General features: G+C 35.7%; 1 protein-coding gene and 1 long non-coding RNA gene across 2 annotated transcripts; one reads left to right on the forward strand and one right to left on the reverse strand.

Annotated features, from left to right (window-relative positions):
- Nucleotides 1-13,051: 13,051 nt before the first annotated feature.
- Nucleotides 13,052-36,900, forward strand: LOC140015641 (uncharacterized). Its single transcript, XR_011822279.1, has 3 exons — nt 13,052-19,817; nt 35,916-35,971; nt 36,676-36,900. It is a non-coding gene; the product is annotated as an uncharacterized lncRNA (long non-coding RNA).
- An 8,428-nt stretch (nt 36,901-45,328) lies between these two features.
- LOC140015761 (protein FAR1-RELATED SEQUENCE 5-like) lies at nt 45,329-46,303 on the reverse strand. Its single transcript, XM_072068576.1, has one exon. The coding sequence runs from the start codon at nt 46,301-46,303 to the stop codon at nt 45,329-45,331; it is 975 nt and encodes a 324-aa protein (XP_071924677.1).
- Between the last annotated feature and the right edge of the window lie 25,786 nt (nt 46,304-72,089).

Here is a 72,089-nt window from a genome sequence, read left to right on the forward strand (position 1 = left end):
TAAGAGACATTTCTTAGATTTAGGATTGCATTTCTCATTCATTAGTCTTTGTCCAAATTGCAAATACATACTTTGGGTAGAAAAAAATTAGGAAAATAAGGGTTAAATCACGCAACTAGCCTTGGCTAGGTCGAAGGGGTGCCTTGGATTTTTATCCTTGCCTTCCCCTTCGTCAAATGTGACTCCCGAACCTTTTTCTTTGTTTGCGTGGACTAGGAGTCGTTCAAAAGGGTTTCTTACTTTTTTCCTTAAAAAAATTCACTTTTTGGGTGACTTGGTACACCCTAACTCTATACCAAGTGGCGACTCCATTTTCCATATAAAAAACCCTTTTTGAACTATTTTTCTTGGGTCAAATCGTCGCATTTTCAAAAGTCCCATTTAGACCCATTTTTATTTTTATCAAAAAAAAAAAATTCACTTTTCCCAAACCAATAAAATCACAAAAACAATCATTTTATTTTTCCAAAAAAATGGGGCGCGACAGAGAGGATCGCCGAGCTCGAAGAGGTGATAGAGGACGAGGTAGCTACATCTATTGTGGTTAGTGAGGAGCTCCGGAGCACTAGGGCTCAGCTTACTAGGTTGAGGGAGGAGGTTCGTGATAGGGCTTTCGGGATCCTAACTGATGCCACTAGGCTAGTGGATGAGGCGATGGGTGTTGCTCAGAGCCCTGAGGATGAGGAGGTTCCTCCTGATAGTCCTACTGCAGACTAGGTCTAGGCAGATTGACCTCTCTTTTGACCTTTTTGACTAGTATAGCTAGAATTAGGTGGGGTGACGCTAAGTGTTGAGGCCATTGTATTTTGCATGACTGTGTGGCTTATTTTTTAAGCACTTGCTTTTATTTTAGTCTTTTGTGACTAAAAGTACTCTTGTGGCACCTGTGTGCTATATTTTTGTGACTACCCCATGACTTGCTAATTGTATGAACTTGATATGCTAATGAATATAAATTATTGTTATTTTCAATGTTTTCTTGATTGGTTCCTGCTCTCTACTTTGCATCGCATAATTTATTTATTTATTTCTTGCACTAGGCACGCCTAGGTTATGGAAAGACTAAGAGGTGGTCGAGGCCGTGGTTGAGGTCGTGGTCGAAACTGTGGTCGAGGTCATGGGCGAGGGACTAGACAGGCCCAGCCTCAAAGGGATGGCCAGGAATCGGCAACTGGACCGACCCAGGGTCAGGAAAATATTGAGGGTAATCAAGTGATTACTGCCATTAATAGGATGACTGATATCCTAGAGCGCTTAGTTGATAGACAAGGTTCTGGATCGCTTAACCAAACTGGGAAACAGGATAGGGGTGAGGATAGAGCCTTAGAGATGTTCTTGAAATTTAACCCGCATAAGTTCCTTGGCGAATCTGATCCTGAGGTAGCAGAGAATTGGTTAAAAAGGATGACCAATATATTCGCTACTTTAGACTACACTGAGGATAGGCGAGTGAACTTCGCTACTTTCTAATTTGAGGGAGCAGCCCGTGCTTGGTGGGATCTGATAAAAGAAAAATGGGAGAGAACTCAAACCCCTTGGACTTGGGAGAATTTCACAAGGGAATTTAATGAAAAATTTCTTCCGCCCTTAATCCAAGAGAAGAGGGAGGATGAATTTATCAAGTTGAAATAGGGAACTCTTAGTGTAGTTGAGTATGAAGGAAAATTTACTAAACTTTCAAAATACACTCCCGAATTGGTGACCAATGAGCGAAAAAGGATTAGACGGCTTGTTCAGGGACTTAATGTGGAGATACAAGAGGGCTTGGCTGCAACCCAGATCTCTACGTTCACTGTGGCACTAGAGAAATCTCAAAGGGTAGAAAATGCAATGGTGCAAGTGAGGGACTTCCACAATAGAAAAAGAAACTTTTCTAGCCATACCTCTGGACAAGCTAGTAAAAGTGCACAGCCTTCCAAAATGGGAAGAGGAGCGGGAGGACCGAGGACTGCCGGAGCTTCGAGAGGAGCTTTATCTAGAGGAGATCGTAGTGGACTGACACAGGCAAGGAGAGCGCTTTCTAGTGGTTCAGCGGTGACCCCTCAAGTTACGTGTGGGCACTGTGGAAAACCCAACCATTCTGAAAATGACTGTTGGAGGAAGTCTGGGAAGTGCTTGGCCTGCGGTAGTACCGAGCAGCAGCTCGCGAACTGTCCAAACAAAATGAAGACGGGAGGTGATACCCAGAGACCGGAAAAGTCATCTTCTAAGCAAACCAGTGCCGGAGGGAGCCGACCAAAAGTACCAGCCAGGGTTTATGCACTGGATTATCAACAAGTTCCTAAGGCGACTGAGGTGATAGAAGGTACAATCCCAATCTTTTACCGTTTCGTTAGGGTTTTAATTGATCAATGTGCTACACATTCTTTTGTAAACCCTAACTTCATGAGTGGGATAGACTTGAAACCAATTAAATTACCATATGATCTAGAGGTTAAAACGTCTACTGGGAATCAAAATCTAATTGCTAACTTGGTGTATAGAGATTGTGAAGTCTGGATTGGGAACGAAAATTATTGGCTGATTTGATAGGTTTGACGATTAAGGGATATGGTGTAATCTTGGGGATGGATTGGTTAGCCGTTATAATGCTCAGTTAAACTGTAAGACGAAAATTGTAGAGTTGCGTATTCCAGAAGAAGCAACCCTGAAACTGGATGTAATGGGTAAATTAGCTTCGTCTGCACTTATCTCAGGGATCCGGGTTAGAAAATTATTGAGTAAAGGAGCTCAAAGGTATTTGGTTTTTCTTATCAACACCCCTAGTGATAAGGTGAATTTGGAGGACATGTCTGTAGTGAAAGACTTTCCAGATGTTTTTTCCGAAGACTTAGAGTCTCTACCTCCAGAACGGAAATTAACTTTTAAAATTGATATAACTCCGGGAGTGACACATATCTCTAAGACGCCATATCGGATGGCTCCAACGGAATTGAAGGAGTTGAAACTGCAACTGCAAGACTTGCTGGAAAGGGATTTTATAAAAGAGAGTGATTCTCCGTGGGGAGCCCCAGTTTTGTTTGTTAAGAAAAAAGACGGGAGTTTGAGACTATGTATAGACTATAGAGGCTTGAATGATGTCACTATTAAGAATAAGTACCAATTACCCCACATTGATGAATTATTTGACCAATTGTAAGGGGTTGTAGTATTCTCGAATTTAGATTTGAGACATGGTTATTATCAGTTGAGGATTTTGGAGAAGGACATACCCAAAACTACTTTTAACTCGAGATATGGGCACTTTGAATTTGCAGTAATGCCATTTGGGTTAACTAATGTTCCTGCAGCTTTCATGAATTTAATGCATAGGGTCTTTAAACCTTATCTAGATCAATTTGTAGTGGACTTTATTGATGACATATTGGTGTATTTTAAGAATGTGAAGGATCATGAGAAATATTTGACAATTATTTTACAAACTTTGGGGGAACATCAATTATATGCTAAATTTAGCAAGTGTGAATTCTAGTTAAAAGAAGTGACTTTCTTAGGGCATATCATCTCTAAGGATCGGATTAAAGTGGATCCAGCTAAGGTTGAAGCTGTTTCAAAGTGAAAAAGACCGAAAAACCCAACGAAAGTTCGAAGTTTTATAGGATTGGCAGGGTATTACTAGAGGTTCATCCAAAATTTTTCGATAATTGTTGGACCCATGACTAAATTGACCAAGAAAAATGAAAAGTTTCTATGGAGTCCTAAGTGTGAAGGAAGTTTTCAAGAGTTGAAAAGACGGTTGACAAGAGCACCTGTGTTAACTCTATCAAGTGGACAGGATAGTTTTGTAGTTTACACGGATGTTTCTAAGAAAGGATTGGAGTGTGTTCTAATGCAAAATGATAGAGTGATAGCATATGCCTCTAGGAAATTGAAACCGCATGAAGGAAATTACCCGACTCATAATTTGGAGTTAGCAGCTGTGGTCTTTGTTTTGAAGAAATGGAGGTATTATCTGTACGGAGTGACATTTGAGGTTTTTACAGACCACAAAAGCCTTAAGTATTTGTTTTCTCAAAAGGAGCTGAATTTGAGGCAACGTAGATGGATGAAATTTCTAGAGGAATATGATTGTACGATTAAATATCATCCCGGGAAAGCCAATGTAGTGGCCGATGCTTTGAGCCGTCAAGTGCAAGTAGCTGGATTGATGGTTAAGGAATTTCAGTTGTTGGAAGAAGTTAGTTATTGAAATTCTTGACTGGAACCGAGGAAGGTCATTTTGGGGAATATCGTAGTGAATTCCACTTTGTTGGAACGCATTAAGAAATCTCAAGAAAAGGACACTGAAATGCAAAAATGGATGAAAAAGGTTAAAATGGGAGACAAGACGGATTTTAATTTGGGGTCAAATGGAATATTGAGATTTCGGAATCGGATAGTTGTGCCAAAAGAATGAAGGGCTTAAAAAGGAAATTTTAGAAGAGGCACACCGATCAAAGTTTACGGTATATCCAGGAGGGAATAAAATGTACCAAAACTTAAAGAGTCTGTATTGGTGGGAGAACATGAAGAAGGAGATTGCCCAATTTGTCCAAACATGCTTAGTTTACCAACAGGTTAAGGTCGAACATCAGAAACCGTCGGGACTTTTGCAACCCTTGAAGATACCTGAATGGAAATGGAAAAATATTACCATGGATTTTTTATCGGGATTGCCAAGGACACAAAGAAACCATGATGGTATTTGAGTGATAGTGGATAGATTAACCAAATCGGCCCATTTTCTACCGATTAATATGAAATACCCGTTAGAGAATCTGGCCAAGTTGTATTTGGATGAGATCATTAGGTTGCATGGAATACCTGTAAGTATCGTGTCCGACAGGGATCAGAGATTTGTTTCGAGATTCTGGCAAAAGATGCAAGAGGTATTGGGGACTAAGTTGAACTTTAGTACCACTTATCATCCCCAGACCGATGGACAGTCTGAAAGGACAGTTCAGACCTTTGAAGATATGTTGAGAGCTTGTGTTCTGGATTTTGGGGAGAGTTGGAGTAACTTTTTGACTTTAGTGGAATTTGCCTACAACAATAGTTTCCACTCTTCTATTCAGATGACCCCATATGAGGCACTTTATGGTTGAAAATGTAGGTCTCTAATTTGTTGGGACGAAATAGGTGAACGAAAAATCTTAGACCCTACCACAGTATCTTGGATTGAAGAAACTAATGAGAAAGTAAAATTGGTACGCCAGAGAATCCAGACTGCCCAGAGCTGTCAAAAGATCTATACCGATAATCAGAGAAAGGACTTAGAATTCGCGGTTGGAGATTTAGTGTTTCTCAAGATCACACCGTTGAAAGCAAGTTTGCTGTCTGGAAAGGGAAAAAAGTTACAACCAAGGTTTGTAGGACCATATAAGGTTATTCAGCGTGTGAGAAATGTAGCATACAAATTGGAATTGCCGTCGAATTTATCTCGAATTCATAATGTGTTTCATGTATCTATGCTTAAGAAATACTATCCGAACCCTTCTCACGTCGTACGACCGGAAAATGTTGAGATTGATGAGACTTTGACCTATGAGGAGAAACCGGTAAAACTTCTGGATCGAAAGGTGAAGGAATTGAGGAACAAACAGATACCACTAGTAAAAATTCTTTGGAGGAACCACGGAGTTGAGGAAGTAACATAGAAAGTTGAAGAAACGATCAGAGAGAAGTATCCAAACTTGGTTGCCAATCAAGGTAAAATTTCGAGAACGAAATTTTCTTAAGGGGAAGAGGATGTGAGGACTCGAAAAATTATTATTCTTTTTAAATCCCTATTTTTGGCTAAATTAATTATTTATTTGGATTTTTGCCATGAATAATATTTTCTAACCTTATTAGACCTAAGTACTTGGTATTATAGTTTCGTTATATTTTTAAAGTGTCTCGTTTCAAAAATTATTTTCTTAAAAGCTTGTTTAGTGAAAAAATGAAAACGCGTTTGGAAAATTTTAACCGATTGAGAGTACAATAAGTTTGAAAAATTAGAAACTTGTACAATGGTCCTAAAATAGGTAATTTTAGGTTTAAGTACTCAAGTGATAGTTAGTGGTACGATCGTTATAAGAATTTCTCGAAAGTTTCACTTTATCGCGCCTAATTTGGAAATACGCGTTTTCACGCGCGCGATTAATTGATGGACTTTAGACCCTTATTTTGGGACAATTAAGAGTGAATAATATTTGTGTGAATATAAGTGTACTAGAGGTTTAGTGCACTAGTAAAACAAATGCGAGAGAAATTGAGCACCAAAGTGCCCTATGCGCACTATTCTCAGTTGACTTTGGAGTGATTTTGCACCACACATTGTATCTTCCTTAGGAAGCCAAATTTGGATCAAACACACTCTCTCCTAGTCTCTCTCTTGGCCGAACCATCAGCTGTAAAATACAACACAAAAGTTGCCATTTTTCATCTTCAATTCTTGCACCAAACCTTCATAGATTCACACCAAAATTGAAGACCACCTAGCTTGTCACTTGGAGAGTTCATTCAGCTTCAAAAGGAGGAGCTTTCCATGATTTTCTTGGAGCTTCTAAGGATCGAAATTTCTGTCTAGTTCATCAACCAAAGTAAATAATGATCCAACACTCTAATCTTGATTTATGGAGGTTGTTTGACACTTATGTGCTTAGTTATTCATGTGGGTGGTTTGTTATTGTTGGAAAATTTTGAATGTGGGCTCTATGAACTCCCACTCTTGGATGATGGCTGATGTGATGGTTGATGATGGATTTAATGTTGGTTTAGTGCTCAAAATGGTAGATTAATGGTGCATAACTAATATAAATTTCAAGGAGTGTATAAGGGAAAAAGTTCCAATTCTGCCCCTGTTTTGAACGTACCTATTTCTGTGAAATTTTTGGGATTTAATGGCTGGTATATGATGTTTATATATTTTATAGATGGTGTATAAAATTGCATTGAAAAATATTGAGGTTTGGTTGGTCAAATGGATTAATTTCGTGAAGCTAGTAAATCTGAAAAACTGTTCCTGTAATGCTCAGACAGCTCACTTGTTTCGTCCATAACTCTATACTCCGACGTTGAAATTGAGTGCCGTTAGTGGCATTTGAAACTAGACATTCCCAGATTTCCAACGGTATAAAATGCACGTTTTGGTTCCAAGTATGTGAGCCAAACCAACCATTTAAAGTCGGCTGTTCTGTTTCTCTGTTTTCCTGGAACGAAATGCTGAGGCTGCAACTTGTGGCTCGAATTCGAGCTAGTTTTGTGCCGAATTTCAAAATGATTTCTCTTGTGAAATTATAGCTCTATGAATTTATTTTCCAACGCCATAAACCATGCTCAATTTCGAGTTAAGTTGAGTGATTTGTGATCAAAATACGGAACCTGCCCTACTCTTGAAAACCCTAACTTTTGGACAGATTTGATGCAAGGCTTGGTGTAGACTTGCCAATTGAATTTTTTGGGTGTTAAACACTTACCAAATGTACTATGAATGTTCCTTAGGCTTTGTTTACACTAATGAACCATGTTTGGAGGTTTTTCCTTGGCCAAATGTTTGGAATGGAAAACAAAAAGCTCAAGGCAGTTCTACCTTGGAATTTTTCGAAACTTTGGTTGTTTGGTTGACTACCTTTATGAATTTCAAAGGCTAGTTTCAATTAAGTGAATTTTGCCGAATTTTCAAAGTTGGCCAAAAACCAACTTAAATCTGCCTTATGAACCAAATTAGCATCTTTGAGCTCATTTTGAATGTTTTTCATTTGGAATCTTAGAAAAGTGTATTCTAAGAACTTTTAGTACTTTCAAAGAGGTTTCCAACGGCACTAAGTTTTTTAATTTTTGACATGTAGAATGTAATATATGATTTTTTAAAATATCGTATCAAACCTGAAGTTTTTCCCAATTCCAAGGGAAGGGAGTTTTCAAGTACTCCTTATTCCTTCAATATTTCTTGAACGTTTTATACTTGATTTCCCAAAATGAAAACTCGATTACCCGTGTAGTTTAAGAAACTCCATTTAAATCTCAATTTACAAGTAATTGAGGTTCGTTTTCATGAAATTTCCTTAGATTGTACTAGTGTACAATCTTCCTTGATAATTGGCATATATGAGTGATACTTCACTATTATTCGCTCAGGCGCATACGAGGACCCTCAAGAGGATCTCACAGTGAACGCTTAAATTTCGGTTGAAACTACTTACTACTTGGTGAGTGTCAAGTGCATGTTTACTTGAACTCCTATGAACCTGATACATATTTGTCTTGCTTAATCTACCTGGTTTTGATAAAATGGAGCCCAGTGTGTACTTTATCGCACTCGTACTTAATTAAAATAATTAATTCATGCTTTGCCTGGCTTGCTAGACTTACATATCCTGAATTACATGTTTGAACCTGTCAAATACTTGTATACATGACTTGGTATGCTATGAGTGCATACGTCGTTGGAGTGAATCTTCTCGACATTTACATGTACATGGGGGACGCCCAAACTCATAGGCCGACCTTGGAACTCGAGCCGGCATGAGCTTGGTCGGGGATCTCGGTGAGACATGAGATTCACATGATAAGCTTGATCTATTGAGAGATCTTGCTTGGCATACTCGTGGAGTATTGCCTTATAAATGTCGTGCGGGTCTGGAGCGGTGTACGGTGGACGGATGGAAAGTTAGTGGAGTTCTACGTATTGAAAATACCGACCCGATTGACGGAGTATCATCGCGGGGAGGTATACGAATGTCATTGACGCAGCAAGTGGAACTTAGTTCCTGAGAGCTACTATATCCTTGAATTGTTTCTGTTTACTTTCACTGGCTTTATTAATTACTTGTAATTATCTCTTGAACTGTTATTTGGGACTGTTATCCGGACTACGTGCTTGCATGTGTGTTCTTGGCCTCACGAGCGTTTTGCTCACCCTGTAGATTTGTTTTTCTTAACAGGATTGAACTCGGAGATATGTTGGAAAAACCCTCCTGATGTACTTTTATTTAGGATTTCTATTACATTTTGGCTATGCTCTTGGTTTTGGGTTGTACTTTTTGGAATTGAAATGTAACTTTTGGGGCGTGATGTATATTTGGGATTCATGATGTACTTTGAACACCCGACGTGCGGGTTGGATAATGGATGACTATTGTTAAGTTTGAACGCTTCCGCATTTACTATATTTAAGTTATTTACTTGTACTGTGTAGACTGGTAATAAGTTTGAATAGAATTGCTTGAGTCCTGGCGAGAGTTGGGCAGGCGTCCCGCGGATATCCTTTGGTTCGCCTTAGAGAGAAGTGGGGGCGTCACACAGCATGCAACGTACTTTCTCCACTAGTGTCTTGTTCATATGCTCTGACACCCCATTCTGCTGCGGTCTTTTTCTAACTGTGAAGTGCCGAACTATGCCACATTCTTGGCATATCTTCTGGTAGGAATCACTCTTGTATTCTCCACCGTTGTCTGTTCGGAGGATCTTAAACTTTCTTCCCGTCTGGTTTTCAACCTGAGCTTTCCATTTAAGGAAAATCCTTAGCACTTCATCCTTGCTCTTCATAGTAAATACCCCAACTATTTTGGAAAAATTATCAATAAAAGTGATAAAATAGTACCTGCCACCAAGGGATGGAGTCTTGGCAGGTCCCCACACATCTGAATGTATATAATCCAAAATACCTTTGGTATTATAGATACCAATGCCAAATTTCACTCTTCTTTGTTTTTCCAGAACACAATGTTGACAAAATTCTAATTTGCAAACTTTCGTACCTTTTAATAATCCTTGTTTGGCAAGATTTTGCAAGGATTTTTCACCAGCATGTCCCAATCACGTGCCACGACTTTGTTGCCTCCGCATCCTTCTTGCTACTGGAAGATGTTACTGCTGCTGCTGTCCCAACAACTGTACTACTTTGATAGTAATACAGATTATTCTTTCTCACACCTTTCAACATCACAAGTACTCCCAAAGTTACTTTAAGAATTCCATCTCGCATCTTCACTTCCAGGCCTTTTGACTCCAAGAGTCCCAAGGAGATGAGATTCCTTTTCAAATTTGGCACGTACCGAACATCTTTCAAGATTCTAGTGGATCCATCATGATTACGCAGATTGATTGAACCTATCCCACATGTTTTATACGGATTGCCATTTTTCATGTACACAACTCCACCATCAAGTTCTTCAAATTCAAAGAACCACTCCCGCATGGGAGATATATGGTAGGTACAAACTGAATCCAAAATCCACTCATTTGGATGGGATGTTAAAGGTGATACAGCCAAAGAGCAATCTGATTCCGCATCATTTTTGCATTCTGCAACATTTACGTCTTGCAGAGGTTTCCCTTTTTTCTTTAACTTTGGACAGTCTTTCTTCTAGTGCCCTTTCTCACGACAGAAAGCACACTCATCTTTGGCAACTCTGCCTTTCGATTTGGACCTTCCTCTTCTCCCCTTTGATTGGCTTTGTTAACGATCTCTTGCCACTAACACTTCATCTGCTGTAGCTACTTTCTTTTTCATTTTATCCTGCTTTCTCAATTCATGACTATACAAAGCAGAACATACAGCATCTAAAGACACATTCTCCTTCCCATGAAGTAACGTAGTTTCCAAATATTCAAATTCATCAGGAAGGGATGACAACAACATTAAAGCCACATCTTCATTTTCAAATTTCACATCTAAATTTAACAGGTCTTCTACTAACTGATTAAATATAGTGATGTGTTCATTCATAGTAGTATTTGGTTGGTAATCGAATCGGAACAATCTTTTCTTCATTAGGAGTTTATTCTGATCACTCTTCTTCAGAAATTTCTCCTCCAATGCCCTTTACAATTTCCATGCAGAAGTCTCATTCTTGAAAGCATATTTTTGCTCTCTGGACAAACATGATCAAATAGTTCCGCATGCCAACCGATTTATGGTACTCCATTCCTTCTCTTTTATGTCATCTGGTTTCTTTTCTTCAATGGCAATGTCAAGATTCTATTGGAAAGGGGAGTATGACCTCACCTTGCCACATGCCGAAATGGCCAATACCATCAAATATCTCCACCGCCAGCTTCGAACTTGATATTGGAGTCCTCGACCATGTAAACGAGAAAGCCGATGCCCCAAATGTAATCTTGACGTGGAATTGTCAGATGCCATTACAGACTCAAATGATAGTATTCAATATAACAAACTACAAACAAGCCAAAAGACGAACCTTTGGCTCTGATACTACTTGTTGAGGAAACCAGGTAATTTTCCACTAAAAAATACAACTAGTGATTAAACTGATTCAATAATTCCTAGGAAAGATCGTCGAAACAATCTCCTTAGATAGAATTACCATTCCAAGTAAATTTCCAAGAAAGGCTGAAGGGGTCACAAGCCGTCCCACTTAAAATCCAGTCTCTTAGACAGAATTTATGTGCACGGTATATTATCACAACTAGACTCGTTGTAAGGTCCAAAGACAACCTAAGAGGGGGGTGAATTAGGTTGATTAAAATATTAATCAAATTTATGCACTTTTTCTTTAATAAAAATTTACCTTCTTTTCTAGTAATGATCAACCAAGTAGATCAGAAGAAAAGAGCAATTTTGATTAGAAAAACAAGTATAGATAAGTAATGAAAATTTTATTAAACAAAAAAAATAAGATAGAATATCAAACCGATTGTCTACCAAGTTTTCCTCAAACTTGAAGACCAATCACTAGGTTGATCAACTTCTCTTGATGAAAGATGATCAACTAGATGTACAATGGAGAGAGCACTTCCTCCTTACCCTAAGCCTCACTTAGTCAAGCTAAGAAGTTTTACAATCACTCAGATAACCCTCAACAAAGCTACACTAATGAAACTTTCAATCACAAGTGAAATGCTCACAAGAAATTCACACCACTTTGAGAACAAATCTAGATTTGGAAACTATTTTCTAGCTAAAATATCTCTTGAGATCTTGTAAACAAAGTGTGCAAAAGTCACTCACTGGTTCAGAATCGTTTATATTTAAAGGGGACCAAAAATGGGGTTCAATAATGCTTCCAACGGATAGTAAGCAGATGAAGAGTCAGCTAGCCGTTAGGGCCGTCGGACGTCCGACAGATGAATCACCGTCCGATCCCATCGTCCGAAAATCAGCCAAGTTGTCGTTCGGACGTCCGATGCGATCGATGTGCGTCCGAAGCGTGCGTCCGATCCTCCCGGACGTTCGATGCTTCCTTACGAGCGTCCGACAGAGTTTCCTTCTTGATGTTCTTCATTCTTTCGGACGTCCGACAGCTTCCTTTAGGACGTCCGACATGAGTGCCCTGTTTTTGCTTCTTCTTTTGGTTGATTTTCTTTCCTTGACACCTTTGTACCTGATTCTCTTAAAAGCAAAACACTTATATTTGAAGAGAATTAGAAAAACATTTCAAAATACTTTGTGATCATCAAAATCAAGAATAACATTTTCCCCCTTTTTGATGATGACAAAACAATGGTTTGAAATGAAATTTGATGATTACAAATAGGCTCCCCCTTTCTTAGTCAATCGTAGAACAAAAGCTTAAAAACTCTCCCTCACTTGGCTACTACACAGATTTGGAACAAAAACTTAAAAAACTCCCCCTCACTTGGCTACTTATTATCCATATTGTCCGTTTTCATATCTACACCATCTCTCCCCCTTTTTGTCATCACAAAATTCAAAATGTAAAGATACATTTGGAGAACTAGTAACAAAGATTCGACCATATATCCAACCATTCATAGCAAAATGATCTTACGAGCATTACATCCATATTTCCAACCATTCAACCAAGTAAATGTAAAGATTCAACCATTCGCAAACATTACAAACATATGTCCAGTTTTGGACATTACAAAACACCAAATGACATCAAGCACCAGAATTCAATAGATAAAAAGAGTTCAAGACAACTATCTAACATTCAGCAAATAAAAACAGTCAAACATAATGCAAATGATCCTAATAGGACTAGTGATCCTAAATGATAAGTTAAGAGGATCCAGGCGTCCTTCGAGTAAGCTGATACTGAGAGAGATCCTCCTCCTCAGTGTCCTCATCATCTTCACTCTCACAATTCAAACCTTTTTTCATCCTAATCTATTTTATTTTACAGAAACTCCTTTCAAAACCAGAAAATTTTATGAACAAATTCTTTTAGAAATAGACTCCATAGAGCCTTTAACTTGATATCCAGATAATACTCCATAGATCAAGCCAAATATCATAAAATAAAAAGCAAAAGAATCATCAAATCAAACAACTGGCCAATATCTGGTTATCAAACCTAAAATTAATTCTTTACTCCAAATAAACCTGCAATTTACACTTATTATGATTACATAAAAGCATGGAGATGAATATTTTATTTTTGACCCTTCTCTCACTTTCGTTTCATTCAATTATTACTGTCAGTAACCCATGATTTTTCAATATGGTTCTACAATTAGTGGCACAATTTTGGAGGACTCTTTGAAATTATGCGTTCAATTTTCGCGAAGATTATGACTTATTCAAAAGGCATCCAACTTTCAATGACTACGCGGAAAAACAAGTTGCACTCCATTATTATATCAAGAATAGAATTTCCTGAATTTTTTGTTGAAATTTTAACAAGATTAGTATTCAAGGAATTAATTATTTTTCCAGGTAATTAAGAAATTTTATCAAGATCATTATTCATCCCGAACCCAGCCAATAAAAAAGGATAGATACCAATTCTCAAGAGACCAATTAGAAAATAGAATCCTAAACAAAAGAAGATAAAATGACATAAGAAATGACGTCAACAAGCACTCTCTTTACTCAAGCAATGACTTCAACAAAAGAATATTCCAGAGCAGATTACTCTTACTTACTCTATATAAAGAGAAGCAGACCAGCAATCAGAAAAATAAGCAGGAGAAGAACGGAACCTTTGTGAATTCTTAGAAGAAACAACTCCTCTAATCCCAAAAGATAGTATAATATATAAAGGAAATAAGGGAACTAGCGTGAGGCTTTTAAACTATGAAAAGACTAATCTAGGAAATGAAAATGATGAAATAGAATATACTGAAGAAAATATATTACTAGAAGAACATATTGAAAATATAGATAGTATTGAGACAGAACATAAATTTTATATCCCAAAGAACTAGGAATAAAATTGACAGAAAAAGAATTAATTGACCTAGAAAGACAACTAGAAATTATAGGACAGATAAGTGTAACGGAAATAATATATTATGATAACCAAGGAAATATTCGGATAAAAGAAGAAAATGATATAGAAAATACAGAAATAAATACAGAAGAAATGATGGACTCAAGTAGTAGTAGTTGTGCACAACCTCTATAGCAACCAGTAGTATATAACCCAGGAAACTTATCTAGACCAACATATAACGAGTATAAAGAACCAATAGTAAAATATAAACCAAGAGGTAAAAAACAGCCTCTAAAAATGTTGGATAAAAAGAATTTAATAGATGATGGCTTAATATTAAATTTAACAGCACATGATTCTCAAATTTGGAATATCATTATAGACCATTGGAAATATAAAGTAGTTAGGCATTATATACAAAAAGGATTTGATCATAATACTACAGAAATGTATACATATTTAGAAACATTTTTAGGAGAAACAGTTAAAGCAGCATGGAAAAAATATAAAGAAAAATATCCCAATATATTAGCAGAAGATATGATGTTAGGAAATGATTTCCATAATTTTACAAATAGGATTCAATCACTATTAACGGCACAAAGTCCAAATAGAGGAACTCTAATGCAGCAACAAGAAGCAATCAGGAAATTAGAACAAATTAGTATTAGTAACTAGAATCAAGTAAAACAATTTATAAAAGAATATACATATCATGCACTTTTAGTCGGATGTTTTTATGATGAAGGAATAATAGAAAAATTAGTATTAAAACTCCCAGAACAATTGGGAAAAATAATTTATGAAAAATAGAAGAAAATAGAATGGACTGAACCAACACTTAAAAATATAATAGTAGTAGTAAAGTTTATAATGACAGAACTAGAAGAAAGGTGTACAATGATAGTAATACAAAAACAATTAAAAGGAAAACATAGTTTTTGCAAAAATATTTATACAATACAAAATTGTGATAAACTAGAAAAGAAAAAATACAAAATAAAAAATATTATCCTAAGAAGAAATGTTATCTCAGAAAATCTAGAGTTAGAAAAGCATACTTACAAAAAGAAAAACGTGTTAGAAAATATAAACTAAATATAAAATAAATGAATAAATTAAGTTGTTATGCATGCGGAGAATAGCAGCTCGAATACGAGCTCGACTCGAGATGGTCAATATCGAGTTCGAGTCGAACTCGAGTTAATCAAGTCGAGTTCGAGTTCGAATTCAAAAACATTAAGTTTGTTGGGCTTGCAAGCTCGATTATATATATTTTTATTTTTTTATTTTAATAGTAAAACTAGTTTTGTACTCGTTCGTTGAACGGGAATCATTGAAAAATAATAAACTATTTAGTTAATTTTATAAAAATATCGATATGAAATACAAACTTAATGTCTATTTCATTATAACCTTTCTTAAGTATATTACTATATGCGCATTGTAATATAAAGTATTCTTATAATATAAATTTGAACATCTAATAATTTACTTCGGTAATTAGTTACTTTTCTACTTCTTGTAGTGATAACAATTCTTATTTACTTCGGTTCCCTATGCAGTACACAAATTATTGGCATGAATTTGGAGATATATCTAATAGAGATATTTATGTCTCTTTTATTTATATCGCATTACTTTCCAGTTCCTCTTTTGGGTAGGAAATAAGAATCATATAATATTAAGAATTCTTATAGGAAATAAGAATTGATATATATCTAAACAAAAAAGGAGCAAGTCACGTAGGAAACTACTTGCCGTCTCGTTAAGCCACGTAGAAAAGAGAAAACATGAAAGGATAAGAATGAGAATACGACTTTATTATATATATATATATATATATATATATATGATTATATATATTTCTAATATTTTATTATTTATTAAAATATTATTATTTTATTCATTTTTAAAAATAAAATAATTATTTTTTATTTTTAAAAATAAAATAAAATAAATGAATCGTCTATACTAACTAGTGACAATCCAACTGCGACCCACTTCCTAACCTTTATGTTTTTTATTTAATTTATATTATTTACTTTTCTGGTTTAAGGGGCTAACTCCTCGTCCCGTCTAGTATCAGAGCCAGAGGGTAGTGGTGTTCAAAATGGTGTTCAGAGCCAAAACAACAAAGAAGAAAATAAGAAAAATTTTTTTACTGTAACACCGGAAGCACTGTAGTAATCCGGCAAGTTATTGTGCAAACATGACAACAAAAAACAAACGATGTACTGTAGCGCGCACCGTAACAATATTGTAGCAAACACTGTGGCAAGTACTATGGCAACACGAAAATTTTGCTATAAATACTCCTCAAATCCAACACAATAGACACACCATTCTGGACACCATTTTTGTATCATTCTTCAAACTTTTCCTTCTCTCTAAACTTGAAGAAATTCTCCTCTCTCTCTCTACAAACTAGTTTTATTTTAATTTTTGGAATCAAACAAGGGAGCGAGCCTTGCAAGCTTCCCAAACATTGTAAGTTTTTTTACAAACTCTTATTCAATCTTATTCAATCAAATGGTCGACTGAACCGCCTCATATTCATATTCATTTACTTGTTTTATTTATTTTGATTATACTAACATTTTGAAGGCTTGATAACTTGTAGAATTTGGGCACTAGAATGAGTATTGATGTATTTTTTGATTTTTTCAGAAAATATTGAACAGCACTTCAAACACCTAAATACTTTTGTGCATGTTACCCAGAAAAATGATATGGTTGTATCCCAAAAGAAAATCATACCTTTTTCAAATGAATTAAACTAATATTCTTATCTTTTCTATTTTTTGAAAACAAACAAGCATGATTTTCCAACATGGTTTGTAGCATGGTGCAAAGCACTTTGATCTAATCTGAAAATTCTTCCTCCAGATATCCAACAAAGTTACAAATTATTCATAGATAGATTTGAATTCTCAAACAACTATATACCAATCAGTCTGCACTTCTTTTCCATATTCTCGGTAACATGAATCTACCAGTGGAAATACGAATACATACAGCAAACACAACTCCCTCCATTATTAGTCCGACAAGGATATTCAAAATGGTGGCCAACATTCAATAAAAATTTCATTCAACCAGCAAATATTCAGGCATGATTTCAGAAGAATTCTCGCTCAATAAAATCTGGAGATAGTCAAACAAGCCAGTTTTTGCAGTAGAAATTTATCTCAACAGTCAAACTGGTATCAATCACTAATAAACAAGAGTATATCAAACGATTTAAAGATTTACTTCTACAACTGGATCAATCAAAAGAAACTTTAAACAAAGAGAATGCATTCAGTTCTGGAACAAAACTTAATGAATATGAAGGTCCAGAAAATGAAGATAATTGTTATGAAATTTTCTCACAAATTTCACAAGGTCACAAAACAATAAAGAAGAAAATAAAAAATATTTTTACTATAGCATCGGAAGCACTGTAGTGGTCCGGTAAGTTACTGTGCAAACACGGTAACAAAAGATAAACGATGTACAGTAGCGCGCATTGTAGCAGTACTGTAACAAACACTGTATTGGGTACTGTAGCAACACAAAAATTTTGTTATAAATACCCATCAAATCCAACACAACAAACACACCATTCTGAACACCATTCTTACATCATTCTTCAAGCTCTTCCTTCTCTCTAGACTTGAAGAAACTCTCCATTTTCTCTCTACAAATTAGTTTTAGTTTTTAGTTTTTGGAATCAAACAAGAGAGCGAGTCTTGCAAGCTTCTCAAACATTGTAAGTTTTCTTACAAATTCATATTCAATTTTATTCAATCAAATGGTCGACTGAGCCACCTTATATTCATATTCATTTATTTGTTTTATTTATTTTGATTATACTAACATTCTGAAGGCTTGCTAACCTTTAGAATTTGGGCATTAGAATGAGTATTGATGTATTTTTCGATTTTTTCAGAAAATATTGAACAACACTTCAAACACCTAAATACTTTCGTGCATGTTATCCAGAAAAATGGTATGGTTGTATCTCAAAAGAAAATCATACCTTTTTCAAATGAATTAAACCAATATTCTTATCTTTTCTATTTTTTGAAAACAAATAAGTATGATTTCCAACATGGTTTGTTGCATGGTGGAAAGCACTTGGATCTAATCTAGAAATTTTTCCTCCAGATATCTAACAAAGTTACAAATTATTTAAAGATAGATTTGAACTCCCAAACAATTATATACCAATCAGTCTGTACTTCTTTTCCATATTCTTGATAGCATGGCTCTACCAGTGGAAATACGATATATACAACAAACACAGCTCCCTCCATTATTAGTTCGACAATGATATTTAAAATGGTGGCCAACATTCAATAAAAATTTCATTAAACCAGCAAACATTCAGACATGATTTTAGAAGAATTTTCGCTTAATAAAATCCGAAGGCAGTCAAACAAGTCAGTTTTTGCAGTAGAAGTCTATCTTAACAGTAAAGCTAGCATCAATTTCAGATAAACAAGAGTATATCAAAAAGTTCAAAGATATACTTCTACAATTGGATCAATTAAAAGAAACTTCAAACAAAAAGAAGACCTCTAGTTCTGGAACAAAACTTGATGAATAGGAAGGCCTAGAAAATAAAAATGATTGTTATGGAATTTTCTCACAAATTTTAGAAGGCCACAAAACAACAAAAAAGAAAACAAGAAAAATATTTTTTACTGTAGCACCGAAAGTACTGTAGTAGTCCATCAAATTATTGTGCAAATACGGCAACAAAAGATAAAAGATTACTGTAGCGCGCACTATAGCAGTACCGTAGCAAACACTGTAGCGAATACTGTGGCAACGCAGAAATTTTCCTATAAATACCCCTCAAATCCGACACAATAGACACACCATTCTGAATGCCATTCTTACATATTCTTCAAGTTCTTCCTTTTCTCTAGACTTGAAGAAACTCTCCCATCTCTCTCTACAAATTAGTTTTAGTTTTTAATTTTTAGAATCAAATAAGGAGCGAGCCTTGCAAACATCCCAAGCACTGTAAGTTTTCTTACAAATTTATATTCAATCATATTCAATCAAATGGTCGGCTAAGCCGCCTCATATTCATATTAATTTACTTGTTTTATTTATTTTAATTATATTAACCATACGCGGTTGGTTCAACCGCCTATACTAACTAGTGACAGTCCGACTGCGACCTATTTCCTAACTTTTATACTTTCTATTTAATTTATATTATTTACTTTCATGATTTAATGGGCTAATCCCTAGTTCTGTCTGGTATCAGAGCCAGAGGGAGAAATGGGGTGATGGTTATTTTTCTTTACTTATTATCATATTATTAGTGTAGATCTACAAGTTTATATCTTCCTGATGAGATTGTTTGATGATGGCTATTTTTCTTTACTTATTATGATATTGTTGGTGTAGATCTACAAGTTTATATCTTTCCGATGAGATTGATTAATTTCGTGATTTTCATCTTTCTTTATTTATGATGTTGCTAGTGTTGATCTACAAGTTTAGATCTCTCTGATGAAATTGGTTAATTTCGTGATTACTGTCTAATGTATTCAAATTTATTATAGTATTGATAGTATTGATTTTATGATTTTAGATCTGTCCGAGGGACATGGAGCCTGTAATTGATAACCTCCGGTCCAGGTTGAGCCATGAGATTTGGCAGTCCTGTAGGGATGTTAAGGTTCCTGTGGTCCGAGATCCAGGACGGTAAAGTGTCGAAAGATTAGATCTGATTTCATGGATTTTTGCTATCTATATTATGATTTCATTTAAACTAGAATGTTAGATTCTTGATTTAGTAAATCTTTATGGTTTGATAGATTTATGGGAGACTTTGGTAGATCTATAAATTTGTTTTCCAAAACTTTTTGCGAATCTGATAGGTTTATCGATTCTGGTATGAATTCATAATTTGAAAAAGATTTTGGTGAATTTACTGAGTTTATATGAATTGATTTTGATGGATCTATTAATTCTGCTAGGAGTTCATGAGAGGATTCATGGTTTGTTTGAGATAGATCTATGAATAGATCTAAGGGTTCTTGTATAAAAGTTGGAGTGTTTATAGTTTTTGACATAAAGGATGCATGTTTTGAAATATTTTGGAATGAATATTTGAGTTCTGTTGTGGACTCTTGAGAAGTTTGAGACTCATACTAGTCAAAAAAATGAATATGCTGTTTTGTTTTTCTTAAAAAGTCATAAAAGTTTTCTTATATATTTTTTCGGGGTTTTCCCTGATATTTGTCAAAAAATTATTTTCTTTTAAAATGATTGTGGTTTGCAAAAAATTCCGATCTAAGGTATTGTTTGTCAATCCGAAATTCAGAAGGTTTGTTTTCTAGTTTTTGCTGAATAAGGATTGATTGCTCAATTCGAGCAATTTTGGTTTAAAGGTCATCTAGTGGTTTATTGTTTAAAGAAGAAATAGGAGATTTGGAATTTGTCTTGACAAATGTAGCCATAAGCAGAGACAAGTTAAATAAATAAATAATTTAAACAACTTATAATCCTCTTTCTTTTGGCATAGAATCCTTCAGGATCTATGGAGAATAACCATTTTTTTAAATCGATTATAACAAAGATAATGAGGGAATTACAAGAAAAGATATAACCTTTTGAGAAAGATTAACTATATATGACGACCATATTTTCATCATAATAAAGATAGTGATGAGGCTACAAAAATACATCTAACATTTGAAAAATATTAACTATGTATGACGACTATATTTTCAAACAAAATCATAATATAGATAGTAAAAATTCATGAAATCAGATCTGATCCTTCGACATTTCACCGTCTTGGATCTCGGGACCACAGGTTTCTTAACATCCCTACAGGACTATCAAATCTCATGACTCAACTTGGACCGGAGGTTAACAATTACAGACTTCATGTCCCTCGAACAGATCCAAAGTCAAAAAATCAATAATATCAATAATATAATAAGTTTGAATACATTAATAGTAATCACAAAATTAACCAATCTCATCAGAGAGATCTAAACTTGTAGATCTACACTAGCAACATCATAAATAAAGAAAAATGGTAATCACGAATTTAAGCGATGGAACGAGGGGTTAGCCCCTTAAACTATGAAAGTAAATAATATAAATTAAATAGAAAGCATAAAGGTTAGGAAGTTGATCGCAGTCGAACTGCCACTAGTTAGTATAGACAGTTGAACCAGCCATGTATGTTTAGTATAATCAAAATAAATAAAACAAGTAAATGAATATGAATATGAGGCGGTTCAGCCGACCATTTGATTGAATAAGATTGAATATGAGTTTGTAAGAAAACTTACAATGTTTGAGAAGCTTGCAAGGCTCGCTCCCTTGTTTGATTCTAAAAACTAAAAATGAAAACTAGTTTGTAGAAAGAGAGAGGAGAGTTTCTTCAAATCTAGAGAGAAAGAAGAACTTGAAGAATGATGTAAGAATGGTACTCAGAATAGTGTGTGAATTGTGTTGGTTTTGAGGGGTATTTATAGCAAAATTTTCGTGTTGTTACAGTACTGCTACAGTATGCGCTACAATAAATCGTTTGTCTTTTGTTGCCGTATTTGCACAGTAACTTGTCGGACTGCTACAGTGCTTTCGGTGTTACAATAAAAATAATTTTTTTTGAATTTTGTTTCGATTAAGCCAGTTGTTTGTATTTTTAGCAGATTGTTACAGATAGCTCTTGTTTTGTCTCCTGAATCATTTTGTCATATTCAGGTGTTTGTATTCCTCATTCCTTGAGCCAATGTTTATTAAGGATTAATCTTTGAATTTTTCTCCGTTTCATGAAGCTTTGATCTTTTAAGTTTCGGACGGTATTGTTTGTTGATTTTGCAGCAATGTTGTCATGTTCATGCCTGAAATATGGGGGGATTCATTGTCTAGTCTTTGTGTTGTAGAATACAACATCAAAGTATCTGATCTTGTCTTTCCTACACTCCTGCTTATATGAATAATAATCTTTTGAAATATACAATATTGTACTATCAGCAAGCTTGGTTGGCTTCCAGTTGCTGATTTTTCTAGATGTTGAGCTCGTCATTTTCTTGCAAAACAGAATTTGTTTGTTTAAATGATTTAGAGAAGGGTAAGATGGCATTAGGATCAAGGAGTTGAGGTATTATGCCCTCTTCTGTGGTTTGGTAAGGAATTAGTTGTCGAATAAAGGACATTCCTAATATGACATTGTTGGTTAGTTTTTTGGCTAGAAAAAAGGAATTTGGGATTGATGCAAAGGAGAATTGGATCTAAACATTTGTTAGTTTGAAACTTACTTCAAGTTTAGCTCCATCAGCTCCTCTAAGAACTTCTTTGATTTTTTCAAAAAATTAGGATGGAACAAGATTTTCAAGAATACAGTTTTGGTCTGCCTCAGTGTCAAATAAGGCTTCAGTTTCGATTACGTAATTATTGTTAATTAGTAATCGAATTTGGATCAAGTGATCTTTGTTTTTCTTGAATTTTTTGGATAATTGGTTTAAGAATACAGTATCATCTTGAATATTTGAACCAATAGGTTCTCTGATTGGTACTAGATTTTGAAGAACAAGGCTGTCAAGTTCTTGTTTAGCTTTGACTGCCCTAATTTCTTCTTTAAAATGATCAATTTTTGTTTGGAGATTTTGAAGGGTTAAGGGTTTGGTAGGTTTGGAGGGAAACCTATCAAGAATGTTTGTGAGATTATAGGTTTTGAGAAGTTTTGGATCTTTGGCTAATGGATTTAAAGAGGTTGAGGTTTGGTTCAGGGTTTCTTTGAATTTGTTTAGGTAGAGTTATTTTTTCTCTTTTTCAGGAATTTCTTAAATAGAATGCATAAAGGTTAGGAAGTGGATCGCAATCGGACTGTCACTAATTAGTATAGGTAGTTGAACCAACCATGTATGGTTAGTATAATCAAAATAAATAAAACAAATAGATGAATATGAATATGAGGCGGATCAACCGACCATTTGATTGAATAAGATTAAATATGTGTTTGTAAGAAGACTTACAATGTTTGGGCAGCTTGCAAGGCTCGCTCCTTTGTTTAATTCTAAAAACTAAAATTTAAAACTAATTTGTAAAGAGAAAGGGGAGAGTTTCTTCAAATCTAGAGAGAAGGAAGAGTTTGAAGAATGATATAAGAATGGTGTTCAGAATGATGTGTCTATTGTGTTGGATTTGAAGGGTATTGATATCAAAATTTTCGTGTTGCCACAGTACCAGCTACAGTGTTTGCTACAGTGCGCGCTATAGTACATCGTTTGTCTTTTGTTGTCGTGTTTGCACAATAACTTGTTGGACTACTACAGTGCTTCCGATGTTACAGTAAAAATAATTTTCTTGTTTTCTTCTTTGTTGTTTTGTGACCTTATGGAATTTGTGAAAAAATTTCATAACAATCATTTTCATTTTCTGGACTTTCATATTTATTAAGTTTTGTTCCAGAACTGGAGGTCTTCTCTTTGTTTGAAGTTTTTTTTGATTGATCCAGTTGTAGAAGTATATTTTTGAGTTGTTTGATATACTCTTGTTTATCAGTGATTGATGACAGTTTGGCTACTGAGATAGACTTCTACTGCAAAAACTGACTTGTTTGACTATATCCGAATTTTATTGAGCGAGGATTCTTCTGAAACCATGCTTGGATGTTTGCTGGTTGAATGAAATTTTTATTGAATATTAGTTACCATTTTGAATATCCTTGTCGGACTAATAATGGAAGAAGCTGTGTTTGTTGTATGTATTCGTATTTTTACTGATAGACCCATACTACCGAGAATATGGAAAAGAAGTGCAGGCTGATTGGTATATAGTTGTTTGGGAGTTCAAATCTATTTTGAATAATTTGTAACTTTGTTGGATATCTGGAGGAAGAATTTTCATATTAGGTCCAAGTGTTTTCCACCATGTTACATTCCATGCTAAAAAATCATAGTTGTTTATTTTCAAAAAATAGAAAAGATAAGAATGTTACTTTAATTTGTTTTGGAAAGTGAAGGTATAGAACCATGCTGCCTTATAATCCTAATAAGTATAATCTGGGGGATTAAAGGAAGTGGAAAAAGGTTAAGGTTTAGGTTTGTTTAGATTTGTTCCCCATTCTGAAGGCTTGATAACCTTTAGAATTTGGGCACTAGAATGAGTATTGATGTATTTTCTAGTAGGGTTTCCATTTTTTTTTCTTTCATTTTGATTTTGTGGGATTTAAGGATCAAAGACTTTGAATATGTGAGAATGAGTTTATAATATTCAAGTGTCTTGGTAAGAGTTTGAGGTATGCAATTGTAGGTGTCTGGAAGAATAGTTCGAGCCAGTAATTTAGTTCGGTTTGGACCACAGGAATGTGGGTAATTGATTTGACATATGGGTAGGAAGTTTTGTTTGGTTTTGGTTCAAAGTTAGCCAAGGTCTTAGATTCTTGGATCACAATAGGTTTGGACTGTTTGGGCTTGATGTTTTGGTTTAAAGCCAATTTAAAATGGTTTGGTGTATCCCAAACAGGATATCCTAGTGGATCGGTTGATATCCATGAGATTTAGCCAATTGTTTGAGATGGTCAGAGTATGCTTGTTTTTCATCTTCTTCCTCAGCTATGTTTGCCCATGTTTTTGGAGAGGCTATGGATATGGGTTGAACTGAGGAAAGAATTTGGAATCTATTTGAGGATGAGTTTGAAGAGAATTGTTTTCCTTATTGGAAGGACTGGATGAACTTGAAGAGTCTTGTTTGATTGCTTGAGAGGAAGGCTCTGTTTGTTCTAAGGATTTCTCCTGTTGTTGCATCTTTTCTTCCCTGCAAAAATTCTGTGGTTAGATAATCAGGAATGGAGTTTGAAGACCCCTTAATGTATTCAATGTCAAAATTAAAGATCAATAAAATCGCTTGCCATCTTGCAAAGATTTGTTTAGAGGCAAGGTTTTTGACATCTTTTTGTAAAACATCTTTAGTTGACTTACAATCAACTCGAAGTAAAAACTTCTGGTTTAATAGTTTAGCTTTAAATTTTGTAATACATAAAACTATTGCAAAGATTTCCTTTTTGATAGTAGAATAGTTTTGTTAAGAGTTGTTCTAGTGTTTGAAAGCAAAAGTAATTATCTATTTTTTATTATTTTTTGTTTGTTTAAAAATACCACCATATCCTAGATCAAAAGCATCTGTTTCCACAATTTTTGGAATTGTTGGATTTGGAAGAGCTACGCAAGGAATGGCTTTGACTTGGGTTTTAATTTTTCTAATTGTTTCTGTATGGATATCCGTCCATAAGGGCGGAGTGGTTTTTAGTCTATCATATAGAGGTTTAGCTATATTGCTAAGATTTGGAATGAAATTTGAGACATAGTTTAAACAACCCAAGAATCTTTGGAGCTGTGGTTTATCAAGAATTTGGTCAGAAAATTTATCGGCAAACTGGATTGACCTATTAATGGGAGTAATGGTTCTTTGATGAATATAATGTCCAAGGAACCGGATTTTTGTTTGAAAAAGGCTGATTTTCTTTTGGGATACAACCAAACCATTTTTCTAGGTAACATGCAGGAAAGTATTTAGGTGTTTGAAGTGCTGTTCAATATTTTCTGAAAAAATCAGGATATCATCAATATAGACGATGATGAATGAGGAGTAAGGACTGAATATCTCATTCATAATCCTTTAGAATTCTGAAGGTGCATTCTTAAGACCAAATGGCATTACGTTTCATTGATAATGTCTAAATGGTACTGTGAATGCTGTCTTGTATCTGTCTACAACATGAATTTGTATTTGCCAAAATTCAGATTTCATGTCGAATTTTGAGAATATTTTGGCCGAATAAAGCCTCTGAAGCAAATCCTTCTTGTTTGGTATAGGATATCTGATCCACCGAAAAGCTTTATTAAAGGCTTTGTAATTAATTACGAGCCTTGAAACCCCTCTTTCAATCTTTGATTGTTTGTTGGCATAGAATGCTGGACAACTCCATGGAGATTGGCTTGGACTAATAATGCCTTTGGATAGGAGGTCATTAATCTCCTTTTGGCAATGTTGGAGTAGTTCTTGATTCATCTGTATAGGTTTGGCTTTTGTTGGAATATACTTTTCCTTAAACTCAGGTTCATAAGGAAGGTGAACAGTATGCTGTTTCCTTGTCCAAAATGCATTTGGAACTTCTGCACAAACCATCTCTTGGACTCTTGTTTGCAAATTCTGGATTTTTTGCTGGATTTCTGGTTTTTTGAGCTATTCATCTATCCTTTTGTAGGCAATTTCTTCTTTTAAGAAATTGATTTGGCTGTGTTTGAGGGATAAGTAATTTAATATTTTTTGAATTATTTTTCTAGAGAAAGGTAAGAGAACATTTTGACCATATTTTGGTGGTATGATCCCTTCATTAGTGGTTAAATAAGGGATAAGTTTGGTAACAAAAATTGTTTCAAGAATAACATTGTTGGTAAGGTCTTTTGCCAAGAGGAATGTTTCTTTGATGGATACAGAAGAAAATTGAACCTGAACGTTTGAAAGTTTGAACTAAATGTTTAATTGGGAACCAATGGCTCCTCTAAGGCTTTCTTTTATTTTTTCAAAAAACCTTGTTGGAATAAAATCTTCTTGAATACAGCTAAGATCAGTTCCTGTATCAAATAAAGCTTCTGTTTCTGCAATATAATTGTTACTAATAATTAGTCTTATAAGAACAAAATATTTTTTGTAAGATATTATGTTTGACTGAGAAGGATTTTCAATGATATCTTCTTCAGTGGTTTGTTGGGTTGTTTTTTCGATTGTTTTAGCTTCCCTTGTGAGAGAAGCGACTTCTGTTTAAAGATCTTTAACAATTATATGTTTGATACTATGTTGAGTTTTAGATAAGATATTTATTATGGAATATCCTATGTCTTTTCTAATGGTATTATCAGAATTATTCATTGGTTGTCTCAAAAAAAGAATGTTAGATTCTTGATTTAGTAAATTTTTATGGTTTGATAGATTTATGGGAGAATTTGATAGATCTATAAATTTGTTTTCCAAAACTTTTTGCGGATCTAATAGGTTTATAGATTCTAGTATGGATTCATAATTTGAAATAAATTTGTTGAATTTATATGAATTGATTTTGATGGATCTATTGATTCTGCTGGGAGTTCATGAGAGGATTTATGGTTTGTTTGAGATATATCTATGGATAGATCTAAGGGTTACAACTGGGCAATTAAAAGGAAAAGCAAAAATTTTAAAAACAAGTTCTGAAAGGAATTTCGATTAATATAGAGGACAACAAAACGAAGATGATTGCTACGAAATTTTTTCACAAATTTTGTAAAATCACAAACCGATTCAATCAAAGTAAGAAAAACAGAGAAAATTTATTCATACTATAGCGTCGGAAGTCACGATAGCAGTGCGACAAGTTATTGTGCAAATACCATAATAAAAAGATAAACTGTGCACTGTAGCAAACAGTAAAAATCACTATAGTGGATACTATAACAACACAAAAAATTTGCTATAAATACTCCTTAAATCCAATACAAAACATACACAATTTCTTCAAGATTACTTCTGTTTCTAGTTTGAAGAAAACTCTCTTCCTTCTCTTTACAAACTAGTTTTTAGTTTTTAGACTCAAATAAGAAAACAAGCCTTGTGTAAGTTTCAAACTTTTGCCAGTTCTCTTACGAACTTTTATATTCTCTTATTCAATAATATTCTATCTAATGGTGGGCTAAGCTGCCTAATATTCATATTCATTTACTTGTTTTAATTATTCTGTTTATGATTATTGTGATGATCCCACCGCATCTAGAGGCGTACCAAAAGGTTTAGCGGACTGTCTGCCTAACTCGCGTCAGGATTCGAAAATACAAAACAATAAAAGGTATATGAACCGAAAGAGTACTATTTATAATATATACATAGGCAAAAGAGTTCTAGTTACACCATCAAAAGTAGATATCCAGACCACTACTTCATCTTATGATAATAAACAAAATCAAAAAGTAGACCTGAAAAAGGATTCTTACACGGATCATTATAACAAGAAGAACCATCTTAATTATCTGGCTATTACAAACTAAACCTAGTTATACTAGTGACAGTGCCAAAGAGTCTTCCGCGTCGCCTCTGTTAAGGAAAATAAAGGGAAAGTGGTAAGTTATAAACTTAGTAAGTAAACAGGGGTAAAAACGTAAATGGCACATCAAGACGAACAATTACATCACAAAGATGCCAAGTCAAAAGCAAAAGAAATAACAGCACAAATTAAGGATACAGGTTGGCTCCAAAGCCAAGTTATTTGCTATGTGTGACCTCCTGTCGACACTCCGTCAACCACAAATAAGGGTCCATAGAACTCCACTTGTACTTCCACCGTACCCCTTATCACCCTCACTGGCCAGTCAACCGCACAAAATGGCTCGAGCAATCCAAATGAAATCGAACTTGGTTCACAAATGTGGTGACTTCAAGGCTAGGTTGGACTGATTTCCACCAATCCCTGACCGACTCAAATGGTCCGTCTAGGTCTTGAGATCGGGCTCCAAACTCATCATATTTCATAATTCACAAAAGTCATCCAAGCTACAAGCTCAAGGGATTCAATCCCAAAACAATTCATATACACATGTCATGTACAAATACAGGTACAAATAGGGTTTAGGTCGAGTGTGATAAAGTACACCCTCGCCTAAGTACCCTTTCATCCACATGAAAGCACATAAGCGAGTTATACATAGAAACGGTCCGGCTACTTACGTAAAGAACAAGTATAGCAAAAGTACGAAAATCACATCGCGTGCAACAGCTAGTAGGTCCCACTGGCTCCGCTTAACCTGCTACCATTTGTAATAAAAGGTTGTATCAAATTATTCCATAAACGGCTACTAAAATGTATAAATCAAGTAAATTGGCAAAACGGATACACGCGCGCGTGAAAAGTGTATAAATCGAAACATAAGGTGTACTTATTATTCGAGACATGAACAAATAAAGAATACAAAATATAAATGTATATACACAAAAGACACACAGAAGATAACCTAAAAGATTGTACTCAACTATATACATGTATTTACAAGGTCACACCAAAAGATATACAAGTTATCTGACATCCGGTCGGTACAAAACCCATTAAATACATAAGCACTCCGACTCCAAAATCTAGTTAGCCAGCCAAATAATAAAAAAAATCAGCCATATTAGTTATAACAAAAGCAGTCTATCAGATGATCAAAAGAAAGTCTAAGCGGCGACCCTATGCACCTCCCCTAGGGCTCCAATCCCCAATAGAGTCTAAAGTGCCCACCTCATCCATCGGCTCTGGACCGGTAGTTCGGGGTGGTGCCTCCGTGGCCACATCTAACAAGACCTTACAGGTCAACATGATTGTGAGAACCCTGAAAATGGATATATAAGCTAGTGCATATTTCATTTGCATTTCTTTTATTCTTTAATAATTTCCAGAAACCAATTAAACTTCCAAAACAAACTGAAATCTCTGGTTCCAACTTGCGGCTTCCAAAGTTTTCCAGCAACTAATATACTTTAGATTAAATTTTCCCTTGGTTTAAACATGGTGTTAGATACTCAAATTTAGCATTTAACACTTAGCTAGCTAGTAAAAATTTTCACTTCAAAACTAGATTCATTCAGCAACTAAAATTATCCAGAAAAATCCAGAAATTTTGTCCATCAGTAACGGATGAACATGCATGAAGAGATGTTCTGTTTTCATTTTATTTTCTGGGTTAAAACATGCTTTTAAACTCTCAACTCCCTCATGCAATTACTTAGCTAGAAAATAAACATTTCCAGTTCAGAAATCGAGTTCAAACAACAACCATGAACATCAAAATTTTCTAAAATTTTCCTGCTTGACTCGGATGAACATGCTTGGCAGATTACACTTTGATTTCATTTTTTTTTTCTTTTCTGGTTTAAACTAACTAATTAGTTGCATGCAGAGTCTAATTAACTTGTGATCAACTATATAATTATGGTTGTAAGCTCAAACAATAAAATTGAACAAATCAGGCTGCAATAAACAAGCTAAGCTCTCGGCAGCTCCAAAACATGCACATAACCGAACTTCTTTTCTTAAAACTCCCATCCGGCTGCCTATCATCCACATGCAAGTTCTTAGATAACTTAAACTTCTTGTTTTTGATTAGTTAAACACTTAATCAAACTCAGATTGTCGCAGGAAGTCAGAAATAAAACTACAATTTCAAGCCAGCTCCTCGGCAGCAACATTTTAACCGAACAGAAATTTTTCTAATGATTTGATTTCAACATCCGTCTGCACAATCCTTACATGCAATCTCAGATATAGCTTCCTCTACTAGAATTCAACCTAATTAGTCCAGAAATTACCTCAGATATCAGCTAGGCTTACACACGAAAATTTCCAGAAATTTCTTCCCTTGCTCTCGGCTTCAAGTGCAGTCGGTTGGTCCTGATTCCTAAGTTGCGCCTGGAATTGGTTGCAGCTGGTGGATTTGAGTTTGGTTGGTTGGAGTTGGTGGAGATGAAGGTGCAGAATGGTGAAGTTTCACTGAAAATCTTCTCCCTGGTTTCACTCCAACTCACGGCAGAACCAAAAAAATTCTGGCAGCTCACGTTCCCTCCTCCCTTGCTCTCGGATGCTCTCGGTCTAAGGCAGAGGAAGAGGTGAGATGTGGTTGAGTAGAGGAATTGCAGTGATTTCGGTGGAGTTGTGCAGAGAAGGAAATGAAATTTGTGAAGGCGGTATCTTGGTATTAAGAAAGAAATGGTTTGCGGTTTTGTTTGTGCAGAGAAGGAATTGGAATTGCGGTTTGTGTTTGTGATATGAAATGTGAAATAGAGCAAATGGTATTGTGGTGCCGTGGTTTACGAGAAAGGATTGCATATAAGAATTGGTTGCGTATCGAATTGGTAATAGCTGCGGTGATTAGACTTGTGGTCAGAAGTTTCGTTTGGTTTGCATGGAAATGTAAGGGCGTTTTGGTCTTTTCACTTTGCTCCCTAACCTCAACTTAATTTCTCAATTCCAACTTAATTCTAAAAATTATCCCCAAGTGTGATTTGAACGCCTAATTATACCCTAATATACCTAAACCATATTTATCGAATAATTCTCGATTAAATTTGAATATTAAGGTTCCTAGTAATTCTTATATTATTTAGCGATTAAATTAGTTCTTATAATTTTCAATTATTATTTCTCAAGGAATAGAGTTAGTCTAACTCGAAATTTATCGATTTAATAATATAAAGTCAAGTGAAATAATAATCAAATCCAAGGGTGTCAATTTGCACATAAAAATTATTTTTACGCACTTATTGTGAAAACAAAGAAAGATAAGGATATATTTATCGAATTTTCACGCCTTAAGTATGTTTAGTATATTAGAATCATATTTATCTAAAATTCATTGGTTTTCATCTTAACGCGAAAATTCTTATTAACATTTAACATTAGCAACTAATTGGAATTAAACATAGGAATTTAAATAATTTATTTAAGAATAGTAAGTCTATCGACTCGAGTATCATTAATTTAGCATAAAGGAATTTAAGTATTCTAAGTTTTTATGTTAAGGCAAAAATTAATCTAACCCTAAAGATTTTAATTTAGTCTAATCAAACCAAGAAATTTCACAACTTAAGAAAATTATATTATTTTTCACATAAACCTATTTTTACGTACTTAATTGCGAACAGGTAAAAGTAATGCTGGAAATTATTAAAGAATAAAAGAAATGCAAATGAAATATGCACTAGCTTATATATCCATTTTTAGGGTTCTCACATCCTCTCCTCCTTACAAGAATTTTATCCTCAAAATTCACACTTTCTAAGGAAATAAATCAGGGTACTTTTTCTGCATTTCCTCTTCTAATTCCCAAATTGCTTCCTCAAGTCCATGATTTCTCCATAGAACCTTCACCAGAGGAATTTTCTTATTTCTCAGTTCCTTTACTTCTCTTTCCAAAATCTTGACTGGTCCTTCTTCATACGTTAACGTCTCATCCACCTCAATTCCCTCCAGGGGCAGCACATGACTTGGGTCGGAATAATATTTCTTAAGCATGGAAAAGTGAAATACATCGTGAACCTTAGCCATGCTTGCGGGTAACTTCAGCTGATATGCTACATTCCCAACTCGCTTTAAAATTTCGAAAGGTCCGATATACCTTGGATAGAAGAAGCCCAGGAGAAAAGTGAAACTTATTAGGGAAAGGCTTCAAACCGCTCAGAGTAGACAAAAGAGCTACGCCGACACAAGGAGGAAAGATTTGGAATTCGAAGTAGGATACAAGGTCTTCCTAAGAATTAAACCCTTGAAGGGCGGAGTAGTGCCAGTTGTGAAATTTCTTGGTTTGATTAGACTAAATTAAAATCTTTAGGGTTAGATTAATTTTTGCCTTAACATAAAAACTTAGAATACTTAAATTCCTTTATGCTAAATTAATGATACTCGAGTCGATAGACTTACTATTCTTAAATAAATTATTTAAATTCCTATGTTTAATTCCAATTAGTTGCTAATGTTAAATGTTAATAAGAATTTTCGCGTTAAGATGAAAATCAATGAATTTTAGATAAATATGATTCTAATATACTAAACATACTTAAGGCGTGAAAATTCGATAAATATATCCTTAGCTTTCTTTGTTTTCACAATAAGTGCGTAAAAATAATTTTTATGTGCAAATTGACACCCTTGGATTTGATTATTATTTCACTTGACTTTATATTATTAAATCGATAAATTTCGAGTTAGACTAACTCTATTCCTTGAGAAATAATAATTGGAAATTATAAGAACTAATTTAATCGCTAAATAATATAAGAATTACTAGGAACCTTAATATTCAAGTTTAATCGAGAATTATTCGATAAATATGGTTTAGGTATATTAGGGTATAATTAGGCGTTCAAATCACACTTGGGGATAATTTTTAGAATTAAGTTGGAATTGAGAAATTAAGTTGAGGTTAGGGAGCAAAGTGAAAAGACCAAAACGCCCTTACATTTCCATGCAAACCAAACGAAACTTCTGACCACAAGTCTAATCACCGCAGCTATTACCAATTCGATACGCAATCAATTCTTATACGCAATCCTTTCTCGTAAACCACGGCACCACAATACCATTTGCTCTATTTCACATTTCATATCACAAACACAAACCGCAATTCCGATTCCTTCTCTGCACAAACAAAACCGCAAACCATTTCTTTCTTAATACCAAGATATCGCCTTCACAAATCTCATTTCCTTCTCTGCACAACTCCACCGAAACCACTGCAATTCCTCTACTCAACCACATCTCACCTCTTCCTCTGCCTTAGACCGAGAGCATCCGAGAGCAAGGGAGGAGGGAACGTGAGCTGCCAGAATTTTTTTGGTTCTGCAGTGAGCTGGAGTGAAACCAGGGAGAAGATTTTCAGTGAAACTTCACCATTCTGCACCTTCATCTCCACCAACTCCAACCAACCGAATTCAAATCCACCAGCTGCAACCAATTCCAGCCGCAACTTAGGAACCAGGACCAACCGACTGCACTTGAAGCCGAGAGCAAGGGAAGAAATTTCTGAAAATTTTCGTGTGTATGCCTAGCTGATATCTGAGGTAATTTCTGGACTAATTAGGTTGAATTCTAGTAGAGGAAGCTATATCTGAGCTTGCATGTAAGGATTGTGCAGACGGATGTTGAAATCAAACCATTAGAAAAATTTCTGTTCGGTTAAAATGTTGCTGCCGAGGAGCTGGCTTGAAATTGTAGTTTTATTTCTGACTTCCTGCGACAATTTGAGTTTGATTAGGTGTTTAACTAATCAAAAACAAGAAATTTAAATTATCTAAGAACTTGCATGTCGATGATAGGCAGCCGGATGGGAGTTTTAAGAAAAGAAGTTCGGTTATGTGCATGTTTTGGAGCTGCCGAGAGCTTAACTTGTTTATTGCAGCCTGACTTGGTTCAATTTTATTGTTTGAGTTTACAACCATAATTATATAGCTGATCACAAGTTAATTAAGCTCTGCATGCAGCTAATTAGTTACTTTAAACCAGAAAAGAAAAGAAAATGAAATCAAAGTGTAATCTGCCAAGCATGTTCATCCGAGTCAAGCAGGAAAATTTTAAAAAATTTTGATGTTCATGGTTGTTGTTTGAACTCGATTTCTGAACTGAAAATGTTTATTTTCTAACTAAGTAATTGCATGAGAGAGTTGAGAGTTTAAAAGCATGTTTTAACCTAGAAAATAAAATGAAAACAGAACATCTCTTCATGCATGTTCATCCGTGGCTGATGGACAAAATTTCTAGATTTTTCTGGATAATTTTAGTTGCTGAATGAATCTAGTTTTGAAGTGGAAATTTTTACTAGCTAGCTAAGTGTTAAATGCTGAATTTGAGTATCTAACACCATGTTTAAACCAAGGAAAAATTTAATCTAAAGTATATTAGTTGCTGGAAAACTTTGGAAGCCGCAAGTTGGAACCAGAGATTTCAGTTTGTTTTGGAAGTTTAATTGGTTTCTGGAAATTTATTTTATTTTTCCTTGGAATATAATGATTTCGAAATACAGAGGAGTTGTAAGTATTAAGTTGTGTAAGTTGTTTAGCAATGAAATATTTGATAAATTGAAGATGGAACCAGAAAATGCTGGTTTATACATGCTGGAATTTCTTTTGTGGTAGCCGAGGGGTGAGTTGGAATCTTAGCTTGGCTTTTAAATTTTTTTTTCGTTGAAACATGATGGATGAAAATGCCTGGAATATGTTGTTTTGGAGTTTTATAAGAAATGTATGAATGTCCTGTTTCTTCGTGAAACTGAAATTGGGTTTGGATCGAACTTTTAGCTTACTTGTGGTTTAAATTCTTAATTGAATTGTGGTTGGAAGTAATTGGTGTTGTCAAAGGCTAATGATTGATGAATTCCTTGGCCATTTGAATGATTTTATAAGTATTACTGGGTGATGAAATTTAATTGCTAGAATTTCTTGGAGGCCTTGCTGTTATTTTTATTTGTTTAAGCTGAGCTTGCTGAAACCAAGTGCTAATGATTGATGAAGCCTTGGTCATTCATTTTATTTTTATCAGAAATGCATTTGTTGAAATCTAGGGCTAATGATTGACAAAACCCTAGTGATTTGCTATGTGATTTTGCTATATTTGATCCATAATATGATTTCAAAACGGAAGCAGAGCTGTGAAAGTCGTTTCTACCTTGCGAACTCGAGTAACTGTGATCAAATTAATCAAAAATATTTTCCAACTAGTATTAAATTATAAAAATTCAATATCTAGTGTTTTGCCTAAAACTTTCCAACCCGATAATTTCCTTTAGCTCAAACTAGCCTTATTACCTTTGGAAAATGATTTTCCTAGTTTCTAAAACTCTAGCCTTGTTTTACTCCTTTTCTTTTCTCTAAGAATTGTCCTTGGCTAGTTAACTATAGGAAAAGGGCCAAAATACGAGTTTTAATAATTTTAGTTAAAAGCATAGGAACTTGCTCGGCAAGAAATCTTATTTTTAGGTAAAATAGTTTTAGTAATAATTTTTGCAAAAACCATAGCTTTAAAGAAATGTTCAAAGTAACTTCCTAACGTGGATATTAAGAGGTTTGTCGACTTATTTCGAGAAAATAATAGTAGTTACCCTTTTATAAGGAAAAGTATTTTAAGGAAATCTATAAGAAACATTTCTTCTACTTTTGTCAAGTTTTAACCTAAGGGACTCTTGATTCTTCTAAGGAAAAGTAGATTAGTAGTATATTAGATATACCTCGATGTCTATAAGCTTAAAAACTGAGTAGAAACTTATAGTTTCAAATTTTGGTTTTTAGGATATTGCGAGGACGCGGAATTCGATTTCCAACTTGATATCTGAACTCCACTCTTGGTGAGTGTCCCTGCCTGTTCTATGCTTACCTGTTTAAAGTACTTTCTTGACTCGATATGTGATAATTTGCAAAACTGGTTTTTGATCCATCGAAATGAGCTGTGTGTACTTTATCGCACTAGCCGTTCGAGTGGTGACTTGTGCAAAAATATTTTTCTCCTGAATCTTTGATTCTAAATGTAGTTGCGTCGTTGGGTGAATCCCTCGACTTCTGAATCCAACTACCATGAATCTAAATGTAGTTGCGTCATTGGGTGAATCTCTCGACTTCTGAATCCAACTACCATGAATCTAAATGTAGTTACGTTGTTGGGTGAATCTCTCGACGCATGAATCTAACTACAATAATGTCGTTGGGTGAATCCCTCGACCAATCATCTACGGGTATATCTCGAGTATACTGCGTCCTTAGTCGGCGAGCGGGCCCGGGACAAGGGTATGAACGGTGACGGGTTAGGATTAAAATGAGTGGATCTACATGGATTATAAGTAGTGAGAGTTGACGGAGGGTCAACTACGATAAATGGTGATCAAGCGAGGAAAATGGCTCCTGAGAGCCCATGTATCCTACCTTGTGCTGTTATCCGCTTTCCTAACTGTTTGAATTTGCTATGTCATTAACCGCTGTTTGTTATTACGTGATTGCATGTTTTGGGGCACCACTGAACTTTAGCTCACCCCACGTTTATTGTTTTCCTTAACAGGTTCTGGAAACTGAAAGCTGGATGCTTACTTATGTTTTCCTTTTGGATTGTATTTGAATACTATAACTTATTTTGTGGGCTGTAATGCGTTATTTGGAGATAATGTACTTTTCTTTTGGATTGCCACTTGAAGCTGGAAAATGTGTAAACCCTAATTCGATTGCTTGGCTTGTAAGTTTGTATTATGGATTTATGTGTTTATCTATCCGGTTTGGTACGACTTTATACTTTGGTACATAGCACGTGAGACGTTTAAGAGCCTCGACTGGCTAATTTATCACTGCTATCTCTGAAGTTAATGTGGATTTAAGGAAGATCTTATTCGGGAAAAATTGTTTTGTAATAGATTAGGATATTTTTCGAAAAGATTTGGGTTAGAATGCTTGCGTGAGTCCTGGCGAGAGCTGGGCAGACGGCCCGCCAACCCTTTGGTTCGCCTCAGGGGGAAGTGGGGTCGCCACAATGATCCCCCGGGCCCGTTCCATCAGCTGCCCCTTCATAGTGAAGAGGTGCTGGTGTGTCGTGGAGCTGACAACGAAAAGCGTCTGTCCTCTCTTTCTCATCTCTGAGGCCCTGCTCCAATCCCTAATGTGCATAGCCTGCCCGTGGGGCACCTCTCTGGTCTCTTCCAGCTGTCTAATCAAGCGATCGTACGCCTTCTCCAGGCGACGTCGCTCGTCGTCCACCGCCATACGACCTCATCTAGGTAGCCGAACGTCTGTCGGCACTCATATGGCCGGTTCAGCCGACCAAAAGGGGAATACAGCGAATACGACCCCCAGGCCTCCTCTGAAATCGGAGCACACGCCGGCGTAGCACCTGATTCACCGGGCCTCCTGCACTAGGAGGTCTCGGCCCTGGTCCTGATCCACTAGGTTCCACGGTCTCCATACCTACAAAACATTATTTGGTCAGTTCGTCGGCATTTCAGCTTAAAACATACCATTCAACTTAAATAGATACACATATTCCTACTGCTTATCACGTATGTCCCAATTGTTCAAATCCTCTAATTTAAGCGCTTTGATACCACCTGTGACGACCCCACGGCACCCAAAGGCATACCAAAGGGCTTAGTGGACCGTCTGTCTAGCTCGGGCCAGGACTCGAAAACACAAAACAATATAAGCTATATGAATCGAAAGAGTGCTATTCACAATATATACATTAGCAAAAGAGTTCTAGTTACACCCTCAAAAGTAGATATCTAGACCACTACTTCATCTTATGATAATAAACAAAATCAGAAAGTAGACTCGAAGAAGGATCCTTACACGGATCACTATAACAAGAAGAACCATCTTAATTATCTGGCTATTATAAACTAAACCTAGTTATACTAGTGACAGTGCCAGAGAGTCTCCCGCGTCGGCCCCTGTTAAGGAAAATAAAGGGAAATGGGTAAGTTATAAGTTTAGTAAGTAAACAGGGGTAAAAACGTAAATGGCACCTCAAGACGAACAATTACGTGATAAAGATGCCAAGTCAAAAGCAAAAGAAATAACAGTACAAATTAAGGATACATGTTAGCTTCAAAACCAAGTTATTTGCTATATGTGACCTCCTGTCGACACTCCATCGATCACAAACAAGGGTCCGTAGAACTCCACTTGTACTCTTACCGTACCCCTTATCACCCTCACTGGCCAGTCAACCGCACAAAATGGCTCGAGCAATCAAAACGAAATCGAACTTGGTTCACAAACGTGATGACCTCAAGGCTAGGTTGGACTGACTTCGACTAAACCCCGGCCGGCTCGAATAGTCCGTCTAGGTCTTGAGATCGGACCCCAAACTCATCATATTTCATAATTCACAAAAGTCACCCCGAGCTACAAGCTCAAAGGGTTCGGTCCCAAAACAATTCATATACACATGTTATGTACAAATACAGATGCAAATTAGGGTTTAACTCGAGTGTAATAAAGTACACTTTCGCCTAAGTACCCTTTCATCCACATCAAAGTACATAAGCGAATTATACATAGAAACAGCCCGGATACTTATGTAAAGAACAAGTATAGCAAAAGTGCGAAAATCACGTCGCGTGCGACAGCTAGTAGGTCCCACTGGCTTCGCCTAGCCTACTACCGTCTGTAATAAAAGGTTGTACATTATTTCACAAACGGCTACTAAAATGTATACATCAAGCAAATTGGCAAAACGGACACACATGCGCGCGGAAATGCCGAATGGAAACGGAAACGGCCGTCGAAAATATAAACAGCAGATTTGCCACCCCAAACCGTTTTGACCATAAGTTAGGCTATAAATATCGGATTAAGGTGTATAAGACACCATTTCGAAAGCTAAGAGAACGAGTCACAACTTTCATGAAGACATTAAGAGCTAAAATAGACCTCTTCGTAATCAAAATAGACAAAAACTATAGCCACCAAAAACTATCTTAGGCAATTCAAACAATTTAGAGTGTTTGGATCGTTTTGTATGCTTCCAAGGTCCAAACGCTTTGAAATTTAGCAGTTAGACAGATCACCCAAAGCTCTACAACTTTCATGAAGGCCCTTCAACTCTGATCTCAATGGAACTAGAACAAAAATGCACGAAACAGTCCCAGCAGTTTATATTCAGGTTGTCGGATAGCCCCTGTTTGAACGACCATAATTCAGGACTCGTAGATCCAAATCAAGAAATTCTAAAGGTGTTAGAAAGCTCAGTTATAAGGCTATAACTTTTGTGTTTTGGCCAAAAGCTGAGTCAACACGAATCCCAATGAAAAATGGAACCAAAGCTGCAGGATCGCACTGTCCTGTTTTTTTTTTTTTGTTCTTTTCTGGGTAGTTAATTTCCGTGGCGCAAATGCGTGGTCCAAATGCAAGCATCGCATGCAAGTTTTCTAACCATTTCCACACCAATACAACACACATATACCATCTCCCAATTGTTTTATAAGAAACCCGAAATTCCTTTCTCAACTTAACCTCAAAACCTAGCCAATACTAACCATATTCTATGCTCTAACCTTACAAGCCCTAACTAACTTTGTCTATCCATATACCAATCAAGCCCTAACTATTTAAGCCCTAGCTAAGCCAACCTAACTCTCTTTAAACTAGGGTTTCATGACCAAATTGGATTTTACTAAGAATCAACCATACAAGTGAAATTATCACACCAAAATTCCATTGGCAAGCCAAATAACCAACCAAACCAACTTAAGGAATCATGAAGCAAGGAACCCTAACTTCTCCTAGCTTTAGCCAAAATTCTTGCAACAAAATACCACCAAAATAAACCATTAAACTACTCTACAATTACCATTACCATGTATACCATAAGAGTTCACAACCACAACAAGAACATCACTTTCATGGGTTCAAGACTTCAATCACCAAAATTTAACTTTCAAGTGAGATGTTTTACCTCCAACCAAGCTTTGCAAGCGATGGAATCACAACAATCAAGTGCCAAGGCTGTTTCCCTAAGTTCCAAGATCAAGATGAATGGCTAGAAGTAGATGAATTTGGAAGAAATCTCTCTCCTTTCTTGCTCAAGGCTCTCGGCCCTCTCTCTCTCTCTCTCCCTTTGATGTTTGTTTGCTTAATGACTTATGTTTATCTTGTATTTCCTATGATACAATATAAGTCAAAGCCCATGAAAGATATTTTCACCTCAACCAATCACACAAAAGCTTGCATTTTGCTTCTTAGCCCTTACAACTTCACTTTATCTTTCTTACTCTCTTGCCCACAAACATATAGAAGTCTTTCAATTAACTCCATAGGATACATACTTAATCTAGTTTAAAACGCTTAATTCCGCTTAATCGCTTCACTAATCACCCTCCTATTTTAACCGTCCCTTCTTAATCATACCTATCCTACATATAAGCAACTAAACAACAACCTTTTTTATATTAGCAAAATTAGAGGTTTTAAACCCAACTTAGGGTTTCTAATTTATTAGAGCACTAGAGGTTTTACTAGTTTAGGATTTTTAGCTTTTTAAACCTACTTAACCTTTGTAAAATAAATCAAATCCTATACTTACCTATACAAAAACATACATTAGTATGCCTAATACTAACTCCAGCATGAACTTGTGATTAATACGAAAACTAGGGTTTTAGCAATAACCCAAATTAGGAGTTTCTAAATATTTAGAACAAAATAACAGTTAAAGGATTACCACTAACCCTAAAACCACATTTTGCAGCAAAAATGACGCTAATGTTCTTTAATTCACATAATATCAAAATTAAGGACTAACCGGGGTCTCACAATTATAATTATATTTTGTGTATATGCTAATATATTACAATTATAATTAAAATATATTTATAATTATATTTTATGTATTATATATATTATAATTATATAATATATTAGTATAATTGATATTTATATATATGTGTATTATATAACTATATTATCACAGTCAGAGGAGGAAATAGGTTGATGGCTATCTTTCTTTACTTATTATGATATTGTTAGTACAAGATCTACGAGTTTGGATCTAACTAATTGAACTGGCTAACTTGGTATATTTTCAAATGCATTTATTATAATGTTGTTAGTACTAATCTAAAAATATAGATCTGTGATGATGAGTATAGAACCTGTGATTGCCAACCTTCGGTCCAAGTAGTAAAACCATGAGATTTGGCAGTAAGTCGTGTAGGAATGTTGAGATTTCTGTGATTATAAATCCAAAACGGTGAACTGTTCAAAAGAATAATTTATTTTTCTAGATCCATATACTAACTTTATTATAATTTGTTTGAAAATATAGTCGTTATTTATAGTTAACTTGTTTCAAAAGTCCAGATCTAACATTTTAAGATTCGTACTATCTTTGTTATAATCAGTCTAGAAATATAGTTATCCTCCATAGATCTCGAAGGATTTTGTACCAAAGGAAAGAGGATTACTGTCATTTAACAGGTTTAATCTGCTTTATTTTATTTTATTTTATGATTTCTTTTTATAGAACAAAGTCTAACCTTCTCAAATCCTCTCTAAACACCCAACCAGTAAATGATCTGGAAACCGGAATTGTTTGGATCGAGTAATCAATTTTCATTCAAAAGAAACCTGAAATACAATTTTATAGAGCTACTATATTCTCCAGTAGATCTATCAAACCTGGTAGAACTACCAAATCAAAAGTCTATCAATACTTCAAAACTTCCGGTATCTAGTCAACTAATAAACAATTCTGACAATAACACTAGTCTTGAAACAGAAAAGGACATAGAAGATCCCACAGTAAATGTTTTGGCAAAAATTCAACCCCTTGTCAAACTTATAACTGTTAAAGATCTTCAAGCAAAAATTATTTCTCTCAAACAGCAAGCTAAGACAATTGAGACTACAGCTCAGTCTGCCACTGAAGTCTATCTTATTACTGGTTATCAGTAATAATTACATTGCAGAAATAGAAATTTTATTTGATACAGGAGCTGATTTTAGTTATATTAAAAAAGGGTTTATTCCAACAATATTTCTTGAAAAATAAAAGAAAGTCTTAGAGGACCCAATGGTTCCCAACTAAATATCTAGTTCAAATGTCCAAATCCAGTTTTCATATGTATCGATTAAAGAGACATTCCTCTAGCAAAAGACCTAACCAACAACATCATATTTGGTACAACCTTTGTCATCAAACTTATTCCATACTTAATCACTGATGAGGGGATCATACCCCAAAAATATGGTCAAAATGCTCTTTTATCCTTCTCCAGACTAACAGTCCAAAAAATACTGAATTATTTATCCCTTAAATACAGCCAAATCAATTTCTTGAAAAAAGAATTGTTTACAAAAGAATAGATAAACAACTCCAGAAGTCAGAATTCAACAAAAAATTCAGAATCTACAAGCAAGAATTCAAGAAATGGTTTGTGTAGAAATTTCAAATTCATTTTGGGTAAGAAAATATCACACTGTCCACCTTCCTTATGAACCTAATTTTGAGGAAAAGAGTATTTCAACAAAGGTAAGACCTATACAAATGAATCAAGATTAACTTCAACATTCTCAAAAGGAGTTTAATGTCATGCATTCATGTTTAAATATCTCCTTTAAGATTTTATCTTAGCATTGGTAAGACTTTGCAGTTTTGTAAGACGGTTGGTAAGTCCGGGAAAGGATGTTCCACGCTTAGACTCGATTGTTCCTCATAAGATAAAAAATTAAGCAAGATATTAAAACATGGCCGCATTCCTTAGCATTCCTTAGACAGTTAAAAATAGGATCTAGTTCAAAACAAGCTAATATAGTATAAAGTCATGAATATCATATGCCCGTAAATAATTCAGATTGGACTATTCCAGAAGAAAAAATAGAACATATTTATAGAATAGGCCCTTTAGATTTCGAAACAGCTTTATCAGTTAAAACTCATGAAGAGACAATATCTATCCAAGAAGAATTTCAATCAATTCCATTACTGAATCATAATACAATTCAAAAATATCTTAGTAAAGGATATATATATATATTCATATTGGATTAATTCAAGTTGCAGTAAAACCTTTATTCCATTCAGGAGTTGATGTGCCTATATACTTAGCTTTAAGAGATACGAGACTCAAAATATATAAAACTTCACTTTTATCTATGATTCAAACAAATGTATGTAATGGACTAATTTACTCTAATTGTGCTCCAAACTTTTCAGTAGATTTAACAGATCCACATGTTTTGAATTCAGTCATATTAGATATTCATTTACAAGGTGATGAATTTGAGAAATATACAAAGAATTTTGCTATAATCTATAGAATATATTACAGGCCTTTGTCTTCACAATTAAATCCAAAATCAGAGTAATCTTTGAAGTGGAAGCTTCTTGAAGCGAAATCAATTTTAAATCTTTATTGATCTCATTGAATAGAAATGCGTACAAAGAAATTTAAAAACTGAGAAAGAAGGGGTTTACAAAGAGATTTTTAAGATAACTTAAAACTCGATACCCTCCTTCTATTTTTTTTGGTACGTAGCACGTGGGACGTTTAAGAGCCTCGACTGGCTAATTTATCTCTGCTATCTCTGAAGTTAAGTTGGATGTAAGGATGATCTTATTCGGGAAGATTTGTTTTATCACAGATTAAGTTCTCCTTTGAAAGGATTTGGGTTAGAATGCTTGCGTGAGTCCCTGGCGAGAGCTGGGCAGACGGCCCGCCAACCCTTTGGTTCGCCTTAGGGGGAAGTGGGGTCGCCACATGCACACATACCAATAACAACTTTTTAAAAAAAGGAAATCACTTACACAAATAACATTATCACTATGCAAGTAAACACAAACTAGAGTTCATTAAATCATAACACAAGTTTTAGTCAAGTAAAATTCATACCAAGTCAAAGTCAATAAATAAAGTAAACAAGTGATTATCAAAAGTACATTCATCTCCAAGGTACAACTCTTAAATCTACTCCCATCGTCCCACCACAAAAGATCATAAGTAGTGTTTCACTAGATTAATTAGAACTAGATGATTCCTGTTCCCTAACATGTTCAACTTCAATCCCAACATAAGGATCTTTTGGGTTACGATCTTCTCCGCATCCCACTCTTAATTATTGTACTGTCATAGCCAAACAATTATTGGTTTCCTATAACTATTCACGTAAAATATCGATTCATTCTTATTCCCCACAAATGGAGATCTCAAGTTCTTAAGATTGCCCTCAACTCTCAAGTAGAGTTGCACTTGATTTTTGAGAGGCCACTTCATCTTGTAATTTTGCATCCACCACTTCAAGCATTTTAAGAAGACTATCTTTTGCAATTTTGTATGTTTCCTTTGTTTCTGCTGCTCGTGTAGTTAATTGAACATATATTCTGAGCAATTCTCTATACCACATGCTTGAGATCTAAATTGTTGGCGTCAATAGTAGAATTTTCATCTCCAAAAAATCCAGTTTCTGCTTTGCGTGTCCATCTCTTTAATATGTATTCACTTGGAATCTTGATAATATTTCTCATCGTAAAAACTTTCAAAATATGAGAACAAAAAATTCCAGTAAATTGAAATTTTCTAGAACTACAATCAAACTTGTCATTTAACAAGTCATGAAGAACAGTATGATAGTAACTTTTTCCAAAAAGGGTTATCTCATACTTTCTCACAGATTCAACTTCACCACAATCATGAAATTTAGCATCTAAAGACTTGCACCATTCAGTTTGAAAATACTTGAAAGTTTCAGGCGTGTAGATATTTGTTGCATGTTTCAAGAGCTGACAAGGATACTGTAATGCTAAAAAGCTTATATTTGCCCTAAAATTAGCTTTTAACTCTTCATAATGGCGATCTTCAAGTAGCCTCTAAAAATGATTAAAAAACTCAAGAAAATTGTGTTTATAATTCACATACCTTTTGAGGACACTGTTCATACTCTTCACTTCTTTGAGTTGTCGTCATGTCTGCACAAAAAAATTGGTGCCCATATATTAATGCCCACTTCTCCTTTATTCCGAATAATCGTTTCAACCAGTCATTATTTTGAAGATTGTATTTTTCTGACATTCTGTTCCATTCTATGACAAAATCTTCTTCTTCCTCGAAATCATATATGCATGTACTAAAATCATGAGTAAAACTTTTAAATTCAATAAAAATACTACTCAAATGAATGGCAGCATTCTGATAAATATGCCAAATACAAAGATGGTGATGCGTGTTAGGTCATTTAGAAGCTAATGCCTTAGCCATTGCTACATCTTGGTCTGTGAGAATTGTCATAGGCTTTTTCCCAGACATAGCTTTAGTAGAAGTATCAAATAACCACTCAAAAGTCATTGAAGTTTCGTCACATAACAATGCAACACCAAAAATAGTAGTTTGCTTATGATGGTTCACACCCACAAATAATACAATTGGTCGGCCTTCTTTATTTTTCCTGTAAGTTGTGTCAAAGCAGATGACATCTCCAAAATTTGCATAATCTACTTTCATCTTTTCATCGGACCAAAATATGTTAGTTATTAGATCATTTTCATCAACCTGTATCGCATACAAAAAATTAGGGTCCTCAAATTGCATTTTTTGTAAATACTTACGAACCCCTCCTGTACCCCCTATCTTCACATCTCTTGTACTCTTAGAACACAAATAATTTTTATAATCTTCAGCAATAAAACCTACATTCTCTCGTCCACCAGCTTGCCTAGCCATAAGCTCATGAGCTACTTTTGGTGCAATCTCGACATAATGCGCCATTTCAATGTCAGTAGCTAAGTTAGAAGTAATACTCCTGTGGTTTCTATGCAGATGACTTTTATTTGGACTTGAAAGGTAATGATTATGCACTGCCACAATTTCAATCACACAGAACTTGCCAATTTGGCGACTATTAACTTTCATTCGTGCCAAACAATCACATCTTGTTTCTGGGCGAGGGGTTTTCACGCTACCATCTCGTTTATCTTTTTCCCGTTTTACTTCAGCTCTGCAACAAAATGTCCTAGCAATCAATTTGCCATAAATGTCTTGGTGGCTTTTACTTTTTCTAATACCAAATCCAACTAGTTTGGCATATGCCAAATAGTATTGCCAAGCCTGATCTTTAATTTCAAACTCCATGCCTGTATGTGGAATCGTTTCATTAGGGATAGATGAGTGGATTTTATTCAAGTCCTTAACAGAGTTGAGCCTAGTCATCTCCTCAATGTCATGTTTGTTGCTTTCATTAACAATGTCAAAGTCCTCCTCTTGCTCTTTGACTTCTTCAAAGTGTAATTGACGGCAAGGTAAATGTTTGCTTCCTATATAACTTGAGTTTAAAGCCTAATATATATAACAATTTATTTTTTTCTTAATATTCAAAAGTGCAAGAAAAATTTACATATCATCTAGGCAATAGTAGGTTTATGGTCCAACTCAAGTAATTAAATGTTCTTTAAGAACCATATTGAACCATTAGATGCGCTAAAATTTCCAAGCTATATATCTAATGTCAAAAAAATGTTTAATGAATTTTCTCCGATCCTAAATTTGATAGATTATAATGGCTAGTATCTTATGCATGAAAATCCATTTTTAGAAGTTAGAACCCAAAGATGTAAATTAAGTATTCACTAACATGCATGACACCATTTGATATTTAGAACAAGTACCAACATCCTTTATTTAGATTCTAGTACCACTATTAACAAAAACCATGCATTATAACTTCCAACAAAATTGTGCGCTGCTTTTCTGAACATAATCATAAAAGAAATGTTCAATCCCAAGACCAAATAAAGACAATTGATATATTATCAAATCCCAGTTTATAGCCCATAATATAACAATTAGTTTGACAAGTCAAGTTGAATATGAGCATTTGTTCAAGCGCTTATTATAAACAATAAAAAGAAAAATATTTAAGGGACAAAGCAATTGTATAGATGAACATTATTTTTTCTTACCATCGGCAAAAGAAGTCGCAAATCTTCTTGACACTCAAGTCTCTACCTTAATAATAAGGTTCCCAAAATTGTTTGCTTTCACTTACACCAAAAAGAAAAAAGAATTGTTTTGTTGAAGAACTTCCTTCATCTTCTAGGCAGAAAACAGTAGCAATAGGTTTTGGAAATTGCAACGGTAGCAATACTGTTTTAGGAATTGTAACTAAGTTGTGTAAACAGAGGAAACAAAAAAAAATGAAAAAAAAAAAGCATAAGGCAGCCAAACATCTGAAGTTTTGTTATGTGCCACATCAGCAATATTAGTAAGTGGAACTACGTAGTTTTGCATTGAACAAGAAAATGGACAAACATAATGGATAGAGGATCCCGTTTGCGATTTTTTATAGTGCTCCTGGACCCATCTTTTGAAAAAGTCCCCAAACTCGAAGCCAATCTCTTACTAGGTTTGATTTGAACAAATTTTACTTCAACGCCACGTATAATAATATGCACATTTTCCCCCTAATAGTCAGGGCTGGTTCCAACTGTTTTTGCCTTGCCCCTATGGCTTGATGTAGCAAATGCCTTTGACATGCCTGCTCTTTTCATGCTCATAATAGTAGCTCCAAAAAATTCTCCTACTCCTAATAGTAGGTTAATTATTTGCCTTGTATCTTAGGAACAAAAAAGTGAGTTAAACTTCAAAAAACTTTTGACTGACTTAGATGGTAACAGCTATTAATAGTATTTACAAATAAAGTTATGAGAAAGCATTCAATAGTCTGCTTAAAGCCAGCCATGAAATACAGAATGGACATGAAAAATGTGGGATATAAAACATGTGCTACAATGCCATATAATGTACTACAGGATTCCAATTGACTGAATTAGTGGTAATATCTCCATTTCTAAGTTCAAAAGTAATTAACGAAGAGAGTGGCATAGAATATGTTGTTCAAGAAAGGGAATTGTCTATTCTTGTGAATCAAAATATGTCAGTCAAGAGTGCTTACAAGTCTAAGATATGGTCTTCTCTTCCTTTGTCAGTGACTACGTTGCTAGCTTTATTTCATTTTCTCACATTAAAACTTGACTTCCAGCTACGGGAAATCGAACTTATTGGATCAAAATCTGGATTTGATTCGAATTGTTATGGTTCTATTCAAGCTAGAATAACGGCTAATTTCTCAGAATATATCCAAAAAAAAAATCCGTCAAATGTGTGTCTGACAAGGGATTGGTACAAAACTATACTTGCCGTGCTGACTGGGCACGGCAGGAAACATTTATTTTTTTAATCGCTGTTACCTGCAGCGCCTGCAATTTTTTTAAAAAAAAGTCAACCGCAGCCCTGCACGGTAGCTGACTGTGCACGGTAGCGGCCGACAATTACAAAAATTGTCAATCGCAGCCGTGCATAGTCAGCACTGTAGCGACAAGAGATTCCTTCTTATGCCCCCTTGCGTTTTAATTGATTAGGGGAAGCCCTACTCTTTAAAGCTGCCCCGTTAAGGAGATAAACTGACCATCAACCCTTTGAGAAATATGCCTTTACTTACACTTGCCATATTATCTTATTCGGAGGGCTATCGGCATTCGGCGAGCGAAAAAAAAATTTATAGGATGGGCACACATTCACGCATATATATAGGCACTCCATGTATTTGCTGATAATGCAGTTGAATATAAGTTGTAGACCGCGTGATTTTGTGGCTTTGCAAGTTTCCATCAAAAAATGATTAATTTTTGTTTTTGAAATAGACAACAAAACTAACGCTAGTTTTTATTTGGTTTTATCTCTAAATTAGTAAACCATTATCAAATTGCTCTTTTTTTTTTCCTTTCTTTTATTTTGGATATACTTAAACTAACTAATATACATATTTTTAAAAAGACTCTCACTTAGGGGTTAGTTTCCTAGAATATAGTCAGAAAAAAAATGTCAACTGTGCACAGCTCTGATATAACCCCCGTGTAAAACTATATCTACATTATTATGATTTTTATCTATAACATGCTATGGATTAATTTGTTAAAAGAAAATTTATAAAAGCTTGTTTTAAGAGTTAAATTATTAAAAAATAACATTTTAAAAGTTAAATATCTTACATTAGTAAGCATGTTTTATTGAATATATTTTACAAACATTTATTTTTTCAAAAAAATTATATTTTTGTGAACATTTGCCTTAATCATCTGTTTATTTTATGTACATTACATTGTTATAGAATATCCCCTTTTGATTAAGCACTAGATATGAGAGGATCTTGAAGGTTTAAAATCAACAGATAGGGGGTTTAAATCTTACAAAAAAATAATACGACATTGCGATTTTTATTCATTTTTGTTTGGTACGAAGCGAAAGGAATGTCATTTATTATTACATTAGATATCAATGGATGCAAAATAAGAAATCTATCTTGATTTTTTCTTTAAAATTCTAACTAAAACAGTAGAATATAAATCTGCCTTGATTAGCGCTTTAGAATTTTTTTTGTTTGATAGGTTGCAATTTTATCATTTATTTTATAATTAATTTCCCCTATTACCTGACCTGATGTGAATTAATTGCTAGATTCTACTCACTTTTGATATTTTGCATTTATTTCAGGGAGTAGAACGAAAATATAATAACAGGTGCTAATTTAGCAAGAAAAGAGTTCAGATGATAGAGTTTGTCCTAGGGACATTTTTGGAACAACAAAACGTGAGCCCTTGTTGGGTAAATTGGGCCGAAATCTTCATTTTTCCGCACAGGAACCGCCGCAAGGAGCACTACTTTATATAGGAAAATTGCGCAGGAAAAAAGGGGTCTTCTTCTTCCTCTCCGGAAGGAGGCCGCCGCACAAGGCAAAAGCAATAGAGAGGACGGACAACTGGATTGTTTCTTTAGCTTTGACTTTTCTTTTGGTTCTGGAGTAGTTTTTCCTTCTTCATTTAAGGCCTGGTGCAACCCAATGAGTACAAATAATTTCACAATGATGCACAAAGATATATCAAATTTAAGCACAATAAAGAAAACTTAATTAAAGAGAAAAGATAAGAAATGCAAACCAAATATCAATCCAATAGCCTCTTCAATAGATGGCGATGCTAACCAAGATGTACAAGTGAAGGCTCACTCCTTCCTCACCCCAAACACACTTTGGTTGAGCCAAGGAGTTTTACAACAATTCTAGTTAACCCTCAACAACCTACACTTGAAAGATCACTCACCCAATTAAGAACTATTTTATACAAATGAGGCAACCTTCACCAAGGTTTTACCACTTCAAGTGATAGGTACACCTTCACCAAGGTTTTACTCCTCCTAGAGAGTAACCTTCACTTGAGCAACCTCACAACCCAACTTCCCCAACCCCTTATACAACCAACAAAGAATCTTTCTACTCAAAAATCTCACTTGTAAGCTTGTATATTGTGTTGGCAAAAGTCCCTTGTCTTCTTGTGCTTTGGGGTGTTTATAGAAGGTGAGAAATGGCTCCAAAAGGCTCTCCAACGGTCAAATATTAAATGCTGTCAAAACTAGCCGTTGGCCTGTCGGACGTCCGAACCACCTGTCGGACGTCCGAACCCTGCGTCCGAACGTCGTCAGAGAGTCATCAAATCTTTACGAAATTTCTCGGACGTCCGATGCGATCGATGTGCGTCCGAGGCGTGCGTCGAATCCTTCCGGACGTCCGATGCTTCCTCACGAGCGTCCGACAGAGTTTCCTTCTTGATGTTCTTCATCCTTTCGGACGTCCAATAGCTTCCTTTCAGACGTCCGACATGAGTGCCCTGTTTTTGCTTCTTCTTTTGTGCCACAAGAATCTGTTCTAACAAATTGCTCACATAAAAATATTAGCCCAAATCTACATTTTGGTTTGTTAATCATCAAAACCAAGGATTAATCGACCAAGGTCAACAATCTCCCCCTTTTTGATGATGACAAACAAAATGAAGATTTCTTTTATCAAATAAGTTCAAATAAAGCTCCCCCTTCGAAAGTGCCAACATACAAAGAAATTTCAATAAATCCTACTCCCCCTTTTGACATCAATCAAAAAAAAAAAAAAACAAACTCCCCCTTTATTTTTCAAATCAAGACCATATTGAATATCAAAATTTTCAAATGTACTTACAACCATTTAGCACTTCTTGGATCAAATCTTCATGATGTACCTAAATATGAGAAATTTCATTTGGTACCCTTTCTTTATAGGGTCCTTGGGAGTTAATACAACATGATCTAGCAATCCACATGGATTTCATGCCTTTTCTCATATTTTTCTTTACATAGCAATCATTTTGCATATGTCCAAATTTGCAACAAAAGTGACACATGATAGAAGTATTTTGCACATAGCTGGATTTAATGCAACTAATTTTCTTACTTCTTATCATAGCAAACTTATTTGTGCCTTGAAAAGATTTGCTTTCTTTTGTTTGAGAAAACTTTTGTTTTTCATTTTGGAGAAACTCGTTCAAGTCATTAATTCTTTTCTTTAACAAATTTTGTTCCTCCAACATTTTTTCATAAAACTTTGTTTTCTCTTCCAACTTCCTTTTCAAATTATTTTTGCAATCAAAAACACTTTTTTGATTTTTTAAATCATCATTTTCCATTCTCAAACATTTGTTTTCTTGAAAAAGTTTGGAGTTTTCTTCCAACAAATCATTTATTTTTGTTTTCAAATCTTTATTTTTAGCATAAGATTTTCTCAAACTTTTATGCATTTTAATCATAAGAATTTTCACATCATCATCTTCATTATCTTCATCACAAGAAGAGTGATAAGAACTTACCTCATCTTCTCCAACGGCCATTAGTGCCATTTGGGCCAACTCTTCTTTTTCTCTTTTTGAATTGCATTCATCCCATGTAATTTTGCAATCTCCTCTTGAACATCTCTTGTTGAAGATCTTCTTGAAACTTTTGATGTGAGGAGTTATATCATTGTCCACTTTCATGATTTCATTACCTATGAAGGATGGGTTATCCCCCACTTGAGATGCTTTAAAAGCTATGCCTCTCTTATACATTCTTGCATTTTCTTTCTCTTGCACTTTGAATTTCAGCTTTAACTCATAAGAGGTTAGAGAATTCACAAGAGATTCAATGGACATAGAATTTAAATCCTTTGCCTCTTCTATAGCATTTATTTTGTTTTCCCATTCTTTTGGTAAGGCATTCAAAATCTTTCTATTTTTCTCACTCAAAGAATATTCTTTTCCAAACAATTTAAGATCTTGAATAATGTCACAAAATCTACTACACATCTTATCAACATTTTCAAGAGGATGCATTTTGAAAAATTCATATTGAGAAACAAGCAAAGATTTCTTTTGTTCTTTAATATCTTGGTTACCTTCATAAAATACACACAATTTATCCCAAATATCTTTAGCTGATTTACAACCTTTAATCCTACTAGATTCATTTACATCTAATGCATTGTACAATATACACATGGCCTTGGCATTCAAAGAAAGGTATCTCTTGTCTTTTTCATTCAATTCTTGTCTAGTCTTTAATCTACTCAAATTGGTGGTAGAGTCAAATATTCTAACTTCATAAGGACCATCTTCTACCACATACCACAATTCAATATAAACGGATTGTAAGAAAATCATCATTCTTTATTTTCACATGCTAAAATAAGAACCATTAAACATAGGTGGTCTATCAATAGATTGCCCTTCTAAAAAAGAAACTTTTATGGTTGACATGATCTTTACTCTAAGCGGTTAAGCTTGATCAAAAGAGACCAAACTCTGATACCAATTGTAAGACCTGGTGCAACCCAATGAGTACAAACAATTTCACAATGATGCACAAAGATATATCAAATTTAAGCACAATAAAGAAAACTTAATTAAAGAGAAAAGATAAGAAATGCAAACCAAATATCAATCCAATAGCCTCTTCAATAGATGGCGATGCTAACCAAGATGTACAAGTGAAGGCTCACTCCTTCCTCACCCCAAACACACTTTGGTTGAGCCAAGGAGTTTTACAACAATTCTAGTTAACCCTCAACAACCTACACTTGAAAGATCACTCACCCAATTAAGAACTATTTTATACAAATGAGGCAACCTTCACCAAGGTTTTACCACTTCAAGTGATAGGTACACCTTCACCAAGGTTTTACTCCTCCTAGAGAGTAACCTTCACTTGAGCAACCTCACAACCCAACTTCCCCAACCCCTTATACAACCAACAAAGAATCTTTCTACTCAAAAATCTCACTTGTAAGCTTGTATATTGTGTTGGCAAAAGTCCCTTGTCTTCTTGTGCTTTGGGGTGTTTATAGAAGGTGAGAAATGGCTCCAAAAGGCTCTCCAACGGTCAAATATTAAATGCTGTCAAAACTAGCCGTTGGCCTGTCGGACGTCCGAACCACCTGTCGGACGTCCGAACCCTGCGTCCGAACGTCGTCAGAGAGTCATCAAATCTTTACGAAATTTCTCGGACGTCCGATGCGATCGATGTGCGTCCGAGGCGTGCGTCGAATCCTTCCGGACGTCCGATGCTTCCTCACGAGCGTCCGACAGAGTTTCCTTCTTGATGTTCTTCATCCTTTCGGACGTCCAATAGCTTCCTTTCAGACGTCCGACATGAGTGCCCTGTTTTTGCTTCTTCTTTTGTGCCACAAGAATCTGTTCTAACAAATTGCTCACATAAAAATATTAGCCCAAATCTACATTTTGGTTTGTTAATCATCAAAACCAAGGATTAATCGACCAAGGTCAACAATCTCCCCCTTTTTGATGATGACAAACAAAATGAAGATTTCTTTTATCAAATAAGTTCAAATAAAGCTCCCCCTTCGAAAGTGCCAACATACAAAGAAATTTCAATAAATCCTACTCCCCCTTTTGACATCAATCAAAAAAAAAAAAAAACAAACTCCCCCTTTATTTTTCAAATCAAGACCATATTGAATATCAAAATTTTCAAATGTACTTACAACCATTTAGCACTTCTTGGATCAAATCTTCATGATGTACCTAAATATGAGAAATTTCATTTGGTACCCTTTCTTTATAGGGTCCTTGGGAGTTAATACAACATGATCTAGCAATCCACATGGATTTCATGCCTTTTCTCATATTTTTCTTTACATAGCAATCATTTTGCATATGTCCAAATTTGCAACAAAAGTGACACATGATAGAAGTATTTTGCACATAGCTGGATTTAATGCAACTAATTTTCTTACTTCTTATCATAGCAAACTTATTTGTGCCTTGAAAAGATTTGCTTTCTTTTGTTTGAGAAAACTTTTGTTTTTCATTTTGGAGAAACTCGTTCAAGTCATTAATTCTTTTCTTTAACAAATTTTGTTCCTCCAACATTTTTTCATAAAACTTTGTTTTCTCTTCCAACTTCCTTTTCAAATTATTTTTGCAATCAAAAACACTTTTTTGATTTTTTAAATCATCATTTTCCATTCTCAAACATTTGTTTTCTTGAAAAAGTTTGGAGTTTTCTTCCAACAAATCATTTATTTTTGTTTTCAAATCTTTATTTTTAGCATAAGATTTTCTCAAACTTTTATGCATTTTAATCATAAGAATTTTCACATCATCATCTTCATTATCTTCATCACAAGAAGAGTGATAAGAACTTACTTCATCTTCTCCAACGGCCATTAGTGCCATTTGGGCCAACTCTTCTTTTTCTCTTTTTGAATTGCATTCATCCCATGTAATTTTGCAATCTCCTCTTGAACATCTCTTGTTGAAGATCTTCTTGAAACTTTTGATGTGAGGAGTTATATCATTGTCCACTTTCATGATTTCATTACCTATGAAGGATGGGTTATCCCCCACTTGAGATGCTTTAAAAGCTATGCCTCTCTTATACATTCTTGCATTTTCTTTCTCTTGCACTTTGAATTTCAGCTTTAACTCATAAGAGGTTAGAGAATTCACAAGAGATTCAATGGACATAGAATTTAAATCCTTTGCCTCTTCTATAGCATTTATTTTGTTTTCCCATTCTTTTGGTAAGGCATTCAAAATCTTTCTATTTTTCTCACTCAAAGAATATTTTTTTCCAAACAATTTAAGATCTTGAATAATGTCACAAAATCTACTACACATCTTATCAACATTTTCAAGAGGATGCATTTTGAAAAATTCATATTGAGAAACAAGCAAAGATTTCTTTTGTTCTTTAATATCTTGGTTACCTTCATAAAATACACACAATTTATCCCAAATATCTTTAGCTGATTTACAACCTTTAATCCTACTAGATTCATTTACATCTAATGCATTGTACAATATACACATGGCCTTGGCATTCAAAGAAAGGTATCTCTTGTCTTTTTCATTCAATTCTTGTCTAGTCTTTAATCTACTCAAATTGGTGGTAGAGTCAAATATTCTAACTTCATAAGGACCATCTTCTACCACATACCACAATTCAATATAAACGGATTGTAAGAAAATCATCATTCTTTATTTTCACATGCTAAAATAAGAACCATTAAACATAGGTGGTCTATCAATAGATTGCCCTTCTAAAAAAGAAACTTTTATGGTTGACATGATCTTTACTCTAAGCGGTTAAGCTTGATCAAAAGAGACCAAACTCTGATACCAATTGTAAGACCTGGTGCAACCCAATGAGTACAAACAATTTCACAATGATGCACAAAGATATATCAAATTTAAGCACAATAAAGAAAACTTAATTAAAGAGAAAAGATAAGAAATGCAAACCAAATATCAATCCAATAGCCTCTTCAATAGATGGCGATGCTAACCAAGATGTACAAGTGAAGGCTCACTCATTCCTCACCCCAAACACACTTTGGTTGAGCCAAGGAGTTTTACAACAATTCTAGTTAACCCTCAACAACCTACACTTGAAAGATCACTCACCCAATTAAGAACTATTTTATACAAATGAGGCAACCTTCACCAAGGTTTTACCACTTCAAGTGATAGGTACACCTTCACCAAGGTTTTACTCCTCCTAGAGAGTAACCTTCACTTGAGCAACCTCACAACCCAACTTCCCCAACCCCTTATACAACCAACAAAGAATCTTTCTACTCAAAAATCTCACTTGTAAGCTTGTATATTGTGTTGGCAAAAGTCCCTTGTCTTCTTGTGCTTTGGGGTGTTTATAGAAGGTGAGAAATGGCTCCAAAAGGCTCTCCAACGGTCAAATATTAAATGCTGTCAAAACTAGCCGTTGGCCTGTCGGACGTCCGAACCACCTGTCGGACGTCCGAACCCTGCGTCCGAACGTCGTCAGAGAGTCATCAAATCTTTACGAAATTTCTCGGACGTCCGATGCGATCGATGTGCGTCCGAGGCGTGCGTCGAATCCTTCCGGACGTCCGATGCTTCCTCACGAGCGTCCGACAGAGTTTCCTTCTTGATGTTCTTCATCCTTTCGGACGTCCAATAGCTTCCTTTCAGACGTCCGACATGAGTGCCCTGTTTTTGCTTCTTCTTTTGTGCCACAAGAATCTGTTCTAACAAATTGCTCACATAAAAATATTAGCCCAAATCTACATTTTGGTTTGTTAATCATCAAAACCAAGGATTAATCGACCAAGGTCAACAATCTCCCCCTTTTTGATGATGACAAACAAAATGAAGATTTCTTTTATCAAATAAGTTCAAATAAAGCTCCCCCTTCGAAAGTGCCAACATACAAAGAAATTTCAATAAATCCTACTCCCCCTTTTGACATCAATCAAAAAAAAAAAAAAACAAACTCCCCCTTTATTTTTCAAATCAAGACCATATTGAATATCAAAATTTTCAAATGTACTTACAACCATTTAGCACTTCTTGGATCAAATCTTCATGATGTACCTAAATATGAGAAATTTCATTTGGTACCCTTTCTTTATAGGGTCCTTGGGAGTTAATACAACATGATCTAGCAATCCACATGGATTTCATGCCTTTTCTCATATTTTTCTTTACATAGCAATCATTTTGCATATGTCCAAATTTGCAACAAAAGTGACACATGATAGAAGTATTTTGCACATAGCTGGATTTAATGCAACTAATTTTCTTACTTCTTATCATAGCAAACTTATTTGTGCCTTGAAAAGATTTGCTTTCTTTTGTTTGAGAAAACTTTTGTTTTTCATTTTGGAGAAACTCGTTCAAGTCATTAATTCTTTTCTTTAACAAATTTTGTTCCTCCAACATTTTTTCATAAAACTTTGTTTTCTCTTCCAACTTCCTTTTCAAATTATTTTTGCAATCAAAAACACTTTTTTGATTTTTTAAATCATCATTTTCCATTCTCAAACATTTGTTTTCTTGAAAAAGTTTGGAGTTTTCTTCCAACAAATCATTTATTTTTGTTTTCAAATCTTTATTTTTAGCATAAGATTTTCTCAAACTTTTATGCATTTTAATCATAAGAATTTTCACATCATCATCTTCATTATCTTCATCACAAGAAGAGTGATAAGAACTTACCTCATCTTCTCCAACGGCCATTAGTGCCATTTGGGCCAACTCTTCTTTTTCTCTTTTTGAATTGCATTCATCCCATGTAATTTTGCAATCTCCTCTTGAACATCTCTTGTTGAAGATCTTCTTGAAACTTTTGATGTGAGGAGTTATATCATTGTCCACTTTCATGATTTCATTACCTATGAAGGATGGGTTATCCCCCACTTGAGATGCTTTAAAAGCTATGCCTCTCTTATACATTCTTGCATTTTCTTTCTCTTGCACTTTGAATTTCAGCTTTAACTCATAAGAGGTTAGAGAATTCACAAGAGATTCAATGGACATAGAATTTAAATCCTTTGCCTCTTCTATAGCATTTATTTTGTTTTCCCATTCTTTTGGTAAGGCATTCAAAATCTTTCTATTTTTCTCACTCAAAGAATATTCTTTTCCAAACAATTTAAGATCTTGAATAATGTCACAAAATCTACTACACATCTTATCAACATTTTCAAGAGGATGCATTTTGAAAAATTCATATTGAGAAACAAGCAAAGATTTCTTTTGTTCTTTAATATCTTGGTTACCTTCATAAAATACACACAATTTATCCCAAATATCTTTAGCTGATTTACAACCTTTAATCCTACTAGATTCATTTACATCTAATGCATTGTACAATATACACATGGCCTTGGCATTCAAAGAAAGGTATCTCTTGTCTTTTTCATTCAATTCTTGTCTAGTCTTTAATCTACTCAAATTGGTGGTAGAGTCAAATATTCTAACTTCATAAGGACCATCTTCTACCACATACCACAATTCAATATAAACGGATTGTAAGAAAATCATCATTCTTTATTTTCACATGCTAAAATAAGAACCATTAAACATAGGTGGTCTATCAATAGATTGCCCTTCTAAAAAAGAAACTTTTATGGTTGACATGATCTTTACTCTAAGCGGTTAAGCTTGATCAAAAGAGACCAAACTCTGATACCAATTGTAAGACCTGGTGCAACCCAATGAGTACAAACAATTTCACAATGATGCACAAAGATATATCAAATTTAAGCACAATAAAGAAAACTTAATTAAAGAGAAAAGATAAGAAATGCAAACCAAATATCAATCCAATAGCCTCTTCAATAGATGGCGATGCTAACCAAGATGTACAAGTGAAGGCTCACTCCTTCCTCACCCCAAACACACTTTGGTTGAGCCAAGGAGTTTTACAACAATTCTAGTTAACCCTCAACAACCTACACTTGAAAGATCACTCACCCAATTAAGAACTATTTTATACAAATGAGGCAACCTTCACCAAGGTTTTACCACTTCAAGTGATAGGTACACCTTCACCAAGGTTTTACTCCTCCTAGAGAGTAACCTTCACTTGAGCAACCTCACAACCCAACTTCCCCAACCCCTTATACAACCAACAAAGAATCTTTCTACTCAAAAATCTCACTTGTAAGCTTGTATATTGTGTTGGCAAAAGTCCCTTGTCTTCTTGTGCTTTGGGGTGTTTATAGAAGGTGAGAAATGGCTCCAAAAGGCTCTCCAACGGTCAAATATTAAATGCTGTCAAAACTAGCCGTTGGCCTGTCGGACGTCCGAACCCTGCGTCCGAACGTCGTCAGAGAGTCATCAAATCTTTACGAAATTTCTCGGACGTCCGATGCGATCGATGTGCGTCCGAGGCGTGCGTCCGATCCTTCCGGACGTTCGATGCTTCCTCACGAGCGTCCGACAGAGTTTCCTTCTTGATGTTCTTCATCCTTTCGGACGTCCAATAGCTTCCTTTCAGACGTCCGACATGAGTGCCCTGTTTTTGCTTCTTCTTTTGTGCCACAAGAATCTGTTCTAACAAATTGCTCACATAAAAACATTATCCCAAATCTACATTTTGGTTTGTTAATCATCAAAACCAAGGATTAATCGACCAAGGTCAACACTTCATAATTAGGACCTTTAGTCTATAGCTTTGACTTCTCTTTTGGTTCTTAGTAGCTTAGCTCACGTATGTGAGAGGCAAATGAGAGCAATTGAAAGATTTCTTGTAGTTTTTTCTTTTGACTTTTCCTTGTGGTCTGTGGTGGATTCCTCTTGCCGCATGATGGCCGCGACTGATGCTCCGATTTTCCATGGGTTTTTCTCATCAATAATGAGTTAAACCCCTTTTTCTAGTCAAGGAGCAACGGATGCTTTGGGTCACCTAAAAATTGTGAGATCGATTTTATTTTATCTTTTTCTCTATTTATTGGTATTCGCATATTCCTTGGTTGCAGTGCTTATGATTGTTTAATTAATTGATTGTCTTGGATCCGGATAATTAATTAATTTGGTAACCTATAGTCAATTGGGGCATTAAATCCGTAATTGTTTAATTGTCCTAAAATAGTGACAACTGGCACGATTAGATTCGTGTCAGGGGGATACGCGGGTTAATCTAAAATAACCCTGGTAGTGCGTTATTTGGTTAGAATAGGGTTCCTCTAATATGTAAGGCAATTAGGGAATTAAATTTTATGGGCGTACCTAGGATTGTTTTTCAATTAGAGCAGTGATTAACGGGCGTACCTTAATCATCGACACAGTAAGGAGGGGTTGACTGTCATCGCTTGTTTGGCAGTTATAACCTATTTATTAGTAAATAATTGGAATTGCCTTTGCTTATCGATGATCAATTAGGTGAACCATTGCTGAAGTTATTCCTTGGCTAGATCCTTAATTATCACTCATTAGATTTTAGTAATTTGTTATTTAATTTTTAGTAGTTTCTTAGATTTTATTTGAACTTCTTTTATTGTTACCCCTGAGATAAAAACATCCCCTTTGTCACTGTGAATTTGAAAAGGAACAATTACTCCCAATCCCTGTGGATTCGACCCTGCTTATCACTATCTATAGAAATTAATTTTAGTTTGAGCAGGTTTTTATTATTGCACAGGCTTCCACACCCTGTCAATTTTTGGCGCCGTTGCCGGGGACTGGCGCTAGTTATTTGTTTCTTTTTTAATTCATCTTGTTTACATTTTTTTTTAATTTAGTTTATGGCTTCTTACCCTCCGTATTTTGGTGATATACTGGATTTTATTTTCGGGAAAAGCAATGAGACTAGTTTTTTTGCTAAGTCTGCATATTCAGAGGCACTAAACTCTATTAGAGAAAGAATGGCTGCTGCAACCTGTAAAATTTGTTATGCCAGGGATCATTCAACCGGTATGTGCCCCGAATATGAAGATAATCTGAGTGTCCCACTCAATAGTTATGGAGATTTTTCACCCTGGTCTCAAACGTGGTATAACCCTAATCCAAACGGGTATGATCAAGGATGGTGGGATAACTCCGATTATAATTATACAACGGGGCCAATGAATTTTCAGCAGTATGAGTCTCAAGAATCGTCATCTATGTCAGGTATGTCTCTTGAATAAATAGTTGAACCAATAGCTGCTAATACATACCAATTCCAACAGGAGACACAAATGAGGAATGAGATGATGAAGGATGCAATGAGTTATCTGGCAGATCAACTATGTCTATTGACATCCAGAATAAATCGATTGGCTTCTCAAATGGAAGAATTGCCCTTGAAAACCATTGTTGATCTAGAAGAAAATGAGAGTGCAATTTGCTCGACTAGTGATGAGGAGATGCAAGAGTGTCAAAATGAGAAATCTACAGATGCAGTTGAAAAAGAAGCCGAAAAGGAAGAAATGGAACCCCAACCGCAACCCATTCAAATGAAAGAATCCAGTGAAGAATCATCAAATGTGGTGACACCACCTCCATTCCCTAACCCGCATTTTCTTAACTCTTACTCCATGATTTCTGTTAATGAGATTGATTTTGTTATACCGAAAGTTTTTGAGTCTCATGGCAGAAATAAGTTAAGAGTAACTATGGTCAAATATCTTGAACCGTTGAGTGCTCTTGATGGAGGAGTGGATGAAGAATTGAGATTACTGCTTGATTATTTGGTGCCATCAACTAGTCCATGGAAGACCGTAGCTCGTGTGTTCAAAGATTACTCCATCTATGAGGGTTATCAGGATCACATTGAAGATGAAGCATTGAAACGAGCCACAAGATTCTATCCTCCCTGAGCAAATATGACATGTCTAGCCAAAGACATTAAAGAAAGGCGCTCATTGGGAGGCAACCCAATTATTTCTTTTGATTGTTTGTTTTGATTTCGTGTGATAGTTTAAATATGTTTTTCTTGAGTTTGATTGGTTTCGGATTTGAAATTTTCGTTTTTGGTGAATTGCAGGTGTCTATCTGATTCGGCGCGCCCGCGCCATGATGAACAGAAAGCTCACGGTCAGAGAGCTCTCTTGCCCTCATGACGTGCCCGCGTCATGTCATATGGAGAGCTCCAGATTCCGTGCCTTCATGACGTGCCCACGTCACATTAGCGGGAAAGGTAAGTATTCAAAAAAACTCAAGAACGATTATTGATTTTCGGTTAATCTCTAATTTTGAATTTTGAAAATAACATTTGCAAAAAAAAAAATTAAACAAAAATTAAACGAAAATTTTAAACAAAAAAAAAGAAGAAAAATTTTTCAACATAGCTAGGTTTCTCAATTTAAAAAAAAAAAGAACATTTTTTTTCTCTCTTTTCTTTCTTTTCTTTGTTTTTCTTTGTTTTCTTTCTTCTTCTTTTCTTTCTTTCTTTCTTTCTTTTTTCTTCTTTCTTTTTCTTTCTTTCTTTCTTCTTCTTTCTTTCTCTTTTCTTCCTTTCTTCTCCTCTGTTTTCCTCTGGGTCGCCCGAGGCTGCAAGCACCGCCGCCACAGCCCTCCCTTCCTCTCTTCTGCGCGTACCCAGCCTGCCACGGACGCTGCTCAGCCCGTCGTCCTCTGTGCCGCCGCCACCTCGCGCGCGGCTCGCCGCAGCCCAGCTCGCAGCAGTCCACGGCCGAGCACCCAGCGCCGCCTCCGTTCCAGCTTGTTCGCCGCTGAAGCTCGATCCGCCACCACCGCGCGGCTCTATTGCCGCGCGATCTCTTAACTCCCAGCCACCACCGAAGCTCCGAGCAGCAGCCCCACGCCGTGATCCAGCAGCGCGCGCCGTCGCTGCGCGCCCCTGCCCATCCTCGCCTACTCACGCAGCCGCGGCAGCCCAGCGCGTCGCCACCTCCGCCCATCGCTGCTCACTTTCTCGCCACGGCCGCAGCTTCTGCCACTGCTTTCTCTCTCTCCGTACTCATCTCCCTTCCGCAGCCGCCACCTTCTTCCATCACCTTCCACCTGCGCACACAGCTGCCACACGCCGCGGCCCATCACCACCATCATTGCCGCCCGCAAGTCCCTGTCCGCCACCAGGCTGCGAGCACCGCCGTCCGCTCCTTTGCTATACCGTCGCACCCTGTGGGCATCTAGGTGTAGTCATACCTTCACTTTGACCCTTTGTTGTGATTCTGCGTCCAGGTGTAGTTATACCTTTACGTGACCCACTCTGCTGGTTTATTATTGAGTAACTTGAGGTTGGTTGTGGGGATTAATTTCGGTATCGTATGCTTGGAAGGTCTATTGCCAATTTGGTGGGGTAATTTCTACTTTCGTTTGTTTAATTAGAAAGTCTCTATGACGCTGGTGTGGCTAGTTCAAGTAGATGACTCTAATTGAATTCCTGGGTATACTCTGACCATTGTTTTCAAATGCTCATTTCATTGAGACTTCTATTGCGATTTGGTTGAGTTAATTCTAAAACTGATCGTCGACTTGGGAAGCCTATGCTGCTCGGTTTCAGTGTTGTTGTTGGTCGTATTCAGTTGATTTGCTGGCTTTGGAGTATTCTTCCTTGAATTTGCTAACGCCATTTGGTTGGACATCTGATTGACTGCAAGAGCTTGTGACTGCGTTGCTATTACTAGATCTTTGAACTGACATTGCTGGATTTAGCCCATTACTGGGGGCATTTGTTCAACTTTTGGGTGGAATTGTTGAGTTTTTGGGTGAGCTGAAATACTGTGATTGCTTGTTGAATTGGGGAGTTTCTATGACACTTGCTTGTCTTATTCATGTTGAGTGTATTTAATTGAAGTTTCTACTGTGATTTCGGTTGAGTTATCTCTGAATTGCCTGTTGACTTGGGAAACCTGTGCCACTTGCTTTGCTTGTCAAGGTGGGTACATCCAGTTGAATTGTTGGGCTGCATTAATTCTGCATTTGAGTAAATTAGGACCACTACTGATTATTGATTGCAATCGCTGCTTTGTTGGGACATTTGTATAGACCTTGGGTGCCTCACATGTACATTTTGTTGATTGGGTTTACCATTTAAGTTGCTTCATTATCTGTGGGGTGCACCAATGGTACTGGTTGGGGTATTTTGACTAGATTTGGTAATTCCATCTGATTGGCTGTCTAATTGACAGCCAAGAACTTGTGACTGAATTGTTATTGTCAAATACCTAAACTCTCAATGTTGAAATTTCTGATTCTGAGTTAAGGCATTAACTGGCCAACTGGAGATATTTGTTGAGATTTTGGGTGGACAGAGTTTTGCATTTGCTGGTTGAATTGAGTACGATGTCTCAGAACTTGGGCGCGTACTTCCACCACATTGGTTTCCTCCACCGTCCCCGCCTACCTCTTGGCCACTCAAAGAGGGAAGTTTCGTTGTCCTCTTCACTTTAATTGCTTTAATTCCTCCATTGAGGACAATGTAGGATTTAGGTGTGGGGGGAGCAGTTATGGTGCTAGTATCTTTCGTTCTTTTTCTTTTTCTTCTTTTTAGTGATTGGCTCGTAAGTGCATGCCAAGGTTTGATGCTGGATTATTGCCTCTATTTTTACTTTTGCCAAGTTTTAATAATAAAAGGGTGTCGAGTTAATGTGGTTGAATCCAAAAAATATCTCTTTGGTGAATATCGATGATTGTTTTACTCTTATAATTTTTTGGTTAACTCTCCTAGGCATAGGAAATGACTGTTGGCATTTTCATGTGAATTGGTCCGGTTATTAACCTTAGTTCTCCATATCTAAAAATGAGGCTAGCAGCTGTAAAGTTCCTTTTGATTTTTGTGTTATTTTGAATTTTTGATTTTATTTGGCTGTGAATAAGAGTTGACTGTACTCCGCTAGTATTTACTACCGAGTAACCGGGGATCTTCACCGAAAGTGTCGATTCTCGAGTCAAAAAGTAGTTGTTGTTATGAGTACGTGGTCACGTGGCGATAGAAGCTGAGTAACCGGGCTCCTTCATCTGGCCAATGTTGGAGTTCGCGTCAAAAGGCTCAAATGGCTAGCGACTAAGTCTTTTGTTACTATTGAAAAAAAAAAGAATCAAAAAAAAAAGAGAGAAATGTAGAAAAAATTGTGGAAAAAAAAGTGAAGGTTGTGTTAGTGTGTAATAAAAGTCAGCTCGCCGAATTATGGATTTAATGTTGAGATTTTGGTTAATAGTTGGACCATTTGCTGATAAATGTTATGCGTCATTCCTTCTTCTTAGATTAGTTAACATGAAATTAAAGGATCTTGTGGTTTAGAACCTAACCGGAGTGATGCTTCTTGGACTTGACCATTGATGCTTGATTATTATTTTTCTTGGTATCTTGGCAATTTGTTGGATAGAGCAATAGCCACTATCAAATATTGATGCTTGTTTACTGTTCTCATGCTTGAGGACAAGCATGATTTAGGTGTGGGGGGAATCGATAGGTTGCAATTTTATCATTTATTTTATAATTAATTTCCCCTATTACCTGACCTGATGTGGATTAATTGCTAGATTCTACTCACTTTTGATATTTTGCATTTATTTCAGGGAGTAAAACGAAAATATAATAACATGTGCTAATTTGGCAAGAAAAGAGTTCAGATGATAGAGTTTGTCCTAGGGGCATTTTTGGAACAACAAAACGTGAGCTCTTGTTGGGCAAATTGGGCCGAAGTCTTCATTTTTCCGCACAGGAACCGCCGCAAGGAGCACTACTTTATATAGGAAAATTGCGCAGGAAAAAAGGGGTCTTCTTCTTCCTCTCCGGAAGAAGGCCGCCGCACAAGGCAAAAGCAATAGAGAGGACGGACGACTGGATTGTTTCTTTAGCTTTGACTTTTCTTTTGGTTCTGGAGTAGTTTTTCCTTCTTCATAATTAGGACCTTTAGTCTATAGCTTTGACTTCTCTTTTGGTTCTTAGTAGCTTAGCTCACGTATGTGAGAGGCAAATGAGAGCAATTGAAAGATTCCTTGTAGTTTTTTCTTTTGACTTTTCCTTGTGGTCTGTGGTGGATTCCTCTTGCTGCATGATAGCCGCGACTGATGCTCCTATTTTGCATGGGTTTTTCTCATCAATAATGAGCTAAACCCTTTTTTCTAGTCAAGGAGCAACGGATACTTTGGGTCACCTAAAAATTGTGAGATCGATTTTATTTTATCTTTTTCTCTATTTATTGGTATTCGCATATTCCTTGGTTGCAGTGCTTATGATTATTTAATTAATTGATTGTTTTGGATCCGGATAATTAATTAATTTGGTAACCTATAGTCAATTGGGGCATTAAATCCGTAATTATTTAATTGTCCTGAAATAGTGACAACTGGCACGATTAGATTCGTGTCAGGGGGATACGCGGGTTAATCTAAAATAACCCTGGTAGTGCGTTATTTGGTTAGAATAGGGCTCCTCTAATACGTAAGGCAATTGGGGAATTAAATTCTATGGGCGTACCTAGGATTGTTTTTCAATTAGAGCAGTGATTAACGGGCGTACCTTAATCATCGACACAGTAAGGAGGGGTTGACTGTCATCGATTGTTTGGCAGTTATAACGTATTTATTAGTAAATAATTGGAATTGCCTTTGCTTATCGATGATCAATTAGGTGAACCATTGCTGAAGTTATTCCTTGGCTAGATCCTTAATTATCACTCATTAGATTTTAGTAATTTGTTATTTAATTTTTAGTAGTTTCTTAGATTTTATTTGAACTTCTTTTATTGTTACCCCTGAGATAAAAACACCCCCTTTGTCACTGTGAATTTGAAAAGGAACAATTACTCCCAGTCCCTGTGGATTCGACCCTGCTTACCACTATCTACAGAAATTAATTTTAATTTGAGTAGGTTTTTATTATTGCACAGGCTTCGACACCCTGTCATTGTTTTTCTTTTCAGCTAACAAACTGATAAAAAACACTTCATAAATATTGTAAATGGGCAATTTATTTATAAAAACCTTATAAATAATATTTATAAGTATTATAAATAATACGAATCCATATCTTCATGTTTGCGATATGAGCATATTTGTGTTTATAGCTATTCAGCTAAAATTAAGTTTGGAATAACAAGTGACGTAATAAAAAATTTATACCCAGCATTTAATGTTTAGGAACACAAGAAGATAGACAGGATTTTCCAATTTTGCATTTAAGGTTCAGGGTTTAAGTAATTAGGGTTTAGGAAAAAAATGAAATTAAACGTAGATAAAATTTAAACTTAAGGAAAGTACCATTCAAATGATAACTACCTAACCATTAACAAAGTCAATGTTTAGGTCGCATGTTACCCTTACTCTTGCCCTTACCCTTACCATTATTATGCAGCATTGTGGAAGGGCAGCAAAATCTCTTCAGTCGTCGTGTTTGACGCTCACAAAGAACGACACCAGAATGATTAGGATAATCACGGGACAGCGTATCATCCATGAAAGCACTATCAGGGTCAACGTCAGCCGTCGAAGACGAATCGGAAGTATCGCTGGTTCTATAATCGTTCACGGAACGAAATGTGATAAAATCTCCTATTGATACATGATCGGATGTATAATTTGATTGGTCGGTAGATAGAAAGACTGATAGCTGTCCGAGACTGTAATAATCAGGAAGTTCTAACAATGAATAAGTACCTCCCGTTCCACTAAGAAAACTGAATATGGGGTGCAAGGCCGCGGCGGAACAAGAGTCTGCTATCATGTTACCTCCATACTCATATGGAGGTAACTGTGATGAAGATGCAAATCGTGCATCAAATCTATGAATGTCTGCAATTGGCATCGTGATACAGCAACTGGAGGAAATTGTTGCGACAATATTCCTAGTTCACCAATGGTCATCGATGTTGGCAGTGGCATAAACATGTCCTAGATGCATGAAAGTGTGCAACCATCCCTGCATTCAGACCCGGCATAGGTGAAGATTCGAATGGGGTGAATTGATGAATCGGAAGCGTGTGCGGATGATGAGTATCCATTCCCGTGATATGAACGTTAGGTTCAACAATGGTTGACTCATCGTGTAAACCATGTCTCGAATGTCTACCACGACTATACGATGGTCCTGTTTAAATAGAACACGTTGCACTGGTGTCTGAAATGGGACATTTGATGCCAAACGGTGCCCAAAATCGAATGGATCAGACTCTCCTACAACCATACGATCAAAACGTCAAAAATATTGCATCGATCCATATGCCCATCCATGATGGTCAACAGACATGGAAATGCCTGGTCCCCGATATCATCAACATTGATGGCGCCCTGTGTCTGTTGACCAATGCACTGCATAGCACCCATCTGTAACAACAAAAAAGTGATACAGTTATGAAAAATAATTGTTTAACGCACAAGAAAAAAACGTTGACAATGACTAAAGTTGCAAATAAATGTATACCAAATACTCAAATTGTCCAGAAACTCCATGAAGCATTTGGCCCATCTGCGAATTCTGGTGGATAGTGTTCGAAATATACAGAATAATGTGCTCGTGATACCATTTGAGATAATCATTTGATGGCCTGAATGTATTAGCAAGCTGGCCTGTGACCTCCGCATTAACGCCAGCATTCCAATATTCTATTCACCCTCTGTGAAATTGGGTCCAATTCCTTTTTGGATAGTCAGACAGATCGAATTAATGAAACCCATTCAGATTTGTGTCAACGCGTCTTAGAACATTTTGAACTAGTTCAAACTGACGCATGACACAATCTAAACAGTGAAACTCAATAATGTGTAAAAATACGATGGGATCTTTGGCCCGCCAAATGCACTCACCGCGTCTGCAGTATCGTGGTAGTGCGGCCAATCTTTCATCGCTGTACGGCATCCATACGAACTATCATAAGAAAAAATTATTTATTTATTTTCGCAAGAATGGGATATATTAGCAAATTATAACCGACGCTATAATATATAAAATACCTTATCCATGCATAGCAATGTAATATGCTCGCGATAATAGTTGCTGGGCCGACCGGACGAATCCACTTCTGCACGTTCGACTGCCCATCTCCCACCTATCGAAAACTTACCGGCCTCATGCGCAGGATACATTTTGGATCTAATACTGGGAATCCGTTCCCGTGCTCATATTTGAAGCAATAGGTAAGGGCTACCTGTTGTAGTAGTAGTAGCACGTGAAACATGATACATACGTGAGTACAAACATGCTAATGTCGCTGGCCCCCAATTGTACTCCCCCATCGCATCTAAATTTCAACCATAATCTAACCAATTCAAACTAACAAGATTCCCACATGAATCTATGAATAGTAACCCACTTAACAAAATCAATATGTACATGTGAGCATACTGCTGAACCAATTCATCGGAAGCATCCGGCGCTAATGGCACACTCAACCGTCTGTGCATAGAAGACATCTTCAGACGGTCATGATTTAACATGGTATCTTTCGGCCAGAATTCTAAAATTTCGTGCACCAACTCTTTACGCTGCTGTAGAGTTCACCTATTGTGATTCAATGTAACGGGACGCCCATCCACTCGTAGACCCCATAGAATCTCGACGTCTTGCAAAGTTATGATCGACTTGTCCATAACAGAAAGATGAAAGGTATGCGTCTCCTGTCTCCAACGCTTAACCAGGGCTGTGATGAGTCTATGGTCTACAGTATGATATCCAGCCACTCGAACACCCCGAAATCCTGCGTGATTAATATAATGCGCCGCTCGTGGATCCAAATTGTATAGGGACTGAAAGAATTTTTTGTCACGTTTTCTAACATCAAGATCTATACCAAATACCATTGAAAACTGTCACGGACCTATACTGGGACTGTAGATACAATACACTATCGTCAATCGGTCCCTGATGTGCGGGTGCCGAGGAGCCGATATTCCAACTCTCCATTAATCTGCATGAAAATATTATTCAAAGAATTATTCATATATAATGCATCGGATTTAATTGCTAGCGTCTACTATAAGAGAGTTTGATAACGTATATTATGATGCATGCTGATTTAGCATAATATAGGTAACAAACCATAGGCACTTATCACAAATTTGTTGTTAAGACAAGAATATGAATAAAAAATATTATATAATCACAATTTTATATATTAAAAATTACAAATCAACAGGGTTCGATATAACAGTTACTACACGCGTTATTTATAAAAATAACCACTGAATGGACAATTAGGAGTAATATGTCCAGTTGTAAATAATTAGTACAACGACGCGATGCATCAGGATATCTTCTGTCCATTTCATTCCTAATTCTACTGGTCTTCACCGGTCTCGGTGCTTTCTACTTCATGAAATTCACACAATTTATCCCAAATATCTTTAGCTGATTTACAACCTTTAATCCTACTAGATTCATTTACATCTAATGCATTGTACAATATATACATGGCCTTGGCATTCAAAGAAAGGTATCTCTTGTCTTTTTCATTCAATTCTTGTCTAGTCTTTAATCTACTCAAATTAGTGGTAGAGTCAACTATTCTAGCTTCATAAGGACCATCTTCTACCACATACCATAATTCAATATAAACGGATTGTAAGAAAATCATCATTCTTTGTTTCCACATGCTAAAATGAGAACCATTAAACATAGGTGGTCTATCAATAGATTGCCCTTCTAAAAAAGAAACATTTATGGTTGCCATGATCTTTACTCTAAGCGGTTAAGCTTAATCTCTAGAAGACCAAGCTCTGATACCAATTGTAAGACCCGAAGACAACCAATGAGACAGTTGATAAGAAAGCACAAGTGCTTGTGAGTAGAAGAGATAAACAAATTAAAGATCATAAACGTAACAATTAGTAAATAAAAAGGAAAGAGTTGCAAACCAATTAACTACCCAACTCCTCTTGAGCTTGTAGATTAATTGAGACAAGCTACTTCAAGTTGATGAATTATAATCACTCTTGTGTACAAAGGAAGGTTCACCTCCTCCTTGTCCCGAACTCCACTCGGTCAAGCCAGGACGTTTTACTATCCCTCAGGACAACCCTCACAGAGCTACACTCATGAAAGATTCACTCACAAATGAAAAGCTTACAATGAACCTCACACCACTAAGACTACAAATCTAGTTTTGGAGACTATTTTCTAGCTAAAATATCTCTTGAGATCTTGTAAACAAAGTGTGCAAAATTTATCTGAAGTATCTGACCAACCACTATTTATATAGAACCAAGAAAGTGCCTCATTAAAGCATCCAACGGATAGAAAGTAGCTGAATAGTCAACTAGCCGTTGGGGACGTCGGACGTCCGACAGATTAATCACCGTCCGATCCCATCGTCCGAAAATCAGCCAAGTTGTCGTTCGGACGTCCGATGGTATTTTATCGTCCGAGCTTCTGTGTCCGAACGTCGTCCAGAGAGTTATCAAATCTTCGTGGAATTTTTAGGACGTCCGATGAGATTGATGTGCGTCCGAAGCATGCGTCCGATCCTTCAGGACGTCCGATGCTTCAGGACGTCCGATGCTTCCTTACGAGCGTCCGACAGAGTTTCCTTCTTGATGTTCTTCATCCTTTCGGACGTCCGATCCTGACTATTTGAGCGTCCGACAGCTTCAGCATACTTAGTCCCCTTTCAATTGCACTTGTTCATGGAATCAAACAACTTCAAAACTGAAAGTATATCTTGAAGAAATATTAGTATCATCCATTTGTTTTGTAAACATCAAAAGATAGGGATCAAGATCAACATTCTCCCCCTTTTTGATGATGACAAAACAATGGATGGAAGGAAGGAAAAAGATTGAGCATATGAGCATAGACTCCCCCTCACTCATTGCAACTTATAATTTCAGAATAACTCCCCCTAACACATAGCATCCATTTCTCCCCCTTTTTGTCATCATAAGATGAGAGTAATACCCAACAACCATAATCCAACAATAATAACAGAGAATCCAATATTCAAAACAAAACAGAGAAATGATACCAGAATTCAGCAATACCAACATACCAACATATCATAGAGAGATTAGCAAATCATCGTTAGATCAGAATAGTTCTTTTCTCTCCCTTTTTGACACCATACACATTCAGTAGTATTCAAAAATATCAGCGAAAACACAGATCAAAGTATCGAAAATATCAAAAAAAAATATTGTGAACAAGAATCACTGCAATGATTAACAAAATCTCCTATTTGTTAAAGTTAGCATCATGTCTAACTATCCACATGCATTTCATGCCTCTTCTCATATTCTTTCTCACATAACAATCACTTTTCATGTGACCTTTTTGACAACAAAAATTACACATAACCAAAGAGTTATCTACATGAACAGGTTTAATAAATCTTACTTGTCTTCTCCTATGGATAGAAAATTCGTTGGAATTAGAATTCAACCTATTCTTTTGAAAACAGACTTGTTTCTTGTGTTTAAGCAACTCATTTAGACCATCC

Source organism: Coffea arabica, chromosome 10c (assembly GCF_036785885.1).
Source record: "Coffea arabica cultivar ET-39 chromosome 10c, Coffea Arabica ET-39 HiFi, whole genome shotgun sequence".
Classification (NCBI taxonomy): domain Eukaryota; kingdom Viridiplantae; phylum Streptophyta; class Magnoliopsida; order Gentianales; family Rubiaceae; genus Coffea; species Coffea arabica.

Excerpts from the sequence above, each read along its gene's own strand:
- LOC140015761 (XM_072068576.1), bottom strand. The coding sequence starts at position 46,303 with ATGACTAGGCTCAACTCTGTTAAGGACTTGAATAAAATCCACTCATCT.